The 72,089-nt window shown below is 44.9% G+C and overlaps 2 protein-coding genes and 5 non-coding genes across 7 annotated transcripts; 1 reads left to right on the top strand and 6 right to left on the bottom strand.

The window, feature by feature from the left end:
- Positions 1-10,139: 10,139 nt before the first annotated feature.
- On the bottom strand, positions 10,140-10,212 carry trnak-cuu (transfer RNA lysine (anticodon CUU)). The gene has a single exon. It is a non-coding gene; the product is annotated as a tRNA-Lys (tRNA).
- A 4,732-nt stretch (positions 10,213-14,944) lies between these two features.
- On the bottom strand, positions 14,945-15,017 carry trnak-cuu (transfer RNA lysine (anticodon CUU)). Its single transcript has one exon. It is a non-coding gene; the product is annotated as a tRNA-Lys (tRNA).
- A 4,731-nt stretch (positions 15,018-19,748) lies between these two features.
- Positions 19,749-19,821, bottom strand: trnak-cuu (transfer RNA lysine (anticodon CUU)). The gene has a single exon. It is a non-coding gene; the product is annotated as a tRNA-Lys (tRNA).
- Positions 19,822-24,552: 4,731 nt separating this feature from the next.
- On the bottom strand, positions 24,553-24,625 carry trnak-cuu (transfer RNA lysine (anticodon CUU)). Its single transcript has one exon. It is a non-coding gene; the product is annotated as a tRNA-Lys (tRNA).
- Positions 24,626-28,995: 4,370 nt separating this feature from the next.
- trnak-cuu (transfer RNA lysine (anticodon CUU)) lies at positions 28,996-29,068 on the bottom strand. Its single transcript has one exon. It is a non-coding gene; the product is annotated as a tRNA-Lys (tRNA).
- Positions 29,069-38,359: 9,291 nt separating this feature from the next.
- LOC114431145 (B2 bradykinin receptor-like) lies at positions 38,360-42,616 on the bottom strand. The gene is made up of 2 exons (XM_028398759.1): positions 42,540-42,616; positions 38,360-39,520 (listed from the first exon to the last, which is right to left on the bottom strand). Exons 1-2 carry the CDS (start codon positions 42,557-42,559, stop codon positions 38,524-38,526), a joined length of 1,017 nt encoding a protein of 338 aa, XP_028254560.1. The 5' UTR covers positions 42,560-42,616; the 3' UTR covers positions 38,360-38,523.
- An 18,640-nt stretch (positions 42,617-61,256) lies between these two features.
- Positions 61,257-65,541, top strand: LOC114431142 (immunoglobulin lambda-1 light chain-like). The gene is made up of 5 exons (XM_028398757.1): positions 61,257-61,452; positions 61,527-61,840; positions 62,269-62,314; positions 63,322-63,627; positions 65,486-65,541. The coding sequence occupies exons 1-5, from the start codon at positions 61,329-61,331 to the stop codon at positions 65,539-65,541; spliced, it is 846 nt and encodes a 281-aa protein (XP_028254558.1). The 5' UTR covers positions 61,257-61,328.
- Positions 65,542-72,089: the final 6,548 nt, after the last annotated feature.

Here is a 72,089-nt window from a genome sequence, read left to right as displayed (position 1 = left end):
CTAACTAAAGCTAACAATAACAAGAGGCTTGTCTGTAGCTGATTAGCCGAAGCTAACGCTGTAAATGGAAATGTTTGCTAAAACACACTAAATGTAGCGTTCTCCCAGTCAAATGCTTTATAGGTGTAAACAACACAGAGGCCAGTCTATGATCAATTATTCCATCTGAGCCGTCGGTAACTGTGAATTTATCCTAGCCAGTAGAGCACCGGCTAGGTACGTTCATACATACATTGCTACACAAACGTAGCGCTTTACAATCACATACCAGCATGTACACAACGACACTCACTCACCGACACGTCGGAATCTCCGGTAGAAATTAATCTTGCAGACGGTTACTGGGGTAAATTATCCTGATAGCCGTCCACGGCGACGTAGCTCGGTAAAAGGCAATGACGAAGCCATCGCAACAGCGTCGTGACCGGGCCACATCCGCCTCAAGCAGTGGTCCGAGCTGTGATTGGCCGGCTCGTTGCCAGGGGCGGGGGCTGGCGAATCGTGGTAGAGGGCAGCTCTGTCATTGGTCAATTCGTGGTCAATTCGTGGTAGCACTCGGCCTCGTGGTTGGCCGTCGGCGGAGGTAGGCGGGAGCTGGCGAATCGTGGTAGAGGGCGGCTCCGTCATTGGTCAATTCGTGGTAGATTCGTGGTAGCACTCGGCCTCGCGATTGGCTGTAGGAGGAGGCGGCTTGCTCGACACACGGGCGGCCGACTGAGCTAGCCGGGCAAGGCCAAGTGCAGAAACCTCGGAGGTGACGGTCACATGACCATTCAGAGCGCGACCGTGATAACCCCTACACTACAGAAACGCACATCCTAATTGCTTTAGAAAATATGTTCAGACTGCAGGTCTTAATGCCCAAATCGGATGTTTTGGTGAAATCCGTTTTTTTTCTTGCCGTTTACAAAATAATATGCCACTGCTACCACTCTCCTGTGACACGGTTACCATTGTAACCTATAGATACACAAGGTTGCTATGGTAACCTAAATTGACACAAGGTTGCCAGGGTAACCTACGGAATATAGACTACTGTGATCAAAGTCAGAATATGATGAAATTCGGAATTCTGAGGTCAAAGTCAGTATTCCTAGATGAAAACAGAATTTCAAAGTCAAAGTCAGTATTTTGAGATGAAAGCCACAAGTATGAACAAACAATGAGTAACCACCGGGAGTACATCATTAATTAATTATTTTAATGTATGAGTTATGTTTAATAAATGCTTTTCTTATGATGGATTAAGTACTTATTCATGGTTAATTAGGACTTAAAAAGATGTAGCTATTATAAAGTGCATTCATCCCATTTTTTTATTTATACCATCTAACTATGTAGCTCTTCTGTTGTTGTAAGTTCTTTTTGTGAAAGATTATTTTTTCCTTTGTTGTTGAATCCATCCATCCATCCATTATCTGAACCTGCTCTGTCCTGCAGTGCTGCCCTTGCAGCGCTGCCCTTGCAGCAACCACACTGATCAGTTACAGCTGTTTCTAATGTTGCATGTGAGGGGAATGTGACAACCTCTACACTCCGGCCATGGGGGCCGGAGCCTATCCCAGCTATCTACCGCTGAGAGGCAGGGTACACCCTGGACAGGTCACCAGCGGGTGTGGCCTCATGCTTTATGAATGTGTCATCATTAAAAAAGGTCCGCGCATCTTTGAGCGTCCCTGGGTGGGCTCGAACCACCAACCTTTCGTTCATTTGCAGGAGGTTCTTGAAAGCACAGATCAAATAACCTTTAGGTCAAGTCACGAGAAGATACTTTGGCCAAACTGTGCTCTTGTCAACTGCACAGCTGTTGTTGGTTGTCCTGATTTAAATTCCTGTGAAGAAATGGTGATAAGAAAAACCACACATAGCTCCGATGCTAAGAAAGACAAACTCTGCGATGGCCGGGAATCGAACCCGGGTCAACTGCTTGGAAGGCAGCTATGCTCACCACTATACCACCATTTGAGACTACAAGCCATCCCTTCACTGTCTGTTCTATGCTGTACATGATTAGGAACGTGCTCTACAACTAGCAGACCAACTGCTTCCTCTCTGTTCTGCCACCTTTGTGTGCGCGTCTCCCGCTGATTACCTGCCCTGCCCTAACGTGCTTCACCTGTGTCTGATTGTCTCCCCTGACCTTGCATGACCCCAGTGAATGGTAAAGACAGGCTCTGCGGCCTTAACATGACTTGTCTGTGTGTGTGTGTGTGTGCGTGTGTGTGTGTGTACATACGTGTGTACAGGTATGTTCAGCACCGAGTTAGGTCAGGCAGTGCTGTGTGTCTTCACCTGTTTGACCCGGACTTGCAGGACTGGAAACATGGCCTGACCACCTGTGGGAATTTCTGCTCACTGCAGCAGCTCTCTGCTGTTACGTTCCCCAGTTAGTCCAGGGGATGAGGGGAAGCAACAATAATGTTACCCAGGCCTGAGAAAGAGACAGCAGTCGGAAACAGTGACTATTAATTCAATTTATTAACTTAAATGAATAACAAAATAATAAATTAAACACAAAAGCAAAACTAAAAAGATCAGCGCTGATTATCATGCTCTAGTCCCTCTGGATGGAGCAAAGACGCATGGTGGGTGCGTCCACAAGTTGGCCCACACTGGCCCTGGCCATGTGCACACCTCCAGTTGATATCCTTCTGCTGACGAGGGCCAAGTGGCCTCAGGTGTGGATGATCCACTTGGTTCACTGGAAGCACTTGGAAACCTGCACAGAAAACGGAGACAGACATACACACAACAAGTACCGGCACGTAACACCCCCTCCCATAAAAGCAAACCCCTGGTTTGCCAACTAGAGGGTTAACACATACGAAGTGATCCCATTACACGAAACAGAAAGTCCTGCCCAGAGAACCAGTTCTGCCTTTGCATTAATGGAATCACAGGCCACATGGCCACACACGCTACCGCCACAGCCACTACTATGGCCGGCAGCACCACAAATCACGCCCGGCAACACCTCTGCCCACAGCAGAGAAACTCAAAGTCTTAGCACACGCGAACACACACCCCTGCTCGCAGCAGAGAACAACGAAACGTACGCTAACACACATGAAAACCGAGTGTGCACACACACCTCTGCCTCCAGCAGACAAACACACGAACGAAAGTGCACACTCGCACACCTCTGCCTACAGCAGAGAAAACGCAAACAAAGCGCATGCTAATACACAAGCTTAACCATACAGAGTTTCTACACAGACTGTCCCAGTTCCTGCCCAAACAAACTCACCTAACCGTCTTCTGGAGCGTGCCGGGCTCGAGGCGTCTTTAAAGGCTGAACTCCAGTGGCCGAGGCCCTGGAAAGCCTACCCCCGCCAGGGAACTGGATCCCCACCCAGGATTAGCTCCGAAAATAAGAAAGGCAAAATAACAAAAGAGTGTCCGATGGAAGGACCAGCTGGGCACTCACCTATTCTAAACTGGGAAGACAGTCAATGGGGTTAAAGCTCACACTCACCACAAGGCTTCCAGCAGGCTACATGGCTACAACAAAGCTACATAGTCACCGAGACCTTGCTGGAACTCTCCCTCAGTAGGAAATCCCGGACGAGCCCCCATTTGTTACGTTCCCCAGTTAGTCCAGGGGATGAGGGGAAGCAACAATAATGTTACCCAGGCCTGAGAAAGAGACAGCAGTCGGAAACAGTGACTATTAATTCAATTTATTAACTTAAATGAATAACAAAATAATAAATTAAACACAAAAGCAAAACTAAAAAGATCAGCGCTGATTATCATGCTCTAGTCCCTCTGGATGGACAAGTACCGGCACGTAACACTGCTTATTTATATTAACTCTGACTGTGACAGTGATTCACGCATGACACAGATCTATGCACGATACAGATCTGGGCATTGCACAGATGTATGCATGCATATCATGACGACATCACACCACAGTAAGGACACTGTTTGAGGTCACGACTCTGACATCACATTAAATAATGTCATCAAGATCATCTTATACATGTCATGAAGGAACCTGACTGAGAAAAGGAAATAAGATATTGTGACTCACATGCACGCACACAACCATGCATACATTCACACGTGCACACAGGTCTCGGTTAAGACCCTACAGGTAAGCACGGACAGGGAATGGTAAAGACAGGCACTGCGGCCTTGACAAGATTTGTCTGTGTGTGTGCAAGGTGTGTGCCCAGGTAAAGTGCGGCCTCCCCGGTGAGCTGCCAGCTGTCCCTCCCTTCTGGTCCTCCGGCAGACTGCCAGGGGCCCCAGAAATACAAACAAACAAACACGAACAAAGCATAAACTCCTGGCCCCCTTCTCAGCAGCACCAGGGGCGTGGCGCTGCATTTACAGTACCAGGGGCACGAGGATTTTCCCAGTGCGGTTTGCTTGGTTTAGCCCGGGGAGGGGTGCTTAAGTGTGGGTGAACAGGTTGTAGCGGTGCGCAAGGTTGTGGTAGGGTTAGATGCAGGAAAGATGACAGGTATCAGTTAACTAACAGGTTACATCTTTAAACAGGAAGCGATGTCACAGGGACACTGGGCTGTGACGACTTAAGCGAGACACAGGCTGAGAATGAGGAAGAGGAGTTGTTCTCAGCTCTCAGTTATCTCTATCTCTGTGTTTTTATGTGCAGATGACTGCGACAAAAGCCATGCGCCCAACGTGGGGCTCGAACCCACGACCCTGAGATTAAGAGTCTCATGCTCTACTGACTGCGCCAAGGCTAGCGCCCATGTGTCGACGTTGATGCCACAAATCGCGCCACAAATCGCGCCGAGAGCGCCGGTTCAAATCCCGCTAGGTGCGTTAATATTTTGCACTGAAATTACGCGAAACATATCGGTCGTTGTATGACATTTTACCGAGGTGACGTTATAATTAAAAACAAAGCGAAAGGAGAGTGATGCACACCGTTTGTATGTGACAAATTTCACGTGTCATTTGCTGTAATAGTCCAATTGCACATGCATGCATTGAATGGGATAAATGCAATCTGCTCGCTGTTTAGCTAATATGGAAAGAGCTTGAGAGGAACAGGATTGCATACAATAATTGTATCCTTAGTAACAAGCTGTAATGTGTTAATCTGCATTTTTCTTAACATCCTTTTTTGTATACCGACCTTGTCTGCAATATAAGGCTCATCAATGGCTCCAGACTCTTGATTAACCCCCACAAACCCAAATATATAAGAACAATGGAAAAAAACCTTTTAGGTGTTATTACCATTTCAGTAACTTTTTGGGGGGAATATTGCTCACATTGAGCACATGTAAAGGACCAGTAGGAGTTTATTTGCAGTCTTTACTGCTCATAAAGCCTCTTAATATTAGTCTAAATTCATATTTGGATAAACATAATTTTTTATCAAAGTATTTTGTGAAATTAAATGGTATTTACAAACACTGAAATCAGACTGTATTTACAAATCCTGTAAAAACCGAACAAAAGCTTTTGTAATGTTTATAGCCTCATTTAATTGTGATAAAGGCAGATTCACAGTTTTAAGAATCCACACATTCCAGAGGTCAAACAATACTGTCTGGCAGACCTGTTGTTCAATCTACTATCATTCTATGAAGCTGTACATGCCCAACTACCTGAACATTATCATTAACTGAATTACACAGAGGGGGAAACTGATACCAAAAGAATGTGTTTGTTTACACTATATACACACTGATATACACTGCAGCAAAGATGCTGCGCTGGTGGCAGGATGCTGCAGTGAAGCAGATGCCGGGCTGGCCTCAAGATTCAGAGAAGAGATGGGGGTCTGTCTCCCCCAAACACCAGCTGCCTTTTAAACCTGGCCATTCTGCTGTATTGGCTGGCACGGTAAAGCTGTGCAGGTTGTCCCCTGCAGCCATGGTCAAGAGAGCTTCTCTCTGAGGTGTGGATGGCTTTGGAGACTCAATGGCTTGCTGAAGCACCTCGGTCTCCCGAGCCCGACTCTGCTTGTTGTACCTGAAAAAAACAACAACAACAAAACAGTAGTTTTACAGAAGCAATATATTCCACAAATACAGCTGACATGGTTCACATACTTCATGATTTACTCACCGTCATGCCAGCATTGCTGTGTTCACCTCAGGCAGCTGGATGGTGGTCTCAGCCATCACACAGGCTTTGTTGACAACACACTGGTGTATGCTGATGAAGAGTCTCAGTCATCCAGGTCATAATCATAGAGATGATTGAAGCAAGGCAAGGACTTGTAGAGTTTTCTTGAATGGAGTCGAACAGGTCTGGCTGCCCTTGGGACCCGATGAAACACCTGGAAAATTAAGGCAGTGTGAAATATAGCAGTAAAAGATAAGTGTACATGCTAGTTTGAAAAATAATGACCAGATATTACAGTAGCTGTCTTATAATTCACAATTATAAAGCCTGCAGTGAGTGGAGGTGCTGTGGCAGATGTACCAGTGAGTGGAGGAGCATCCAGCAAGGGGACAGTGCCGTCCTCAAACTCCTCTGGCTCCAGCAAAGCGTAGCCTGTCTGGTCATATAGATACTCCACCCCATAAGCTCTCCTGAAAATCATACACACAAACACATCAAATCATATGTCATGTACTAATATATGCACTAAACCTAAATACAAATGAGTTTTTCCAGACATTAGGAAACTGTACCAGTGTATTTCCTTGGTGGTGTGTAGTCCACCAGCTTCAGGATCCATGTCTGTCAGTAACTAGTCCTAAAAGAACAACAATAGAAGAACAAGGAGGAGAAGCATAATGTTTATCAGAACACTAAGAGAGAGTTCCTCACTTTAACACAAAACAATAATTTAATTATAACAACTACATGATCATAGGATATTGAAAACCAATACAGTGATGCTATGACACAGTAATACTACACTACACTGCAGTAATAAAAGTCCATTGAAAGTTACGCTAACTGAAGACAAAGAGAGAGCTTACTAAAGCTAACAATAACAAGAGGCTTGTCTGTAGCTGATTAGCCGAAGCTAACGCTGTAAATGGAAATGTTTGCTAAAACACACTAAATGTAGCGTTCTCCCAGTCAAATGCTTTATAGGTGTAAACAACACAGAGGCCAGTCTATGATCAATTATTCCATCTGAGCCGTCGGTAACTGTGAATTTATCCTAGCCAGTAGAGCACCGGCTAGGTACGTTCATACATACATTGCTACACAAACGTAGCGCTTTACAATCACATACCAGCATGTACACAACGACACTCACTCACCGACACGTCGGAATCTCCGGTAGAAATTAATCTTGCAGACGGTTACTGGGGTAAATTATCCTGATAGCCGTCCACGGCGACGTAGCTCGGTAAAAGGCAATGACGAAGCCATAGCAACAGCGTCGTGACCGGGCCACATCCGCCTCAAGCAGTGGTCCGAGCTGTGATTGGCCGGCTCGTTGCCAGGGGCGGGGGCTGGCGAATCGTGGTAGAGGGCAGCTCTGTCATTGGTCAATTCGTGGTCAATTCGTGGTTGCACTCGGCCTCGTGGTTGGCCGTCGGCGGAGGTAGGCGGGAGCTGGCGAATCGTGGTAGAGGGCGGCTCCGTCATTGGTCAATTCGTGGTAGATTCGTGGTAGCACTCGGCCTCGCGATTGGCTGTAGGAGGAGGCGGCTTGCTCGACACACGGGCGGCCGACTGAGCTAGCCGGGCAAGGCCAAGTGCAGAAACCTCGGAGGTGACGGTCACATGACCATTCAGAGCGCGACCGTGATAACCCCTACACTACAGAAACGCACATCCTAATTGCTTTAGAAAATATGTTCAGACTGCAGGTCTTAATGCCCAAATCGGATGTTTTGGTGAAATCCGTTTTTTTTCTTGGCGTTTACAAAATAATATGCCACTGCTACCACTCTCCTGTGACACGGTTACCATTGTAACCTATAGATACACAAGGTTGCTATGGTAACCTAAATTGACACAAGGTTGCCAGGGTAACCTACGGAATATAGACTACTGTGATCAAAGTCAGAATATGATGAAATTCGGAATTCTGAGGTCAAAGTCAGTATTCCTAGATGAAAACAGAATTTCAAAGTCAAAGTCAGTATTTTGAGATGAAAGCCACAAGTATGAACAAACAATGAGTAACCACCGGGAGTACATCATTAATTAATTATTTTAATGTATGAGTTATGTTTAATAAATGCTTTTCTTATGATGGATTAAGTACTTATTCATGGTTAATTAGGACTTAAAAAGATGTAGCTATTATAAAGTGCATTCATCCCATTTTTTTATTTATACCATCTAACTATGTAGCTCTTCTGTTGTTGTAAGTTCTTTTTGTGAAAGATTATTTTTTCCTTTGTTGTTGAATCCATCCATCCATCCATTATCTGAACCTGCTCTGTCCTGCAGTGCTGCCCTTGCAGCGCTGCCCTTGCAGCAACCACACTGATCAGTTACAGCTGTTTCTAATGTTGCATGTGAGGGGAATGTGACAACCTCTACACTCCGGCCATGGGGGCCGGAGCCTATCCCAGCTATCTACCGCTGAGAGGCAGGGTACACCCTGGACAGGTCACCAGCGGGTGTGGCCTCATGCTTTATGAATGTGTCATCATTAAAAAAGGTCCGCGCATCTTTGAGCGTCCCTGGGTGGGCTCGAACCACCAACCTTTCGTTCATTTGCAGGAGGTTCTTGAAAGCACAGATCAAATAACCTTTAGGTCAAGTCACGAGAAGATACTTTGGCCAAACTGTGCTCTTGTCAACTGCACAGCTGTTGTTGGTTGTCCTGATTTAAATTCCTGTGAAGAAATGGTGATAAGAAAAACCACACGTGGCTCCGATGCTAAGAAAGACAAACTCTGCGATGGCCGGGAATCGAACCCGGGTCAACTGCTTGGAAGGCAGCTATGCTCACCACTATACCACCATTTGAGACTACAAGCCATCCCTTCACTGTCTGTTCTATGCTGTACATGATTAGGAACGTGCTCTACAACTAGCAGACCAACTGCTTCCTCTCTGTTCTGCCACCTTTGTGTGCGCGTCTCCCGCTGATTACCTGCCCTGCCCTAACGTGCTTCACCTGTGTCTGATTGTCTCCCCTGACCTTGCGTGACCCCAGTGAATGGTAAAGACAGGCTCTGCGGCCTTAACATGACTTGTCTGTGTGTGTGTGTGTGTGTGTGTGCGTGTGTGTGTGTGTACATACGTGTGTACAGGTATGTTCAGCACCGAGTTAGGTCAGGCAGTGCTGTGTGTCTTCACCTGTTTGACCCGGACTTGCAGGACTGGAAACATGGCCTGACCACCTGTGGGAATTTCTGCCCACTGCAGCAGCTCTCTGCTTATTTATATTAACTCTGACTGTGACAGTGATTCACGCATGACACAGATCTATGCACGATACAGATCTGGGCATTGCACAGATGTATGCATGCATATCATGACGACATCACACCACAGTAAGGACACTGTTTGAGGTCACGACTCTGACATCACATTAAATAATGTCATCAAGATCATCTTATACATGTCATGAAGGAACCTGACTGAGAAAAGGAAATAAGATATTGTGACTCACATGCACGCACACAACCATGCATACATTCACACGTGCACACAGGTCTCGGTTAAGACCCTACAGGTAAGCACGGACAGGGAATGGTAAAGACAGGCACTGCGGCCTTGACAAGATTTGTCTGTGTGTGTGCAAGGTGTGTGCCCAGGTAAAGTGCGGCCTCCCCGGTGAGCTGCCAGCTGTCCCTCCCTTCTGGTCCTCCGGCAGACTGCCAGGGGCCCCAGAAATACAAACAAACAAACACGAACAAAGCATAAACTCCTGGCCCCCTTCTCAGCAGCACCAGGGGCCGTGGCGCTGCATTTACAGTACCAGGGGCACGAGGATTTTCCCAGTGCGGTTTGCTTGGTTTAGCCCGGGGAGGGGTGCTTAAGTGTGGGTGAACAGGTTGTAGCGGTGCGCAAGGTTGTGGTAGGGTTAGATGCAGGAAAGATGACAGGTATCAGTTAACTAACAGGTTACATCTTTAAACAGGAAGCGATGTCACAGGGACACTGGGCTGTGACGACTTAAGCGAGACACAGGCTGAGAATGAGGAAGAGGAGTTGTTCTCAGCTCTCAGTTATCTCTATCTCTGTGTTTTTATGTGCAGATGACTGCGACAAAAGCCATGCGCCCAACGTGGGGCTCGAACCCACGACCCTGAGATTAAGAGTCTCATGCTCTACCGACTGAGCTAGCCGGGCAAGGACAAGTGCAGAAACCTCGGAGGTGACGGTCACATGACCATTCAGAGCGCGACCGTGATAACCCCTACACTACAGAAACGCACATCCTAATTGCTTTAGAAAATATGTTCAGACTGCAGGTCTTAATGCCCAAATCGGATGTTTTGGTGAAATCCGTTTTTTTTTCTTGGCGTTTACAAAATAATATGCCACTGCTACCACTCTCCTGTGACACGGTTACCATTGTAACCTATAGATACACAAGGTTGCTATGGTAACCTAAATTGACACAAGGTTGCCAGGGTAACCTACGGAATATAGACTACTGTGATCAAAGTCAGAATATGATGAAATTCGGAATTCTGAGGTCAAAGTCAGTATTCCTAGATGAAAACAGAATTTCAAAGTCAAAGTCAGTATTTTGAGATGAAAGCCACAAGTATGAACAAACAATGAGTAACCACCGGGAGTACATCATTAATTAAAGACAGGCTCTGCGGCCTTAACATGACTTGTCTGTGTGTGTGTGTGTGTGCGTGTGCGTGTGTGTGTGTGTACATACGTGTGTACAGGTATGTTCAGCACCGAGTTAGGTCAGGCAGTGCTGTGTGTCTTCACCTGTTTGACCCGGACTTGCAGGACTGGAAACATGGCCTGACCACCTGTGTTTCTGCCCACTGCAGCAGCTCTCTGCTTATTTATATTAACTCTGACTGTGACAGTGATTCACGCATGACACAGATCTATGCACGATACAGATCTGTGCATTGCAGATGCCCTGCCCTAACGTGCTTCACCTGTGTCTGATTGTCTCCCCTGACCTTGCGTGACCCCAGTGAATGGTAAAGACAGGCTCTGCGGCCTTAACATGACTTGTCTGTGTGTGTGTGTGTGTGCGTGTGTGTGTGTGTACATACGTGTGTACAGGTATGTTCAGCACCGAGTTAGGTCAGGCAGTGCTGTGTGTCTTCACCTGTTTGACCCGGACTTGCAGGACTGGAAACATGGCCTGACCACCTGTGGGAATTTCTGCCCACTGCAGCAGCTCTCTGCTTATTTATATTAACTCTGACTGTGACAGTGATTCACGCATGACACAGATCTATGCACGATACAGATCTGGGCATTGCACAGATGTATGCATGCATATCATGACGACATCACACCACAGTAAGGACACTGTTTGAGGTCACGACTCTGACATCACATTAAATAATGTCATCAAGATCATCTTATACATGTCATGAAGGAACCTGACTGAGAAAAGGAAATAAGATATTGTGACTCACATGCACGCACACAACCATGCATACATTCACACGTGCACACAGGTCTCGGTTAAGACCCTACAGGTAAGCACGGACAGGGAATGGTAAAGACAGGCACTGCGGCCTTGACAAGATTTGTCTGTGTGTGTGCAAGGTGTGTGCCCAGGTAAAGTGCGGCCTCCCCGGTGAGCTGCCAGCTGTCCCTCCCTTCTGGTCCTCCGGCAGACTGCCAGGGGCCCCAGAAATACAAACAAACAAACACGAACAAAGCATAAACTCCTGGCCCCCTTCTCAGCAGCACCAGGGGCGTGGCGCTGCATTTACAGTACCAGGGGCACGAGGATTTTCCCAGTGCGGTTTGCTTGGTTTAGCCCGGGGAGGGGTGCTTAAGTGTGGGTGAACAGGTTGTAGCGGTGCGCAAGGTTGTGGTAGGGTTAGATGCAGGAAAGATGACAGGTATCAGTTAACTAACAGGTTACATCTTTAAACAGGAAGCGATGTCACAGGGACACTGGGCTGTGACGACTTAAGCGAGACACAGGCTGAGAATGAGGAAGAGGAGTTGTTCTCAGCTCTCAGTTATCTCTATCTCTGTGTTTTTATGTGCAGATGACTGCGACAAAAGCCATGCGCAAGGCCAAGTGCAGAAACCTCGGAGGTGACGGTCACATGACCATTCAGAGCGCGACCGTGATAACCCCTACACTACAGAAACGCACATCCTAATTGCTTTAGAAAATATGTTCAGACTGCAGGTCTTAATGCCCAAATCGGATGTTTTGGTGAAATCCGTTTTTTTTCTTGGCGTTTACAAAATAATATGCCACTGCTACCACTCTCCTGTGACACGGTTACCATTGTAACCTATAGATACACAAGGTTGCTATGGTAACCTAAATTGACACAAGGTTGCCAGGGTAACCTACGGAATATAGACTACTGTGATCAAAGTCAGAATATGATGAAATTCGGAATTCTGAGGTCAAAGTCAGTATTCCTAGATGAAAACAGAATTTCAAAGTCAAAGTCAGTATTTTGAGATGAAAGCCACAAGTATGAACAAACAATGAGTAACCACCGGGAGTACATCATTAATTAATTATTTTAATGTATGAGTTATGTTTAATAAATGCTTTTCTTATGATGGATTAAGTACTTATTCATGGTTAATTAGGACTTAAAAAGATGTAGCTATTATAAAGTGCATTCATCCCATTTTTTTATTTATACCATCTAACTATGTAGCTCTTCTGTTGTTGTAAGTTCTTTTTGTGAAAGATTATTTTTTCCTTTGTTGTTGAATCCATCCATCCATCCATTATCTGAACCTGCTCTGTCCTGCAGTGCTGCCCTTGCAGCGCTGCCCTTGCAGCAACCACACTGATCAGTTACAGCTGTTTCTAATGTTGCATGTGAGGGGAATGTGACAACCTCTACACTCCGGCCATGGGGGCCGGAGCCTATCCCAGCTATCTACCGCTGAGAGGCAGGGTACACCCTGGACAGGTCACCAGCGGGTGTGGCCTCATGCTTTATGAATGTGTCATCATTAAAAAAGGTCCGCGCATCTTTGAGCGTCCCTGGGTGGGCTCGAACCACCAACCTTTCGTTCATTTGCAGGAGGTTCTTGAAAGCACAGATCAAATAACCTTTAGGTCAAGTCACGAGAAGATACTTTGGCCAAACTGTGCTCTTGTCAACTGCACAGCTGTTGTTGGTTGTCCTGATTTAAATTCCTGTGAAGAAATGGTGATAAGAAAAACCACACGTGGCTCCGATGCTAAGAAAGACAAACTCTGCGATGGCCGGGAATCGAACCCGGGTCAACTGCTTGGAAGGCAGCTATGCTCACCACTATACCACCATTTGAGACTACAAGCCATCCCTTCACTGTCTGTTCTATGCTGTACATGATTAGGAACGTGCTCTACAACTAGCAGACCAACTGCTTCCTCTCTGTTCTGCCACCTTTGTGTGCGCGTCTCCCGCTGATTACCTGCCCTGCCCTAACGTGCTTCACCTGTGTCTGATTGTCTCCCCTGACCTTGCGTGACCCCAGTGAATGGTAAAGACAGGCTCTGCGGCCTTAACATGACTTGTCTGTGTGTGTGTGTGTGTGCGTGTGCGTGTGTGTGTGTGTACATACGTGTGTACAGGTATGTTCAGCACCGAGTTAGGTCAGGCAGTGCTGTGTGTCTTCACCTGTTTGACCCGGACTTGCAGGACTGGAAACATGGCCTGACCACCTGTGTTTCTGCCCACTGCAGCAGCTCTCTGCTTATTTATATTAACTCTGACTGTGACAGTGATTCACGCATGACACAGATCTATGCACGATACAGATCTGTGCATTGCAGATGCCCTGCCCTAACGTGCTTCACCTGTGTCTGATTGTCTCCCCTGACCTTGCGTGACCCCAGTGAATGGTAAAGACAGGCTCTGCGGCCTTAACATGACTTGTCTGTGTGTGTGTGTGTGTGCGTGTGTGTGTGTGTACATACGTGTGTACAGGTATGTTCAGCACCGAGTTAGGTCAGGCAGTGCTGTGTGTCTTCACCTGTTTGACCCGGACTTGCAGGACTGGAAACATGGCCTGACCACCTGTGGGAATTTCTGCCCACTGCAGCAGCTCTCTGCTTATTTATATTAACTCTGACTGTGACAGTGATTCACGCATGACACAGATCTATGCACGATACAGATCTGTGCATTGCACAGATGTATGCATGCATATCATGACGACATCACACCACAGTAAGGACACTGTTTGAGGTCACGACTCTGACATCAAATTAAATAATGTCATCAAGATCATCTTATACATGTCATGAAGGAACCTGACTGAGAAAAGGAAATAAGATATTGTGACTCACATGCACGCACACAACCATGCATACATTCACACGTGCACACAGGTCTCGGTTAAGACCCTACAGGTAAGCACGGACAGGGAATGGTAAAGACAGGCACTGCGGCCTTGACAAGATTTGTCTGTGTGTGTGCAAGGTGTGTGCCCAGGTAAAGTGCGGCCTCCCCGGTGAGCTGCCAGCTGTCCCTCCCTTCTGGTCCTCCGGCAGACTGCCAGGGGCCCCAGAAATACAAACAAACAAACACGAACAAAGCATAAACTCCTGGCCCCCTTCTCAGCAGCACCAGGGGCGTGGCGCTGCATTTACAGTACCAGGGGCACGAGGATTTTCCCAGTGCGGTTTGCTTGGTTTAGCCCGGGGAGGGGTGCTTAAGTGTGGGTGAACAGGTTGTAGCGGTGCGCAAGGTTGTGGTAGGGTTAGATGCAGGAAAGATGACAGGTATCAGTTAACTAACAGGTTACATCTTTAAACAGGAAGCGATGTCACAGGGACACTGGGCTGTGACGACTTAAGCGAGACACAGGCTGAGAATGAGGAAGAGGAGTTGTTCTCAGCTCTCAGTTATCTCTATCTCTGTGTTTTTATGTGCAGATGACTGCGACAAAAGCCATGCGCCCAACGTGGGGCTCGAACCCACGACCCTGAGATTAAGAGTCTCATGCTCTACCGACTGAGCTAGCCGGGCAAGGACAAGTGCAGAAACCTCGGAGGTGACGGTCACATGACCATTCAGAGCGCGACCGTGATAACCCCTACACTACAGAAACGCACATCCTAATTGCTTTAGAAAATATGTTCAGACTGCAGGTCTTAATGCCCAAATCGGATGTTTTGGTGAAATCCGTTTTTTTTCTTGGCGTTTACAAAATAATATGCCACTGCTACCACTCTCCTGTGACACGGTTACCATTGTAACCTATAGATACACAAGGTTGCTATGGTAACCTAAATTGACACAAGGTTGCCAGGGTAACCTACGGAATATAGACTACTGTGATCAAAGTCAGAATATGATGAAATTCGGAATTCTGAGGTCAAAGTCAGTATTCCTAGATGAAAACAGAATTTCAAAGTCAAAGTCAGTATTTTGAGATGAAAGCCACAAGTATGAACAAACAATGAGTAACCACCGGGAGTACATCATTAATTAAAGACAGGCTCTGCGGCCTTAACATGACTTGTCTGTGTGTGTGTGTGTGTGCGTGTGCGTGTGTGTGTGTGTACATACGTGTGTACAGGTATGTTCAGCACCGAGTTAGGTCAGGCAGTGCTGTGTGTCTTCACCTGTTTGACCCGGACTTGCAGGACTGGAAACATGGCCTGACCACCTGTGTTTCTGCCCACTGCAGCAGCTCTCTGCTTATTTATATTAACTCTGACTGTGACAGTGATTCACGCATGACACAGATCTATGCACGATACAGATCTGTGCATTGCAGATGCCCTGCCCTAACGTGCTTCACCTGTGTCTGATTGTCTCCCCTGACCTTGCGTGACCCCAGTGAATGGTAAAGACAGGCTCTGCGGCCTTAACATGACTTGTCTGTGTGTGTGTGTGTGTGCGTGTGTGTGTGTGTACATACGTGTGTACAGGTATGTTCAGCACCGAGTTAGGTCAGGCAGTGCTGTGTGTCTTCACCTGTTTGACCCGGACTTGCAGGACTGGAAACATGGCCTGACCACCTGTGGGAATTTCTGCCCACTGCAGCAGCTCTCTGCTTATTTATATTAACTCTGACTGTGACAGTGATTCACGCATGACACAGATCTATGCACGATACAGATCTGGGCATTGCACAGATGTATGCATGCATATCATGACGACATCACACCACAGTAAGGACACTGTTTGAGGTCACGACTCTGACATCACATTAAATAATGTCATCAAGATCATCTTATACATGTCATGAAGGAACCTGACTGAGAAAAGGAAATAAGATATTGTGACTCACATGCACGCACACAACCATGCATACATTCACACGTGCACACAGGTCTCGGTTAAGACCCTACAGGTAAGCACGGACAGGGAATGGTAAAGACAGGCACTGCGGCCTTGACAAGATTTGTCTGTGTGTGTGCAAGGTGTGTGCCCAGGTAAAGTGCGGCCTCCCCGGTGAGCTGCCAGCTGTCCCTCCCTTCTGGTCCTCCGGCAGACTGCCAGGGGCCCCAGAAATACAAACAAACAAACACGAACAAAGCATAAACTCCTGGCCCCCTTCTCAGCAGCACCAGGGGCGTGGCGCTGCATTTACAGTACCAGGGGCACGAGGATTTTCCCAGTGCGGTTTGCTTGGTTTAGCCCGGGGAGGGGTGCTTAAGTGTGGGTGAACAGGTTGTAGCGGTGCGCAAGGTTGTGGTAGGGTTAGATGCAGGAAAGATGACAGGTATCAGTTAACTAACAGGTTACATCTTTAAACAGGAAGCGATGTCACAGGGACACTGGGCTGTGACGACTTAAGCGAGACACAGGCTGAGAATGAGGAAGAGGAGTTGTTCTCAGCTCTCAGTTATCTCTATCTCTGTGTTTTTATGTGCAGATGACTGCGACAAAAGCCATGCGCAAGGCCAAGTGCAGAAACCTCGGAGGTGACGGTCACATGACCATTCAGAGCGCGACCGTGATAACCCCTACACTACAGAAACGCACATCCTAATTGCTTTAGAAAATATGTTCAGACTGCAGGTCTTAATGCCCAAATCGGATGTTTTGGTGAAATCCGTTTTTTTTCTTGGCGTTTACAAAATAATATGCCACTGCTACCACTCTCCTGTGACACGGTTACCATTGTAACCTATAGATACACAAGGTTGCTATGGTAACCTAAATTGACACAAGGTTGCCAGGGTAACCTACGGAATATAGACTACTGTGATCAAAGTCAGAATATGATGAAATTCGGAATTCTGAGGTCAAAGTCAGTATTCCTAGATGAAAACAGAATTTCAAAGTCAAAGTCAGTATTTTGAGATGAAAGCCACAAGTATGAACAAACAATGAGTAACCACCGGGAGTACATCATTAATTAATTATTTTAATGTATGAGTTATGTTTAATAAATGCTTTTCTTATGATGGATTAAGTACTTATTCATGGTTAATTAGGACTTAAAAAGATGTAGCTATTATAAAGTGCATTCATCCCATTTTTTTATTTATACCATCTAACTATGTAGCTCTTCTGTTGTTGTAAGTTCTTTTTGTGAAAGATTATTTTTTCCTTTGTTGTTGAATCCATCCATCCATCCATTATCTGAACCTGCTCTGTCCTGCAGTGCTGCCCTTGCAGCGCTGCCCTTGCAGCAACCACACTGATCAGTTACAGCTGTTTCTAATGTTGCATGTGAGGGGAATGTGACAACCTCTACACTCCGGCCATGGGGGCCGGAGCCTATCCCAGCTATCTACCGCTGAGAGGCAGGGTACACCCTGGACAGGTCACCAGCGGGTGTGGCCTCATGCTTTATGAATGTGTCATCATTAAAAAAGGTCCGCGCATCTTTGAGCGTCCCTGGGTGGGCTCGAACCACCAACCTTTCGTTCATTTGCAGGAGGTTCTTGAAAGCACAGATCAAATAACCTTTAGGTCAAGTCACGAGAAGATACTTTGGCCAAACTGTGCTCTTGTCAACTGCACAGCTGTTGTTGGTTGTCCTGATTTAAATTCCTGTGAAGAAATGGTGATAAGAAAAACCACACGTGGCTCCGATGCTAAGAAAGACAAACTCTGCGATGGCCGGGAATCGAACCCGGGTCAACTGCTTGGAAGGCAGCTATGCTCACCACTATACCACCATTTGAGACTACAAGCCATCCCTTCACTGTCTGTTCTATGCTGTACATGATTAGGAACGTGCTCTACAACTAGCAGACCAACTGCTTCCTCTCTGTTCTGCCACCTTTGTGTGCGCGTCTCCCGCTGATTACCTGCCCTGCCCTAACGTGCTTCACCTGTGTCTGATTGTCTCCCCTGACCTTGCGTGACCCCAGTGAATGGTAAAGACAGGCTCTGCGGCCTTAACATGACTTGTCTGTGTGTGTGTGTGTGTGCGTGTGCGTGTGTGTGTGTGTACATACGTGTGTACAGGTATGTTCAGCACCGAGTTAGGTCAGGCAGTGCTGTGTGTCTTCACCTGTTTGACCCGGACTTGCAGGACTGGAAACATGGCCTGACCACCTGTGTTTCTGCCCACTGCAGCAGCTCTCTGCTTATTTATATTAACTCTGACTGTGACAGTGATTCACGCATGACACAGATCTATGCACGATACAGATCTGTGCATTGCAGATGCCCTGCCCTAACGTGCTTCACCTGTGTCTGATTGTCTCCCCTGACCTTGCGTGACCCCAGTGAATGGTAAAGACAGGCTCTGCGGCCTTAACATGACTTGTCTGTGTGTGTGTGTGTGTGCGTGTGTGTGTGTGTACATACGTGTGTACAGGTATGTTCAGCACCGAGTTAGGTCAGGCAGTGCTGTGTGTCTTCACCTGTTTGACCCGGACTTGCAGGACTGGAAACATGGCCTGACCACCTGTGGGAATTTCTGCCCACTGCAGCAGCTCTCTGCTTATTTATATTAACTCTGACTGTGACAGTGATTCACGCATGACACAGATCTATGCACGATACAGATCTGTGCATTGCACAGATGTATGCATGCATATCATGACGACATCACACCACAGTAAGGACACTGTTTGAGGTCACGACTCTGACATCAAATTAAATAATGTCATCAAGATCATCTTATACATGTCATGAAGGAACCTGACTGAGAAAAGGAAATAAGATATTGTGACTCACATGCACGCACACAACCATGCATACATTCACACGTGCACACAGGTCTCGGTTAAGACCCTACAGGTAAGCACGGACAGGGAATGGTAAAGACAGGCACTGCGGCCTTGACAAGATTTGTCTGTGTGTGTGCAAGGTGTGTGCCCAGGTAAAGTGCGGCCTCCCCGGTGAGCTGCCAGCTGTCCCTCCCTTCTGGTCCTCCGGCAGACTGCCAGGGGCCCCAGAAATACAAACAAACAAACACGAACAAAGCATAAACTCCTGGCCCCCTTCTCAGCAGCACCAGGGGCGTGGCGCTGCATTTACAGTACCAGGGGCACGAGGATTTTCCCAGTGCGGTTTGCTTGGTTTAGCCCGGGGAGGGGTGCTTAAGTGTGGGTGAACAGGTTGTAGCGGTGCGCAAGGTTGTGGTAGGGTTAGATGCAGGAAAGATGACAGGTATCAGTTAACTAACAGGTTACATCTTTAAACAGGAAGCGATGTCACAGGGACACTGGGCTGTGACGACTTAAGCGAGACACAGGCTGAGAATGAGGAAGAGGAGTTGTTCTCAGCTCTCAGTTATCTCTATCTCTGTGTTTTTATGTGCAGATGACTGCGACAAAAGCCATGCGCCCAATGTGGGGCTCGAACCCACGACCCTGAGATGAAGAGTCTCATGCTCTACCGACTGAGCTAGCCGGGCAAGGCCAAGTGCAGAAACCTCGGAGGTGACGGTCACATGACCATTCAGAGCGCGACCGTGATAACCCCTACACTACAGAAACGCACATCCTAATTGCTTTAGAAAATATGTTCAGACTGCAGGTCTTAATGCCCAAATCGGATGTTTTGGTGAAATCCGTTTTTTTTCTTGGCGTTTACAAAATAATATGCCACTGCTACCACTCTCCTGTGACACGGTTACCATTGTAACCTATAGATACACAAGGTTGCTATGGTAACCTAAATTGACACAAGGTTGCCAGGGTAACCTACGGAATATAGACTACTGTGATCAAAGTCAGAATATGATGAAATTCGGAATTCTGAGGTCAAAGTCAGTATTCCTAGATGAAAACAGAATTTCAAAGTCAAAGTCAGTATTTTGAGATGAAAGCCACAAGTATGAACAAACAATGAGTAACCACCGGGAGTACATCATTAATTAAAGACAGGCTCTGCGGCCTTAACATGACTTGTCTGTGTGTGTGTGTGTGTGCGTGTGCGTGTGTGTGTGTGTACATACGTGTGTACAGGTATGTTCAGCACCGAGTTAGGTCAGGCAGTGCTGTGTGTCTTCACCTGTTTGACCCGGACTTGCAGGACTGGAAACATGGCCTGACCACCTGTGTTTCTGCCCACTGCAGCAGCTCTCTGCTTATTTATATTAACTCTGACTGTGACAGTGATTCACGCATGACACAGATCTATGCACGATACAGATCTGTGCATTGCAGATGCCCTGCCCTAACGTGCTTCACCTGTGTCTGATTGTCTCCCCTGACCTTGCGTGACCCCAGTGAATGGTAAAGACAGGCTCTGCGGCCTTAACATGACTTGTCTGTGTGTGTGTGTGTGTGCGTGTGTGTGTGTGTACATACGTGTGTACAGGTATGTTCAGCACCGAGTTAGGTCAGGCAGTGCTGTGTGTCTTCACCTGTTTGACCCGGACTTGCAGGACTGGAAACATGGCCTGACCACCTGTGGGAATTTCTGCCCACTGCAGCAGCTCTCTGCTTATTTATATTAACTCTGACTGTGACAGTGATTCACGCATGACACAGATCTATGCACGATACAGATCTGGGCATTGCACAGATGTATGCATGCATATCATGACGACATCACACCACAGTAAGGACACTGTTTGAGGTCACGACTCTGACATCACATTAAATAATGTCATCAAGATCATCTTATACATGTCATGAAGGAACCTGACTGAGAAAAGGAAATAAGATATTGTGACTCACATGCACGCACACAACCATGCATACATTCACACGTGCACACAGGTCTCGGTTAAGACCCTACAGGTAAGCACGGACAGGGAATGGTAAAGACAGGCACTGCGGCCTTGACAAGATTTGTCTGTGTGTGTGCAAGGTGTGTGCCCAGGTAAAGTGCGGCCTCCCCGGTGAGCTGCCAGCTGTCCCTCCCTTCTGGTCCTCCGGCAGACTGCCAGGGGCCCCAGAAATACAAACAAACAAACACGAACAAAGCATAAACTCCTGGCCCCCTTCTCAGCAGCACCAGGGGCGTGGCGCTGCATTTACAGTACCAGGGGCACGAGGATTTTCCCAGTGCGGTTTGCTTGGTTTAGCCCGGGGAGGGGTGCTTAAGTGTGGGTGAACAGGTTGTAGCGGTGCGCAAGGTTGTGGTAGGGTTAGATGCAGGAAAGATGACAGGTATCAGTTAACTAACAGGTTACATCTTTAAACAGGAAGCGATGTCACAGGGACACTGGGCTGTGACGACTTAAGCGAGACACAGGCTGAGAATGAGGAAGAGGAGTTGTTCTCAGCTCTCAGTTATCTCTATCTCTGTGTTTTTATGTGCAGATGACTGCGACAAAAGCCATGCGCAAGGCCAAGTGCAGAAACCTCGGAGGTGACGGTCACATGACCATTCAGAGCGCGACCGTGATAACCCCTACACTACAGAAACGCACATCCTAATTGCTTTAGAAAATATGTTCAGACTGCAGGTCTTAATGCCCAAATCGGATGTTTTGGTGAAATCCGTTTTTTTTCTTGGCGTTTACAAAATAATATGCCACTGCTACCACTCTCCTGTGACACGGTTACCATTGTAACCTATAGATACACAAGGTTGCTATGGTAACCTAAATTGACACAAGGTTGCCAGGGTAACCTACGGAATATAGACTACTGTGATCAAAGTCAGAATATGATGAAATTCGGAATTCTGAGGTCAAAGTCAGTATTCCTAGATGAAAACAGAATTTCAAAGTCAAAGTCAGTATTTTGAGATGAAAGCCACAAGTATGAACAAACAATGAGTAACCACCGGGAGTACATCATTAATTAATTATTTTAATGTATGAGTTATGTTTAATAAATGCTTTTCTTATGATGGATTAAGTACTTATTCATGGTTAATTAGGACTTAAAAAGATGTAGCTATTATAAAGTGCATTCATCCCATTTTTTTATTTATACCATCTAACTATGTAGCTCTTCTGTTGTTGTAAGTTCTTTTTGTGAAAGATTATTTTTTCCTTTGTTGTTGAATCCATCCATCCATCCATTATCTGAACCTGCTCTGTCCTGCAGTGCTGCCCTTGCAGCGCTGCCCTTGCAGCAACCACACTGATCAGTTACAGCTGTTTCTAATGTTGCATGTGAGGGGAATGTGACAACCTCTACACTCCGGCCATGGGGGCCGGAGCCTATCCCAGCTATCTACCGCTGAGAGGCAGGGTACACCCTGGACAGGTCACCAGCGGGTGTGGCCTCATGCTTTATGAATGTGTCATCATTAAAAAAGGTCCGCGCATCTTTGAGCGTCCCTGGGTGGGCTCGAACCACCAACCTTTCGTTCATTTGCAGGAGGTTCTTGAAAGCACAGATCAAATAACCTTTAGGTCAAGTCACGAGAAGATACTTTGGCCAAACTGTGCTCTTGTCAACTGCACAGCTGTTGTTGGTTGTCCTGATTTAAATTCCTGTGAAGAAATGGTGATAAGAAAAACCACACGTAGCTCCGATGCTAAGAAAGACAAACTCTGCGATGGCCGGGAATCGAACCCGGGTCAACTGCTTGGAAGGCAGCTATGCTCACCACTATACCACCATTTGAGACTACAAGCCATCCCTTCACTGTCTGTTCTATGCTGTACATGATTAGGAACGTGCTCTACAACTAGCAGACCAACTGCTTCCTCTCTGTTCTGCCACCTTTGTGTGCGCGTCTCCCGCTGATTACCTGCCCTGCCCTAACGTGCTTCACCTGTGTCTGATTGTCTCCCCTGACCTTGCGTGACCCCAGTGAATGGTAAAGACAGGCTCTGCGGCCTTAACATGACTTGTCTGTGTGTGTGTGTGTGTGCGTGTGCGTGTGTGTGTGTGTACATACGTGTGTACAGGTATGTTCAGCACCGAGTTAGGTCAGGCAGTGCTGTGTGTCTTCACCTGTTTGACCCGGACTTGCAGGACTGGAAACATGGCCTGACCACCTGTGTTTCTGCCCACTGCAGCAGCTCTCTGCTTATTTATATTAACTCTGACTGTGACAGTGATTCACGCATGACACAGATCTATGCACGATACAGATCTGTGCATTGCAGATGCCCTGCCCTAACGTGCTTCACCTGTGTCTGATTGTCTCCCCTGACCTTGCGTGACCCCAGTGAATGGTAAAGACAGGCTCTGCGGCCTTAACATGACTTGTCTGTGTGTGTGTGTGTGTGCGTGTGTGTGTGTGTACATACGTGTGTACAGGTATGTTCAGCACCGAGTTAGGTCAGGCAGTGCTGTGTGTCTTCACCTGTTTGACCCGGACTTGCAGGACTGGAAACATGGCCTGACCACCTGTGGGAATTTCTGCCCACTGCAGCAGCTCTCTGCTTATTTATATTAACTCTGACTGTGACAGTGATTCACGCATGACACAGATCTATGCACGATACAGATCTGTGCATTGCACAGATGTATGCATGCATATCATGACGACATCACACCACAGTAAGGACACTGTTTGAGGTCACGACTCTGACATCAAATTAAATAATGTCATCAAGATCATCTTATACATGTCATGAAGGAACCTGACTGAGAAAAGGAAATAAGATATTGTGACTCACATGCACGCACACAACCATGCATACATTCACACGTGCACACAGGTCTCGGTTAAGACCCTACAGGTAAGCACGGACAGGGAATGGTAAAGACAGGCACTGCGGCCTTGACAAGATTTGTCTGTGTGTGTGCAAGGTGTGTGCCCAGGTAAAGTGCGGCCTCCCCGGTGAGCTGCCAGCTGTCCCTCCCTTCTGGTCCTCCGGCAGACTGCCAGGGGCCCCAGAAATACAAACAAACAAACACGAACAAAGCATAAACTCCTGGCCCCCTTCTCAGCAGCACCAGGGGCGTGGCGCTGCATTTACAGTACCAGGGGCACGAGGATTTTCCCAGTGCGGTTTGCTTGGTTTAGCCCGGGGAGGGGTGCTTAAGTGTGGGTGAACAGGTTGTAGCGGTGCGCAAGGTTGTGGTAGGGTTAGATGCAGGAAAGATGACAGGTATCAGTTAACTAACAGGTTACATCTTTAAACAGGAAGCGATGTCACAGGGACACTGGGCTGTGACGACTTAAGCGAGACACAGGCTGAGAATGAGGAAGAGGAGTTGTTCTCAGCTCTCAGTTATCTCTATCTCTGTGTTTTTATGTGCAGATGACTGCGACAAAAGCCATGCGCCCAACGTGGGGCTCGAACCCACGACCCTGAGATTAAGAGTCTCATGCTCTACCGACTGAGCTAGCCGGGCAAGGCCAAGTGCAGAAACCTCGGAGGTGACGGTCACATGACCATTCAGAGCGCGACCGTGATAACCCCTACACTACAGAAACGCACATCCTAATTGCTTTAGAAAATATGTTCAGACTGCAGGTCTTAATGCCCAAATCGGATGTTTTGGTGAAATCCGTTTTTTTTCTTGGCGTTTACAAAATAATATGCCACTGCTACCACTCTCCTGTGACACGGTTACCATTGTAACCTATAGATACACAAGGTTGCTATGGTAACCTAAATTGACACAAGGTTGCCAGGGTAACCTACGGAATATAGACTACTGTGATCAAAGTCAGAATATGATGAAATTCGGAATTCTGAGGTCAAAGTCAGTATTCCTAGATGAAAACAGAATTTCAAAGTCAAAGTCAGTATTTTGAGATGAAAGCCACAAGTATGAACAAACAATGAGTAACCACCGGGAGTACATCATTAATTAAAGACAGGCTCTGCGGCCTTAACATGACTTGTCTGTGTGTGTGTGTGTGTGCGTGTGCGTGTGTGTGTGTGTACATACGTGTGTACAGGTATGTTCAGCACCGAGTTAGGTCAGGCAGTGCTGTGTGTCTTCACCTGTTTGACCCGGACTTGCAGGACTGGAAACATGGCCTGACCACCTGTGTTTCTGCCCACTGCAGCAGCTCTCTGCTTATTTATATTAACTCTGACTGTGACAGTGATTCACGCATGACACAGATCTATGCACGATACAGATCTGTGCATTGCAGATGCCCTGCCCTAACGTGCTTCACCTGTGTCTGATTGTCTCCCCTGACCTTGCGTGACCCCAGTGAATGGTAAAGACAGGCTCTGCGGCCTTAACATGACTTGTCTGTGTGTGTGTGTGTGCGTGTGTGTGTGTGTACATACGTGTGTACAGGTATGTTCAGCACCAAGTTAGGTCAGGCAGTGCTGTGTGTCTTCACCTGTTTGACCCGGACTTGCAGGACTGGAAACATGGCCTGACCACCTGTGGGAATTTCTGCCCACTGCAGCAGCTCTCTGCTTATTTATATTAACTCTGACTGTGACAGTGATTCACGCATGACACAGATCTATGCACGATACAGATCTGGGCATTGCACAGATGTATGCATGCATATCATGACGACATCACACCACAGTAAGGACACTGTTTGAGGTCACGACTCTGACATCACATTAAATAATGTCATCAAGATCATCTTATACATGTCATGAAGGAACCTGACTGAGAAAAGGAAATAAGATATTGTGACTCACATGCACGCACACAACCATGCATACATTCACACGTGCACACAGGTCTCGGTTAAGACCCTACAGGTAAGCACGGACAGGGAATGGTAAAGACAGGCACTGCGGCCTTGACAAGATTTGTCTGTGTGTGTGCAAGGTGTGTGCCCAGGTAAAGTGCGGCCTCCCCGGTGAGCTGCCAGCTGTCCCTCCCTTCTGGTCCTCCGGCAGACTGCCAGGGGCCCCAGAAATACAAACAAACAAACACGAACAAAGCATAAACTCCTGGCCCCCTTCTCAGCAGCACCAGGGGCGTGGCGCTGCATTTACAGTACCAGGGGCACGAGGATTTTCCCAGTGCGGTTTGCTTGGTTTAGCCCGGGGAGGGGTGCTTAAGTGTGGGTGAACAGGTTGTAGCGGTGCGCAAGGTTGTGGTAGGGTTAGATGCAGGAAAGATGACAGGTATCAGTTAACTAACAGGTTACATCTTTAAACAGGAAGCGATGTCACAGGGACACTGGGCTGTGACGACTTAAGCGAGACACAGGCTGAGAATGAGGAAGAGGAGTTGTTCTCAGCTCTCAGTTATCTCTATCTCTGTGTTTTTATGTGCAGATGACTGCGACAAAAGCCATGCGCAAGGCCAAGTGCAGAAACCTCGGAGGTGACGGTCACATGACCATTCAGAGCGCGACCGTGATAACCCCTACACTACAGAAACGCACATCCTAATTGCTTTAGAAAATATGTTCAGACTGCAGGTCTTAATGCCCAAATCGGATGTTTTGGTGAAATCCGTTTTTTTTCTTGGCGTTTACAAAATAATATGCCACTGCTACCACTCTCCTGTGACACGGTTACCATTGTAACCTATAGATACACAAGGTTGCTATGGTAACCTAAATTGACACAAGGTTGCCAGGGTAACCTACGGAATATAGACTACTGTGATCAAAGTCAGAATATGATGAAATTCGGAATTCTGAGGTCAAAGTCAGTATTCCTAGATGAAAACAGAATTTCAAAGTCAAAGTCAGTATTTTGAGATGAAAGCCACAAGTATGAACAAACAATGAGTAACCACCGGGAGTACATCATTAATTAATTATTTTAATGTATGAGTTATGTTTAATAAATGCTTTTCTTATGATGGATTAAGTACTTATTCATGGTTAATTAGGACTTAAAAAGATGTAGCTATTATAAAGTGCATTCATCCCATTTTTTTATTTATACCATCTAACTATGTAGCTCTTCTGTTGTTGTAAGTTCTTTTTGTGAAAGATTATTTTTTCCTTTGTTGTTGAATCCATCCATCCATCCATTATCTGAACCTGCTCTGTCCTGCAGTGCTGCCCTTGCAGCGCTGCCCTTGCAGCAACCACACTGATCAGTTACAGCTGTTTCTAATGTTGCATGTGAGGGGAATGTGACAACCTCTACACTCCGGCCATGGGGGCAGGAGCCTATCCCAGCTATCTACCGCTGAGAGGCAGGGTACACCCTGGACAGGTCACCAGCGGGTGTGGCCTCATGCTTTATGAATGTGTCATCATTAAAAAAGGTCAGCGCATCTTTGAGCGTCCCTGGGTGGGCTCGAACCACCAACCTTTCGTTCATTTGCAGGAGGTTCTTGAAAGCACAGATCAAATAACCTTTAGGTCAAGTCACGAGAAGATACTTTGGCCAAACTGTGCTCTTGTCAACTGCACAGCTGTTGTTGGTTGTCCTGATTTAAATTCCTGTGAAGAAATGGTGATAAGAAAAACCACACGTAGCTCCGATGCTAAGAAAGACAAACTCTGCGATGGCCGGGAATCGAACCCGGGTCAACTGCTTGGAAGGCAGCTATGCTCACCACTATACCACCATTTGAGACTACAAGCCATCCCTTCACTGTCTGTTCTATGCTGTACATGATTAGGAACGTGCTCTACAACTAGCAGACCAACTGCTTCCTCTCTGTTCTGCCACCTTTGTGTGCGCGTCTCCCGCTGATTACCTGCCCTGCCCTAACGTGCTTCACCTGTGTCTGATTGTCTCCCCTGACCTTGCGTGACCCCAGTGAATGGTAAAGACAGGCTCTGCGGCCTTAACATGACTTGTCTGTGTGTGTGTGTGTGTGCGTGTGCGTGTGTGTGTGTGTACATACGTGTGTACAGGTATGTTCAGCACCGAGTTAGGTCAGGCAGTGCTGTGTGTCTTCACCTGTTTGACCCGGACTTGCAGGACTGGAAACATGGCCTGACCACCTGTGTTTCTGCCCACTGCAGCAGCTCTCTGCTTATTTATATTAACTCTGACTGTGACAGTGATTCACGCATGACACAGATCTATGCACGATACAGATCTGTGCATTGCACAGATGTATGCATGCATATCATGACGACATCACACCACAGTAAGGACACTGTTTGAGGTCACGACTCTGACATCAAATTAAATAATGTCATCAAGATCATCTTATACATGTCATGAAGGAACCTGACTGAGAAAAGGAAATAAGATATTGTGACTCACATGCACGCACACAACCATGCATACATTCACACGTGCACACAGGTCTCGGTTAAGACCCTACAGGTAAGCACGGACAGGGAATGGTAAAGACAGGCACTGCGGCCTTGACAAGATTTGTCTGTGTGTGTGCAAGGTGTGTGCCCAGGTAAAGTGCGGCCTCCCCGGTGAGCTGCCAGCTGTCCCTCCCTTCTGGTCCTCCGGCAGACTGCCAGGGGCCCCAGAAATACAAACAAACAAACACGAACAAAGCATAAACTCCTGGCCCCCTTCTCAGCAGCACCAGGGGCGTGGCGCTGCATTTACAGTACCAGGGGCACGAGGATTTTCCCAGTGCGGTTTGCTTGGTTTAGCCCGGGGAGGGGTGCTTAAGTGTGGGTGAACAGGTTGTAGCGGTGCGCAAGGTTGTGGTAGGGTTAGATGCAGGAAAGATGACAGGTATCAGTTAACTAACAGGTTACATCTTTAAACAGGAAGCGATGTCACAGGGACACTGGGCTGTGACGACTTAAGCGAGACACAGGCTGAGAATGAGGAAGAGGAGTTGTTCTCAGCTCTCAGTTATCTCTATCTCTGTGTTTTTATGTGCAGATGACTGCGACAAAAGCCATGCGCCCAATGTGGGGCTCGAACCCACGACCCTGAGATTAAGAGTCTCATGCTCTACGGACTGAGCTAGCCGGGCAAGGACAAGTGCAGAAACCTCGGAGGTGACGGTCACATGACCATTCAGAGCGCGACCGTGATAACCCCTACACTACAGAAACGCACATCCTAATTGCTTTAGAAAATATGTTCAGACTGCAGGTCTTAATGCCCAAATCGGATGTTTTGGTGAAATCCGTTTTTTTTCTTGGCGTTTACAAAATAATATGCCACTGCTACCACTCTCCTGTGACACGGTTACCATTGTAACCTATAGATACACAAGGTTGCTATGGTAACCTAAATTGACACAAGGTTGCCAGGGTAACCTACGGAATATAGACTACTGTGATCAAAGTCAGAATATGATGAAATTCGGAATTCTGAGGTCAAAGTCAGTATTCCTAGATGAAAACAGAATTTCAAAGTCAAAGTCAGTATTTTGAGATGAAAGCCACAAGTATGAACAAACAATGAGTAACCACCGGGAGTACATCATTAATTAATTATTTTAATGTATGAGTTATGTTTAATAAATGCTTTTCTCATGATGGATTAAGTACTTATTCATGGTTAATTAGGACTTAAAAAGATGTAGCTATTATAAAGTGCATTCATCCCATTTTTTTATTTATACCATCTAACTATGTAGCTCTTCTGTTGTTGTAAGTTCTTTTTGTGAAAGATTATTTTTTCCTTTGTTGTTGAATCCATCCATCCATCCATTATCTGAACCTGCTCTGTCCTGCAGTGCTGCCCTTGCAGCGCTGCCCTTGCAGCAACCACACTGATCAGTTACAGCTGTTTCTAATGTTGCATGTGAGGGGAATGTGACAACCTCTACACTCCGGCCATGGGGGCCGGAGCCTATCCCAGCTATCTACCGCTGAGAGGCAGGGTACACCCTGGACAGGTCACCAGCGGGTGTGGCCTCATGCTTTATGAATGTGTCATTATTAAAAAAGGTCTGCGCATCTTTGAGCGTCCCTGGGTGGGCTCGAACCACCAACCTTTCGTTCATTTGCAGGAGGTTCTTGAAAGCACAGATCAAATAACCTTTAGGTCAAGTCACGAGAAGATACTTTGGCCAAACTGTGCTCTTGTCAACTGCACAGCTGTTGTTGGTTGTCCTGATTTAAATTCCTGTGAAGAAATGGTGATAAGAAAAACCACACGTAGCTCCGATGCTAAGAAAGACAAACTCTGCGATGGCCGGGAATCGAACCCGGGTCAACTGCTTGGAAGGCAGCTATGCTCACCACTATACCACCATTTGAGACTACAAGCCATCCCTTCACTGTCTGTTCTATGCTGTACATGATTAGGAACGTGCTCTACAACTAGCAGACCAACTGCTTCCTCTCTGTTCTGCCACCTTTGTGTGCGCGTCTCCCGCTGATTACCTGCCCTGCCCTAACGTGCTTCACCTGTGTCTGATTGTCTCCCCTGACCTTGCGTGACCCCAGTGAATGGTAAAGACAGGCTCTGCGGCCTTAACATGACTTGTCTGTGTGTGTGTGTGTGTGTGCGTGTGCGTGTGTGTACATACGTGTGTACAGGTATGTTCAGCACCGAGTTAGGTCAGGCAGTGCTGTGTGTCTTCACCTGTTTGACCCGGACTTGCAGGACTGGAAACATGGCCTGACCACCTGTGGGAATTTCTGCCCACTGCAGCAGCTCTCTGCTTATTTATATTAACTCTGACTGTGACAGTGATTCACGCATGACACAGATCTATGCACGATACAGATCTGTGCATTGCACAGATGTATGCATGCATATCATGACGACATCACACCACAGTAAGGACACTGTTTGAGGTCACGACTCTGACATCACATTAAATAATGTCATCAAGATCATCTTATACATGTCATGAAGGAACCTGACTGAGAAAAGGAAATAAGATATTGTGACTCACATGCACGCACACAACCATGCATACATTCACACGTGCACACAGGTCTCGGTTAAGACCCTACAGGTAAGCACGGACAGGGAATGGTAAAGACAGGCACTGCGGCCTTGACAAGATTTGTCTGTGTGTGTGCAAGGTGTGTGCCCAGGTAAAGTGCGGCCTCCCCGGTGAGCTGCCAGCTGTCCCTCCCTTCTGGTCCTCCGGCAGACTACCAGGGGCCCCAGAAATACAAACAAACAAACACGAACAAAGCATAAACTCCTGGCCCCCTTCTCAGCAGCACCAGGGGCGTGACGCTGCATTTACAGTACCAGGGGCACGAGGATTTTCCCAGTGCGGTTTGCTTGGTTTAGCCCGGGGAGGGGTGCTTAAGTGTGGGTGAACAGGTTGTAGCGGTGCGCAAGGTTGTGGTAGGGTTAGATGCAGGAAAGATGACAGGTATCAGTTAACTAACAGGTTACATCTTTAAACAGGAAGCGATGTCACAGGGAGATTAAGAGTCTCATGCTCTACCGACTGAGCTAGCCGGGCAAGGCGAAGTGCAGAAACCTCGGAGGTGACGGTCACATGACCATTCAGAGCGCGACCGTGATAACCCCTACACTACAGAAACGCACATCCTAATTGCTTTAGAAAATATGTTCAGACTGCAGGTCTTAATGCCCAAATCGGATGTTTTGGTGAAATCCGTTTTTTTTCTTGGCGTTTACAAAATAATATGCCACTGCTACCACTCTCCTGTGACACGGTTACCATTGTAACCTATAGATACACAAGGTTGCTATGGTAACCTAAATTGACACAAGGTTGCCAGGGTAACCTACGGAATATAGACTACTGTGATCAAAGTCAGAATATGATGAAATTCGGAATTCTGAGGTCAAAGTCAGTATTCCTAGATGAAAACAGAATTTCAAAGTCAAAGTCAGTATTTTGAGATGAAAGCCACAAGTATGAACAAACAATGAGTAACCACCGTACATCATTAATTAATTATTTTAATGTATGAGTTATGTTTAATAAATGCTTTTCTTATGATGGATTAAGTACTTATTCATGGTTAATTAGGACTTAAAAAGATGTAGCTATTATAAAGTGCATTCATCCCATTTTTTTATTTATACCATCTAACTATGTAGCTCTTCTGTTGTTGTAAGTTCTTTTTGTGAAAGATTATTTTTTCCTTTGTTGTTGAATCCATCCATCCATCCATTATCTGAACCTGCTCTGTCCTGCAGTGCTGCCCTTGCAGCAACCACACTGATCATTTACAGCTGTTTCTAATGTTGCATGTGAGGTGAATGTGACAACCTCTACACTCCGGCCATGGGGGCCGGAGCCTATCCCAGCTATCTACCGCTGAGAGGCAGGGTACACCCTGGACAGGTCACCAGCGGGTGTGGCCTCATGCTTTATAAATGTGACATCATTAAAAAGGTCCAGCAGCATTATGACGGTTTCTCTGTGCCACCAGAGGGCAACAAATCAACAAAGAGTCAAGGTGCTTCACAGTGAAGACTTTAGTGTTTCTCCTCTCCTGTTCCTGATTGATGGAAGCAGCAGTGATCTGTTAGTGATCAGTCATCCACAGCTCCCCCTTCATGGTGTGGTTACAAAACCACAGCAGTCTTATCTGAGGGCAGCAGGGGCTCATGGGAGTTTTGAGCAGCTCGTCCTGGTTTGGCCTCAGCTGCATCCGAGCGTCACTTCTCTGTGAGTTCACCAGAGGAAACAGGCTTCTCCTGCCGGCTGCTGCTCTTTGCTGTCTGTGTTCAGGTGAGTGTTTCCAGCCAATCAGGCGCTGACGAGCCGCACCTGTAACAAACACTGACCTCCATCTGTCTCTGCAGCACTGGTTACCATGGCAGCAGCTCTGGCTCTGATTCAGGATGATGTCACACTGACCAGGAGAGTCAATGAGAGTGTCTCCTTCAGCTGTGGATTCAACTGTGTGGCCATGAAGTATTCTGGTACCAGAAGAAAGACAAGGACATATTCAGACTGATTCTTTATATTGGATCAGATGGTTCCACATACTCAGGTTACAATCATTCTCAGAAAGATGATTTCTCAGTTGAAAGAAATGAGAAGATCAGTAAGTTGAAGATCAAGACAGTTAAAGAGGATCATTCAGCCACCTACTACTGCTCCTGTTGGTGGAGTAATAATCTTTGGTCCCTGAACTAAACTGAGAGTAACAGGTAAAAACTAACATTTAATTTTACTGTTGAAAATTTCACTACAACAAACATATATACACATATTATATTTAGTATTATGTAAACTTTAATATTGAAAATATAATAAAATTATTGATTGTATTTTTTAGGACAGAGTTATTTGTTGATAAATATAAAGGATAAACAATTCAATGAGGTTAAGGTCAATACAGAATTTAATGTAATATGCACATCATTAGTGATTGATTCATTTTAGTATATTCAAATATTAAAGTGAAATTAAATGTTTGTTTTTCTATTTATATAACATACAGTAAAATGAAAATAAAATATGAAATAAAAGATAATTTTCACATCATATATCTGGTGACCTGTCCAGGGTGTACCCGCCTCTTGCCTGTAGATAGCTGGGATAGGCTCCAGCCGCCTGTGACTCTTCACATAATATATATTTCAAATATCACGACATGTTTCTCTGTTTAAATTAAACCAATTCAGTGTTAACTTCATGAGGTTATCAAGATAAAATTATACACTTAAATATGATGATTACATTTAAATCTAAAAACATATATTGTTTAACTGTTAATGATACTAGTGGAGCAAAATTATTTATCATCATGTATGTGAACATTAAGATATTGTTATTATTGTATTGTTTAAGTGGTTGTTATGTTGACATACTGACATACTAAATAATGATGTTTGTTTCATCAGTTATATTGTAGTAATAAATGAAAGTCATAGAAATGTCACAATTTGACTTGAAGACAAACAGCTTATTTACAAACCCAATTCCACAAACTTTGGGCTGCTGTGAAAGATTTGGCAACTAATGAGGTTCATTGGCAGCAGCTGAGAAACATGACTAGTATAAAAGGAGCATTTCAGAGAGGGCTGGCTCTGTCCTGGGCTGTCCCCTGGACTCAGTGGACTCTGTAGGTGAGAGGAGCATGTTGGCCAAGCTGTCCAGCATCCGGAACAACCCCTCTCACCCTCTGTGTGAGACAGTGGGGACCTTGAGTAGCTTGTTTAGCTGTAGAGTGCTGCTCCCTCAGTGCAAAAAGGAACGCTACCAGAGGTCCTTTGTGCCGTCAGTGGTCAGACTATATACCAACAGTATCACACATGACTGCTGCTGTGTTCTCCTCTGATGGTATGGGGTTGCATTAGTGCCTGTGATGTGGGCAGCGGACACATCTGGAAAAGGCACCAGTGCTGAACATGTTAAAAGAAGAGGGGATGCTAACAAATAGTAAACATCACCCTGTTCCAACTTTACTGAAGCGTGTTGCTGCCATCAAAGTCAACATGAGTGTGCAGTGTTTGCTGTGTGGACAAATGGAGCTGCTGCACTGACAGACTGATGATTGTGTGTCTGTGTTGTATGACCTCAGAGCAGCAGGTGGTGAAGCCTGTGGTAAGCATGTACCCAGCAGCATCCACAGGCCGTCCTGAAGGGAGCAGCTCCCTGCTCTGTCTGGCCTCAGCCATGGTTCCTCCTCTGGTCTGCTTCTCCTGGAAACGACAGAAGGAGAACGGCTCACTGGAGGAGCTGCCTCCTACTGAGGGAGAGCAGCTGGAGCTCAGAGAGATGGAACGCAGCGCCGCCATCTTGTTAATCCAGCAGCAGGAGAACAGCAAGTATAAGTACAGCTGCTATGTCAACCACAAGGGGGGCACAGTGGAGGCCCAAACACAACAAGGTAATGAAGGTGTTGATAAGATGTTGAGCAGAGACCAGAGGACGTTTCCAAACATGTGATTCCTTTTCTGTTTCAGAGCTTCCAGCTGCAGCTTCCTGTCCTCCAGAGAGAGAACCTGCAGACCTGCCAGCTGTGCAGCACGCTGACTGTAAGATCCATTCAGGATGAAGATGTTTACACTACAACACAATCAGAGAATGACCTGTCTGTCTGTGTGTGTCAGTGTCCTTCCAGACTCAGTGCAGGGTGAAGCTGGTTCTCTACACTGTGCTGATAGTGAAGAGTCTGCTGTACTGCTGTGGACTCTCTCTGCTGATGATCGGCTGACTGCTCGTCCTCCATCACATCATCCATCACTGTGCTCAGAGTCCATCAGTGATCACATGATGCACTTTTTTCTCTTTGTACTAAAACTTTGAGTCAGTATAAAACTGAATCTGACTTCCTGTCTGCTTTGATCTTTCTGCATTTATAGCTTTCCTTTACTTTTTATTACAAAGTGTCTTCACATTATTTTATTGTCATTTCACAGTAAAGCTGATCAATCATGTTGCAGCCTGGGAGTCATGTGACTGTGGTTGTGAAGCAGCAGGTGCAGAACAGGATGTGATAAAAACCAAAGGATAAACCCACACGGCTGTTGTGTGTGTTCAGCGTGGCGTCTTTGTGTGTTAATCTTTTTTAAATCTGCACGCTGACGACTCTGCTGTTTTCTTCACTGTGACATAAAATGAGAGAATGTTTGAATGTTTTATCTGCACACATGTGCTCTCTGATTTGATGATAAATGAATGCTTTAAATGTGAGTAGAAGAAGAAATGAACATGTAGCTGTCTACAGACTCTCTGCAGCACTGTCACTTTCTGATATTGATAAACTCTTTCAGATCTGATGTTTTGTATCCAAACACATTTTTGTCATTTTGAATCAATTGTTGAAAACACTAAATGCAGACTGATCTGCAGCATGAAGTGAGCAGGAAGTGTGGGGGTCTCAGGACTTCCTGGAACCATCACAGTGAAACCCACAGAAACCCACAGAGCCGTCTGATTGGCTGCTTTCTGTCCTAATAACCGCTGAGAACACTCTGATATCTGCAGCTGTTCCTCCGTCTCTCTCTACACTAAAAATCCATCTATTCATGAACTGTAGCTGCAGCATTAACCATCACTGCCCTCCTGTGGTCACTGTCAGGTACTACATGCTGTCTGTGAAGGTGTCAGTATGAACCTGAGCAGACATTCATACTTGAAAAAAGAAAAGGAAAAAGAAAAAGAAATGATTGAAATCAATAAAAAACAAGAGTAGATATTGCTTCTGTCCTTCACTCTGACTGGAGAAAGGAGCTGTATAATCATCATTCCAACAATAAGAAGAAAGCAGCACACCAGTCACGTGATCATGTTGTACAGTAAATGAGTGTAAACAAAAAGCACTGAGAGTTTTTTGTGGTCCAGATGAACTCACTCCCTACCCCCCACATGGGGAGCTCACTGTCGGGCGCCATATGGTAACATTATTGGAAAAACATTTTTTGACATTTCGGACATTAACTCCATCATTTTCTGTGGCCATTAATTACGTCATTGCTGCCACAAATAAATCCAATAAGTCCAATCTCGCTAAGCTAAACAAACTACGTTACTACCCATTATAATTTGTGCCGTTATAGCCCAACAAACATTTTATGGCAAAACAATAAACAACAACAACAACAATAAAACAAACACAAGCGCAATGCATGACGCTACATATCACTAATGTATGGACACTACTTTTCATGATGCGTTGTGGGATACATTGGGATCGTCAAGAGGAGACATCTGTGTCTCCTCTCCAGTTTTCTGCTGTCTGTCTCTCAGCTTTGTCTGAAATGAAAAGCAGAAGAAACATTAAGTTTGGAATCCATTTGTGCATTTTCACCTCGCTAAAACCAAACACCATTAATCATTAATTACATGAAAAGATGTTCAACTGATTGGAAGAATATTTTTGAATAAAGCCTCCCTTCCTGAGACATTCTGTGTATCAACATTTTTAAGCCTAAACCTCTGGTACCTCTAATATATGTACTGACAATATAATATCTAAAACATGACGTTACACATCTAAAATCATTATTTTACAACAATGACAACACGCACTGCTGTCCTATGTGTTACAGACACAGAGCATGCTCCTCAATGTAAAGAGGGAAGAGTCATTTTCCACATTTTGTACATTAGCATGACAACAAAACCAGTAAATTCCACTGTCCAGTCATCCTGCCGTCTACTGTGAAGGTTCTCACTCTCCTCCACTGGTCACCAGTTCTTTATTTTCCCTATGTGATAATATGATCTCAGAGTACTTGAACTTTTTTGCTTGCTCCTAATATAGTCTGTTTTTCTCTCAGGAACCACTCAGCCCTGGTGATCTCCAGTCTGTGCTGCAGTACTCTGACCACCTGACCCAAGATTGTGTTTTTTGATCTCATTTGTGGACACCTTTAGCACTTTTTGTGTTTAGGGTAATAAACTGCTTAAATTTGGAGCCTTGCTCTTTGCTCTTGGATCCTTCGTTCAACCACACAACACCTTGTAGGAGAGAGACATTCCTGCTGATGAAGGATAAACTGTGAATCACTCAGCTGCTCCAGGAACTTCATTTTTGACAACTTCATCTTCCCAAATTTCCATGAAGGACCTTCCCAAAAGGATTAATAAAGTATATTCTATTCTAAGTGTACTCTATTCTATTCTATTCTATTCTATCATCTGATGTACTTGAGGAGAAAATCCATCCATTGACTTTTCTAGATAGAGCTAGCTACAGTTTATTATTTGTGAGTTTGATGCATCAAAACCAAACAACTCTTCAAATCAAGAATACATTTGTTCATCAGGATGTGGGAAACCAAAGCTGTTATAAGTGCACATCTTCATCTCCTACTGCGGTAAATTATGAGGAACTAAATCATTAACCATTAAGAGCCCTGACAGAGCTCCATTACATGTTACATGGACATTTCAACAACACTTCATTGCAACAATAAGTTATACATAGAAATAATCAGTTATATGTATCAACAGTCTGTTATATAGTAAAAGTCACACATGGCAGTTCTGCTGTACAAAGCATACATACATACAAACATACTGTATATAGCATACGTCTTTATACATGGCAGTGGTCTTAACCTGTTCAAAGTCATCAACTCACCGACTATTGTCTAAGGGGTACTATGTAGTGTACGCACTTTCCCCATTGCGGGACAAATAAAGGTTTTCTTAATCTTAGTAAGGTCATTGCCGAAATTAAAGGGGAAAAAAATTCAAAATATCAACATTCTGTTATACATAGCAAAGGTCTATTACACACAGTATTGACTCTGCACCTTATTGTTGTCATGATTAAGATAGCAGCAGCTATTAAGATCTGTTAGCTAGCTGCCTGCAACATTAAATGATTAGTATGGGTCCTAATGCTGATCCATGAGGTACTCCACAGGTAATACTGAGTACAATTGACTTTTACTCTGAGGCCATTTGGGTTGAGGACACTAGAGAGAGAGAAAGAGAGAGAGAGAGGAGTCCTCATCTTCCCAAAAACCATTTGGGACATTTCCCAACATCAATGGCTAAATGAGGCTGTTGGGGACATTAAACATCATGGACATAGAAAGCTAATGGAAAATCCAAATCTTGCACCATCAGCTGTTACTTGTCTGTGTTGCACAGGTGGAAGTGAGTGTTGTGCTTGTTGTTAATGCTCTGCACTGCTGGAAGAATTCCTTAATTTTTTTGTGGAAAGTTTTCCCAAAAAAGATGTAGAGAATTGGGTTGAGAACACTGTTGAAGATGCCCAAGAAGAAGGAAAACTCTCTGATGGTTTCGAAGAATTTGCCATGACACTTGACCTGAGGGATATATAAAAGAATCAAATACAGTATTGTAGCTATTTGGTCTGGCAGCCAGCAGATCACAAACACGAGGAGGACTGCCAGGACCAGAGTGGTGGCCCTGTGCTCCATTTTCTGAGTGCTTGAGCTCTCTGTTACCCTGTTCCTCAAAACATGAAGAATGTTGACAGTGCAGAAGAACATAATACAAAGGGGGAGGAAGAAGCTGAATGTTGAATACAGTATATAAGACAGCATGACATGACTTCTACTTGGATAAAAACTATCACATTCAGTAATATTTTTCTCAGGATCATGTACTGCTTTAAAGTAAAAGATAACGTCGACATTCAGAAGAAAACCCAGAGTCCACACCAGAACACATCCCAGCTTGGCACAAATTGGCCTGCGGAGTCTTTCATGGGACAGCGGGTTCACCAGTGCCAAATAACGATCTATGCTAACCAGAGCAAGGAAGCCGCTGCTGCAGGAGGTGTTCATGTTGATAATAGTGTAAATCAGTTTGCACTTGGCAGAACTCAAGTACTTGTTTGATGAAATTAGAACTGTGAAGGGGAAACAGATCATCAGAAGAAAGTCAGCAGCAGCCAGGTTGCTTAAGTAGATCTCAGGCACAGTGCAGGCCTTCTTGTGGAAGCAGAAAACCACCAACACAAACAGATTGAGGATGATTCCCAGCACACTGATGGAAAGGAAGGACACCCCCATCATAAAGTTCAAAGATATGTCACCAAAACACTGGGTTTCATTCTGGTATGCAGTCTCGTTACTCAGGTTGGCAGACATGCTGTGAAGACACAGAGGAAGCAAAGTTAGCAAAGTTAGCAAACAGCTTTCATTGTTGGTAACACAAGAGTACTCTAGTTTCCACAGGAGGTGATGCAGTAATGCAGCCAGTTACAAATTCGGAAATGTTCTGAATAGTAAACTACCTGTTATCTGGTATTACGATCTCTGGCTAGCAGTCGATGTTTGCGGCCCGTCCTGGCCATGACCAGTCAGTCTGTTTGCAAGAAACTCACAGCCATTGTAGCGCTGCTCCTCCATCTACACATTTTCACTGGATTATTAGTGGGCCAATACAGTATACAGTATTGTTCCACTATTACTATTGTAAATACTTCTTCTTATTCTCCTTCTTCCGCCGATTTTCGGCACCTAACTAGTCCCACAGCTTTTGCGCCAGTGACCTGAAACTTTCACAGAACGTCCGGCTATATGGTACTCTTAATAACCCAGTCAACATTACGTCTGTTTCACTCTCTGCACCTATTCAACCTTTCAGTTTCACCCCTCTCTCAGTTGGTAAAGTTCACAAAGCTCTCAAGCTTTCAGACACTGCAAAATCAGCTGATCCTTTTGCCCCACCAAATTATCTGTCCTGGCCACACTGATGGAGTCACTTATCAGTATCCAGTTAAAAGAATTTTTGTCTGAAAGTAACATCCTATCTAAATTTCAATCCGGGTTCAGAAAGCAACACAGTGCGACTACAACAGCTTTAGAAGTAATAAATGACATAATTTACACCTTAGACAATAAACAGCACTTTGCAGCACTTTTCATCGATCTTTCAAAACCATTTGATGCTGTTGATCATTTAATTCTGAAACATAGGCTCATAGCCAGTGGATTGTTACAGCAAGCTGTGAAATGGTTCAAAGTTTATCTCTCAGACAGGACTCAGTGTGTTCAGGCTGAAGGTTATGCATCCAAAACCCTTACTGTCACACAGGAGTACCTCAAGGGTCAGTCCTAGGACCACTGCTATTCATTCTCTACATCAACAGTATAACTAAAAATACTAAATATAAAGCACATTTTCATTTCTATGCTGACGAGTAATCTATACTACGGTCTCTACACCATCTGAAGCTGTCAGTCAGTTACAGTCGACTTTCAACTCTGTTCAAAGCAATCTCTTCGATTTAAAACTCATCCTAAATTCAGATAAAACAAAGTTCATGCTATTCACAAACACTAAAAGCCCAAAAACCTACCACATCTCACAGGGCTCTCAAATACAGCAATCAATACAAATACCGTGGCCTCTGGACTGATGATTCATTTTCTTTTACTGTTCACACTAAACACTTGAAAAAACCAAGATTGAAACTGGGAAATGACTGATGCTGATGTTTTATATTTTTTTAATATGTTTTTTATATTGAGCTGCTGCCTATCTTGGCCAGGACAATCTTGTAAAAGTCTCTCCTGATTAAATAAAGGTTAAATTAAAAAAAATGTTAATGGTCATAACTGTCATGACCTGGTGTTTATTTATGGTTTTGTTTTCCTTGTTTTGGGTTTTTAGTTTAATCTGTGCTTAGTTATTGTTGTTTTCCTGTAGTCCTGGTGTTTTGTTTTCCTGGGTTTGTGTTTAGTTGTCTTGTCTTGAGTTTCCTGTTTTACTTTGGTAGTCCTGTCCTCCCTGTGTATTGTCTTGAGTTTTGCTTCCTGTGTTTTCCCTCCTTGTTGATTACCAGCCCTGCCCTCATGTGTGTCACCTGTGTCTCGTTGTCTTCCCTGGTCCCCTTGTATATAGTCTGTGTCTTCCCCTTTGTCCTTGCTAGTTCGTCTCGTCTGGTGTAGGGTGTGTTTGTTTGTTTCATGTCTCGTCCATGCCATGCCATGCCATGCCTAGATCCTCGCCTACCATGCCATATATTTCTGCCTGACCTCGGGGTGCTCCAGGTAGTTGCCTTGCTCTTGTTGTTTTGCTCCTGCCCTGTAGTTTTTCCACGCCAGTGTGATTTTGTGTTGCTACTTTTGTACTTTACCTTTTGACCACAACAAGTGTGATTTTTAGTTTGTTTTGTTTGCCCTCCTGGCTTTAAATAAAAGACTGCTTTTGAACATTTAAACCGCTCTGCGTCCTGCAACTGTGTCCTCACCTCATCCAGAAACCCTGACAGTACGAACTAGCCACTATGGACACAGCAGGCACAGAAGCAGTTAAACCGGCTGCCTTTAGCCGCGGCCCAGAGTTCGCCCCGTACGAGCTGGTGATCCTCTGGAGCCAGGCCAACCAGCTGAGGAGGAAGCTCCAAGCTGAGCTCGACCTGGTGGATCACCTGCCCTCACCTCCCGCGGACAGGAGGGAGGTGAGGGGGTTGGTGGATCACAGGATCTCGCTCCTGCAACAGCTGGGGGAGTTGTGGAACCTGAAGGAGCAACTCAGAGCCCAGATGGACTTAGCTCTGAGCGCTAACCCGTGGCTCCACCTCCATTATGCTCCAGGTAGTTGCCTTGCTCTTGTTGTTTTGCTCCTGCCCTGTAGTTTTTCCACGCCAGTGTGATTTTGTGTTGCTACTTTTGTACTTTACCTTTTGACCACAACAAGTGTGATTTTTAGTTTGTTTTGTTTGCCCTCCTGGCTTTAAATAAAAGACTGCTTTTGAACATTTAAACCGCTCTGCGTCCTGCAACTGTGTCCTCACCTCATCCAGAAACCCTGACAATAACACTGTAAAGTAATATTCACTTCATAAATAATGCTGCTACAAGATAAAAGTCTCTGGGTGCTGTGTCACAATAATGAGCCAGGAGAATGACATCACTGCATTTAAACTGCATGTTTCTGTCTATGCCCCCATACACAGATGGAACTTACAATGCACCCAGTGTTACACTCATCTGCAGGAAAAGATGATCATTGTACTGTCATCATCTGACAGTACAACACGTTCCTCCCGCTTACAAGTCTACATGTCACTTTCAGCTTATTATAGGCTACATTTACAGTTACTTCACAGTGCACACAGATAAAACACTTCCACACACATCCCAGTAAAGCTCATCAATACCTTGTAGGTGAGAGAGTCATTCCTGCTGATGAAGAATAAACTGTCAATCACTCAGCTGCTCTCTTCCAGGAGCTTCAGCATCTGATGTAGAAAAAACTGATGTTTATGTGATGTCAGACAAATGTCACATGATTGACTTTGTACACACACCCACTGTTGCCCCTCTTCTTGTTGCATCATGTGCAGAAATCAATGTTTTACCTTCAAGCCAAGAATACATTTGTTCAGGATGTGGGAAACCAAAGCTGCACATCTTCATCTTCTGCTGCAGTAAAATATGAGCAACTAAATCATTAACCATTAAGAGCCCTGGCAGAGCTCCATTACATGTTATATGGACATTTCAACAATCAGCATCACTTTTTACTGCAGACCATGTTAGTGAGAAGAGCTAGATACTGACATAACCTGCAGCTCCAGCTCTGGACTTCTCCCAGGATATGTAGACTTTACCTTCCACTGAACATGTATCCAGAAGGATCCAGTGGTTTAAGATTAAGATTAAGACTATTTTTTTAGTCCCACAATGGGGAAATTGTGTTGTTGCAACAGCAGATGCAGACAGCAAAAGATAATTTAGAAAAGATATATACATGATAAAAAAACTACCAATAAAATATAGAATAGAATAGAATCAAGAAACAGTTTACATATTAACAGTTATTGCACAGGTGAGTGAAGGTAGAAGTGGTCTGTAAAAAAAACTGTACATAGTGCATCAAAAACTAAATAAATAGTTTATTGTACACTGTGGTGTGTGAATATTGCACCTATCAGAAGTGTTTATTATACAGTCTGACAGCAGCAGGAAGGAAAGACCTTCTGTATCTCTCCTTCACACACCGAGGGTGGAGCAGTCTGCCACTGAAGCTGCTCTGCAGAGCTGACAGGGTGTCCTGCAGGGGGTGGGACTCATTGTTCCGCATGGATGTCAGTTTTGCCAGGACCCTCCTGTCACCCACCTCCTGCACCGAGCAGCCCAGGACAGAGCTGGACTTCCTGATGACTCTGTCCAGCTTCTTCCTCTCCCTCTCAGTGATGCTGCTGTTCCAGCAGACCACAACGTACAGGATGACTGATGCCACCACAGAGTCATAAATGGTCTTCAGGAGGAAGATGGCGGACCACGCGACGGACTAGACGTGTTTGAGGGAGCTCCACCTTTGATTGAACTCTAGTGGGGCAGAAGCTATGGCAGCTAGCGCTAATGTTACCAGCACTATCACCCCGGCCACTAATGAAGATATTCTAACCGCAATACACAAGATGAAAAACGCAGTGGATGAGAGGTTTGACGAGCTTAGTGGATCACTCTCCAGTCTTAAAACAGCTTTATCTGCTGTCAGTGAACGTGTGTCCACAACTGAGGCGGCCGTGGACTCGCATGAAAAATTTTTTTTTGATCAACCCGTGGATGTGGACCGTGCTCACCGCAGTGCAGCACCAGCTAAAGACGGGAAACCGAGAGCCATCATCGCCAGGTTACACCGCTTCCAGGTGAAGGAGCTCGTACTGAGGCTTGCGAGGGAGAAGGCTCCGCTGCGGTATGATGGACGGCCTGTGTTCATTTTTCCCGACCTGACTTCTGCGACCATGAAGAAACGAATGGCTTTCCAGCACATCAAGGAGAAATGCAGAATCAGGAAAATTCGATGTGGTTTCAGGCACCTGTTGTGACCTAATCTGGTCACCCCGGATTCCCAGACTCCGTCCCCGAAGCACAGAACATTGAATGAAAACCAGTACTGATCAGTTTCAGTTTCGCCTTTATATAAAGGGAGAATGCACAGCTCAATACAGACCCCTCGATCTGCTCCTGCAGCTGACCATCTGCATTCTGTCGGTCCCATGCATTAGGCTCGTTTTATTAATCTCACAACAAGGTGTGGTTACATTTACATAGAAAGGCATAAAAGGTAATGTTTTTCAGTGAAACATGCATATTCAATAATCACAAGGTGGAAGGCGTATACGAAACTAAAAGACATTGAAGTTCTCCCACTCACATTTCAGATGTGAGGGTGTGTGTGTATTCTCACAGATCCTCCTGTTACGGCCTTGAGTATATCTTGTCTCTTTGGTTACATCTCTGGGTCAACTAGGGGTTTGCAGTTCGAATATCTAAACACACCATTAAACATCAGAATGCTTTATGACCTCAGCCAGAGGTCTGGATCTATGCACAACCATACACTTTTACCATATATGCAGACAGACATATATTTTGACCAAGTTTGACCATATATTTCCACAATTCCCCCTTTTGGACTCTACTAAGAGTCCAACACTCAGAAATATAAGGAAAAAGAAACAACAAACGGTCACATCAGCAAATAGGAAAACACTGTGTGTAATCAAACAAAACTATGGGTAAAAGTGACATCTATATGTAACAACACTGTGAGTAAAATCCAAACACCCGGTGTGTGCGTATGTGTGTCAAAACCATTAATGAAGGTGCAAAAAGAAAAAACTCTGTGAAAAATGTAGTGTATTAAAAACATATCATGTGAGTATATAAAACGAAACGTGATGGCAAAGTTTAAATCCCTGCATCGAAAATCAGATCGTCCTCCAAGTTCTCTGCCAACAATGGGATACTATAAGAATAATATAAGTAACAAGTAGAACAGTATAAAGATTAATATAAAAATGAATATGTAGTATTACACCTCTGTCCAGGGAACTCGCAGTGTAACCAATAGATCAAAAAAATTATGAACAACCCTAATATGGTTATCCTAACAAGAAAACAAATACATGTTATACATCATAGTATGTGGGGGTATTTTAATCGGTCGGTCTTTCACCGTTCCCGCCCCCAGATACTCCTAACAGCTCAAATATAATGACAATTGTCAGTTAGAATGTACAAAATTGTTCAAAATTTTATAAGTTCATGTATGTGTTCCTGTCCGTCTGCCTCGTCCATCCAGCCCCCGTCAGGTCCTCTGGTCCTCTCGTCCTCAGGATGTGTCTTCTTTCTTCGGATCCCTGGGGTTAGACTACCCGGGATCCTTGATCTCTGTCAGGGGATTATTCTGCCCCTTTTGTGACAGGATCTGTATCTGAATCAGCCGATTCAGACTTCTGTGCCCTCAGATCAGTTTGGACGTCCTGTAGAGAGCGTTGAGGCTCCTCTGCGCCTGCGCACTGGCTCCAGTGATACCAGGTGTCCCCCTTTCCTCTCAGCCGAACCGCGTGAGAGGTGCGTTCCGTCACTTGGTAGGGACCGGTCCACCTTGGTTCCGACCACTTCCGTTTGATGACCCTCAGAAGCACCCAGTCAGCCTCAGGCGGAGCCCCGCTGGCAGCTGCTGGATGTCGGTCCTGTACCTGCTTGGAAAAGTTGGTCACCAAACCCTGCAGTTCGTGGAAATAAGCTTTAGAAGTTAACATCTGATCATCATGTTGCATCAAAGGAAGTTTAGAATGTGGTCCTGGAAAAACTCTTCCTGTCTGCAATTCATGTGGTGTCAGTCCTGTAGAGTGATTTACTGAACTTCTGATAGACATTAGGGCTAAAGGTAATGCATCCAGCCAATTCATGCTTGTCTGCGCACAGATTTTGGCCAATTTTTGTTTGATGGATTGATTCATTCTCTCAACTTTGCCTTGAGACTGTGGGTGGTAAACTGTACCAAAGGCATGTTTAAGTCCCAGCATTGCCTCCACCTGCTGGAGGTCTTTATTTTTGAAGTGTGTGCCATTGTCAGATCTGATCTTCTCAGGGAAACCATGTCTGGGAATGTAGGTGTTAATCAGGAACTTAATGACTGTTTTACTGTCCTCTCTTTTTGCAGGACAGGCTTCTGGCCATCCTGAGTATGCATCAACACACATCAAAATGTATCTGTATCCTCTCACAGAGTCAACCATGTCAGTGTAGTCAATGATTATTTCTCTACCTGTCTTGGTCTCTAGAGGATATTTTCCAATTTCTGGTTTGATAGTCGGTCTGGGGTTGTATTTACAACATTGGTCACATGTTCTGATCAAATACTGAGCCATGTCTTTCATGTAGGGGTGCCACCAGTGCTCAAGATTTTTCATCATCTGTGCCACTCCCACATGGCCTACCCCATGCGCTTCCTCCATGGCAGTCTGTCTCAGTCCAGGTGGCAGTCCGTCAGGCCCTCTCCATACTCCTCCTGTGTCAGTCGCCCCTCTAGCTTTCCACAGTGTTTTTTCCTGTGGAGAGGCTTTGTTTTGCAATTCCATCAAATCAGTCCAATCAACAGGGGGAGGCAAGTCTGTCTCTGAACACATAAAAATCATTCGCTCAACATAGCCTGCTGCCTGTTTTGCTGCCTGATCTGCTGCATTGTTTCCTCTTGTGACCCTGTCAGTTCCTGCTCCATGACCTTTGCACTTAATCACAGCCACTTTGCTAGGCAACAACAGAGCTTCAGCAAGCTCTCTCATTTCAGCCTCATGCCGTATAGGTTTGTTAGTTGCAGTGAGAAAACCTGCTCTCAGCCATTGTCCTAATTCCACATGCACTGCTCCTGCCGCATATGCTGAGTCAGTAAAAACATTGATGTCCTGTCCTCGACCTATCTTTAGTGCCTCAATCACTGCCCTCACCTCGGCTCTCTGCGCTGACTGCTGTCCCTCTAATCTTTCTGCTTTCAGTGTTCTCATTTCTTCCCCTGTGTCTTCAACAACCGCGTATGCTGCTCTGAGTCCTTCTGTGTCATGTCTAAAACAGCACCCATCTGTGAACAGATTTCTGGCCTCTGTTAGTGGTGTGGCCTGTAAATCCATTCTGACTTTTTCTTCTCTGGTTACCCTCTCTACACATGTGTGTGGCTCTCCAGCTCCTATCTGCTCTGCCATGTTGATACCATCATGTGTGAAGGTGATGTTTGGTGCTTCTAAAATCTTGCTCAACCTCCTCTGTCTCAATGAGGTGAGTGTGAATGTCTCTGAGTTCACGTATGCCACTACACTATGTGTTGTCAGTACATACAGCTGGTGTCCCATGACCATGTGTGCGGTTTTTTGAATTAGCTTAGCTATTCCTGCTGCGTGTTGTGTGCACTGAGGGTGTCTTTTCTCCATGTTGTCCAGGGGGACACTGATGTACATCAGTATTAGTCTTTCTCCCCCTTTTCTCTGGAACAGGATGCCATTGATGCAGGCATCCGTTCAGAGACATCCAAATAGAAAGGTAAAGTGTAGTCAGGTGAGGCTAGTTCTGCTGCAGTGGCCAAAGATTGTTTAAGAGCAATGAATGCTTGTTCCGCGGCTTGCGTCCAATTTAGGCGAGCTGACACATTACGCATGCCCATGTTCTTTGACAAGGTCTCTGAGAGGTTGTGTGAGGCCCGTGTAGTTAGCAACAAAGTTTCTACTGTAGCCAGTCAGACCGAGAAATGAGAGCATGTCCTTCACTTTATCAGGACGCGGATGATGCAAAATGGTAGATTTGTGTGAAGGCGATATGCTGACCCCCTTTTGTGAAACAATGCGTCCTAAGAAAGCAACTTGTTTCCTGACTAATTGGAGTTTAGATTTGCTGACCTTAAAACCAGCTGTGGCCAGATGTTGCAAAACAGCCTGCGTGGCATCCAGGCAGATTGCTGCCGTTGGAGCTGCGATAAGAAGGTCATCAACGTACTGAATGAGTGTAGTGTTTTCTGGGAGGGTGCAGTGACTGAGTATCTGTTTCAAAACCTGATTAAAAATACCGGGGGAGAGCGCAAAACCTTGAGGTAGCCTGGTGTAGCGATACTGTGTTCCCTGATATGTGAATGAGAAAATGTCTCTGCATTCAGGTGCCAGAGGGAGACAAAAGAAAGCATTAGCTAAATCTATGCAGGTGAACCAGCTCTGTGAAGGATCCAGTTGGGCCAATGCCACGTATGGATTCGGAACTGGTACCGTGGGGGTTGACAGTACAGCGTTAATGTCCCTCAGATCATGTGCCATGCGATATTTACCTGTCCCTTTCTTTTCTACAGGTAGGATGGGAGTATTCCAGTCTGAGTGAGAGAGTTCCAGCACGCCATTTTCAAAAAGTCCATGAATAGTATCTGCAATGCCAGCTCCGGCTGCTGGCTTGTGTGGATACTGTGGTATCCACAAAGGGCCTGGTGTGTTAATCTGAAACGTCACAGGTTCACAGTCCACCAGACCCACGTCAGTGGGGCCGTCTGCCCATAAATGTGGTGGCAAGCTGTCAATCACAGCCTGTGCCAGAGGATGATCAGTTTTCTCTCTACCATGATGTCTAGCAAGCAGTTCATGTGCCAGAGTGACAGTGTTCATAGTTGAAACAGTTATTTTGTATGCTTTAGCAGATGGAGAATACATGATGTGAGGTAAAGGTGTGGGTTGCCAGTCTGATTGCCCCATGGCACGTTTAACCATGCCACCTAGTTCTTTGGCCTGGTGGTTTGGATGTACAGCTAATGAGACGTGGGGATGCCCTTCGTCACTCATCATGTACCAAGACATTTGTTCTGGAGTGAGGCCCACACCGGCTGCCACGCCCTCAGGTGCCACAAAAATGTCTCGGACTGTAATAGACCAGTCCTGTCCCTCTAGGGAGTGCGCAAACTTCTCATGGTACCAATCAGTTTGCTGCCTGTCATAAAATAGAGTCACATGAGGGGGGTCAGGGGGAGAAACACATGGTTCGACCTGCGCTATCCAGGGCTTCCACCGCAGGTAGGCAGAAAGGATTCCTGGGTTCTGGGGAGTTTCAGGATGTAACATGCCCCAGTAGATGTCAGCACATGGGTCAGTCACAGGTCTCATCAGATATTGTCCGCCTGTGTCTGCAACATTACAGTGGAACATGGTGCCGTCCGGCAGTGTCACTGTCAGCCCGTCTGGGCCGCACAAAATAGATGCTCCAAACTTAATCAGCAAGTCTCTCCCCAGTATATTCAGAGGCAGAAGAGGTGAGTGTACAAAACAGTGTGAAACAGTCTGATGTCCCAACTGAGCAGTCATGGGAGTGGTTATAGGCAGAGTCTGTTTATCCCCAGAGAAGCCCATCACAGTGATAGAGTTGTTGGACAATTCCATAGAAGATGATTGAAACAGTGTAGAACAGGTGGCGCCAGTATCCACCAGAAAAGGCAGTGTCTCATCCTCTACTTGCATAGATAACATCGGGTCTGCCGTGCCGATGTAATCTGAGCTGCTCTGTGGGGTGTGTCATTGTTGTGAGAAGTCACAATCCCACTGTTCCCAGCCGGAAACAGGAAACTGTCCAGTGAATGGAGGTCCTGGGGGGCGGGAGGAAGCCCTCCGTGGACCAGACGCAGCACGTCCTCGGGCATACTGTCCCTGTCTGTGTGGACAGTCTTTGGCCCAGTGTCCCAACTCCTCACAGTAATAGCAGCGGTCACGACTTGGGTCTCCCCTCGGCTGTCCCCTAAGTGTTCCACCCCTTCCGCGCCTGTCTCTCCATCTGCCCCTCCCTGATCCGTACCCCCCTGTAGGACCCCGTAGGCTGCTGATAATCAGGAGAATAAGGTGATGGAGGCACCCAAGGTGTGACAGGAGGTGCGTCAGAGCTTTCAGAGACAACCATGACTTTATTATTTTTATCTTTCTTTTTTTCATTGGCCTTCTGTCTGGCCTCAGTCAATTGTAGTTTCAATAATTGTGCTTGCAAATCCTGGACATCTTTACTGTCAGCTTGTGCTGCCTCTTGGGCCAAGTGATGTACTAGATGTCTCTACCACACACTGGAATCACACCCTGCCATGTCTGGGTTATTATCCATGGCAGTTTTTACAGTCTCAGGAACCCCGTTTAGGACGGCGGTCCTGTACCACACCATCTGAATGCCTGGGTTACCAGGGTGGCACCCGGTGTGTTTGATCCATGTGTCTTTGCTTTGATTAAGATATTCTCTTGGACTCTGTTTGGGGTCCCATCTCAAAGTGGGAACGGCGGCTCCAGCAGGCAGAGGATATTTATGTCTTAGTGCTCTGCCTATTTCAGTGCTGACCTGAGTGAAAGGTGTGTCATCTCTCTGTCTAGTAGTGGCGGCGTCCTCCTCTATGTCCCTCCTTTCTGAAGCTGTAAGACACCTAGAAATAACGGCCCGAAAATCACCTAGAGCGAGTCTGTGGCCTGCTGTCAGACTGTCAAGTTGACTCAGCCACATTGCTCCACCTTCGGCCACTGGAGGTAATTTATCCACTAGTGCCTGTACATCACCTAGTGGGAATGGACGATATTTGATCTGGTGTTCAGTTTGAATCAATGGTAACTGATAGTTGAGTGTCTGTGTATTATCATATCCTTGAGATCTAGTTGTCATGTGGTGTGTTTTGCGTCTGTGTGCTAAGTGTTCAGCTTCATGTGTTTTCAACCACTCCTCAGTAGCCTTGGCCTGTCTCTGTAATAGATCAAACATCTCTCCCTGCTCCGCGGACCAAACACCCTCGACCTGCATCTGAATTCCAGCTGTCCTCCCTTCCTGTGATCCATCTTTCCACACGCCTCCCACGTGAAGTGTAGCGTCTCCAAATTGGGGGTTAGCGTGTGCATATGTGTGTGGTGTTAAGTCCTGAGCTATAGCAGCCCGCAACTCCTTTAATTCCTCCTGCAACTGTTGCACCTTGTCTATTTCTCCCTGCTTTGTGTTCACAATGTCTGGTGTCTGTGTTCTGTGTGACAGCGGGGCTTCAGCTGCAACACATAGTGCTCCGTCGCAGCTCAGTTCTCTGTCCTTTCGCAGCTGGAAAGGTGAAAGGGCAGGGGCCTCTGGAGGCCCTTCACGGGTGCTAACTCCCGAGGGTAAAGCAGACACACTACTCACTTGGGACGTGTGAGAGCTGTCATCAGACCACGCCTCAGAGGAATCAGGCATGTCTGTTATGGCCAGTGTGCCTTGAGTTATTTGTAAAACTGGATATAATCCAGCAGATGAATGAGAGGATGGTGGTGCAGTAGGAGGGGGTGCTGTATACGGTGGGGGATCCTTAGGTTTTTCTGCTTTGGCATCCTGTGTTTTGGGCTTCTCAGTCATGAGGTGAGTTACACCCTGACCTATTAAAGCCCATCGCGCCCACTGAACTCTCTTCTCCTCTGCTTTTTCCTGCTCCCTCTTAAATCTCCCTTTCTTAGACCAGCCACACTGCTCTGCACTCTTCCTGGCCTTCTCCCTCTCTGCCTTCGCTTCACCCTCCTTTCTCCAAAACTCCTTCTGTAAACAACCTCTATCTTTCATGCCACGGCCTATTTCTCCCAGCAAATTAATGACTGCCTCCCTCATCTGAGTCATCTCTTCAGATGCGGTTTTAGAGTCAAAAGCCTGATGCAGCGCTTTCTCTAAAATAATCAGTTGAGCTTCTACTGTTTTTAGTGGGCTGTTCGGACCCCACCCATCATCAACAGTGTCTCTGTTAAATTCTCCGTCCATGTCGTCAGTCATCAAAGTCTCAGTCATGTGATTACGTGAAAATTAAAACTAAAGCTTAATAATAATGTGTTATTTGCAAAACTGTGCTCAGAAGAGTTAACAAAACTATGATGTTAGAAAAGTTCAGAAACTATGTTCACATCAGAAATATATACAAAAGTATGTGCACAACAAAACACTAATCCAGTTCGTGAGTGAACCTACTTCAACAGGCCACTGCTTTACGTTTACACCGATTAAGGTTTCCAGCAGTGCTGCTGCTTCAGTTCACCTCGTCTCTGGCATTCATACACATTCCACACTCATGCTTTACCCATTTATACTGCGAGCTCGGTGTGTGTGTGTCAGTACTGTATCTTCACTTCTCTTTGTTTCTCTTTAGGGGTGCTTCATGAACTCACAGGACTTATTCTCTGGTCTTGCCGTCCAGTGTAAGAACGGCTCACAGTTATTTCATTATTTACTCTCTACTCTCTGGTCTTGTCGTCTTTATCTCAGACGACTCACAGTTTATGAGTCTCAAGAGTTCCTTTTTTTTCTAGATTCTGGCCGACTGAGAAATATGGCACGCTGTGTCCCTGGTACTCAGTCCAATGGATTCGAGACTAGCCTCTGTCCGTGACACCAGAATCTTATATATCTGTAATTTGGAAGCCTGTTGACTTACTTCAACTCCCGCCTAACTAGTGCGGTCATTGTTTCAGTTTCCAGTCTGTCCAACATGCATACCATGTGTTTTGCCTGGTCTTGTTCTCTCTCTCTTTTCTGTAGTGATTTAGGGTTCCTCAAGCCCCGGGCCTCAAACCCAGCTTTTCCGGCCCCTCGTCAGAGCACCGGTGGAGTCGCCACACTCAGGATTTTCTGCTACCCCTTTTTCTCTTATTCCTCTGCAGGCATTATCCCTCTGCAGGCATTATTCCTCTGCAGGCATTATTCCTCTGCAGGCATTATTCCTCTGCAGGCATCATTTACTTATCTCTTAAACAGCTGTAGTCATTACTCATTTACCGTAGTCATATACATTCACTTACGGTTATTTCACTGTAGTCATATTCATTCACATACAGTTAAATTCATTCAGTCAATGTTCTTTTTGCTTTTACAGACAGATTACTACTAAGACTCGGGACACGTTACATTTTAGAGTAGTCAATGCAGATATAAAAGGTCTGCTTACCTTATTGTTGGCGCCACGTGTCCTCTGTCTGTTCGTAATCGGCCCTTGTGTTCAATTGACGGATCTGAGGATGATTTTTTGCCCTTTGATCCCCTGGACGAGCCCCCAATTGTTGTGACCTGATCTGGTCACCCCGGATTCCCAGACTCCGTCCCCGATGCACAGAACATTGAATGAAAACCAGTACTGATCAGTTTCAGTTTCGCCTTTATATAAAGGGAGAATGCACAGCTCAATACAGACCCCTCGATCTGCTCCTGCAGCTGACCATTTGCATTCTGTCGGTCCCATGCATTAGGCTCATTTTATTAATCTCACAACAAGGTGTGGTTACATTTACATAGAAAGGCATAAAAGGTAATGTTTTTCAGTGAAACATGCATATTCAATAATCACAAGGTGGAAGGCGTATACGAAACTAAAAGACATTGAAGTTCTCCCACTCACATTTCAGATGTGAGGGTGTGTGTGTATTCTCACAGATCCTCCTGTTACGGCCTTGAGTATATCTTGTCTCTTTGGTTACATCTCTGGGTCAACTAGGGGTTTGCAGTTCGAATATCTAAACACACCATTAAACATCGGAATGCTTTATGACCTCAGCCAGAGGTCTGGATCTATGCACAACCATACACTTTTACCATATATGCAGACAGACATATATTTTGACCAAGTTTGACCATATATTTCCACACACCCCGCCAGGTTTGTGGTCACTGTGAATGATAACACAGGAGTGTTCAACACCCCGGCTGAGGCTGAAAAGTTTCTGGGCCGAGAGTCTAAAGACTGGGACACAGAATTTGGATCCAGCCAGAACATGGACTAAATGTTGACTGGTAAAAAGCTGTTTATATTGTGATCTGGGTGAGGTAAAATTCTTGATATGTTATGTTTATTTGTGGAGATGGAGTCCTCCACTGGATGAGGTGAGGAGAGTAGTTATATGCTAACGTGGGCCCTAAACTGGCACCGTTGTTTAGCTTTGACTTCGAGTTTGGGGTATGGAAGTACTGCACGTGGGCAAGTTTTCCTCCTCCTGTTTGTTCATACGTTTTGTTCAATGTTCTGTTTTCTTCGACACATCTATCTTAATAGTCTAATGCATTTTTTTTTGCCATGGTCATGTAATGTGTCATTTTGCATTATAGATATGTTAAACAGGTCAAGTAAACATACTGAAGATGGTCTTACATTAGTCAGCTGGAATGTAAGAGGACTGAATAGCCCTTTAAAAAGAGGAAAAGTGTACACACATTTGCGTGCACTGAAAGCTGATGTCTGTTTTCTTCAAGAAACACATATAACGAAAACAGCTGCGAAAATGTTGTGTCCTTCATGGGCGTCTTATGTCTATCAATCAAATTTTAGCACAAAAGCCAGAGGAGTAGCAATTCTTATTAAGAAAAATATATCTTTTGTCCACAAGGAAACTATCTCTGATGACAGAGGCAGATACTTAATTGTTAAAGGAGAGCTAAATAGGATGTCAATGGCCTTGATAAATGTGTATGGCCCCAATTTTGATGATCCCATATTTTTTCAAAATCTTTTTAATACATTATCCAATATGTCAACTTCTAATATAATTTTAGGAGGAGACTTCAATTGTGTTTTAGACCCATTCCTTGATCGGCAACACCCCCACACTAGTGCCTCAAAGAGTAGTTTAACTCTTAATAATCTTATGAAGTCATATAATTTGGTGGATATTTGGAGGCTTCTTAACCCCACAGCGAAAGATTATTCCTACTTTTCTGCTGTCCACAGGTCTTATTCTAGGATTGATTATTTTGTTTTGGATCCTAAATTACTGTCACAAATTACTGATTGTACTTATCATAACATTCTCATATCTGATCACGCCCCAGTTTCTCTAAAGCTAAAATTAAATCTCAAAACCGGAAAACCCATTTGGCGTCTGAACAATTCCCTATTGAAGGATAAGGAGTTTTGCTCCTTTCTGTTAAACAAAATAGATCTTTATATAAGCACCAATGATAATGGTGAAGTTGATGACTCCACACTTTGGGAAGCCATGAAGTCAGTTCTCAGGGGCCATATAATATCTTATGAGGCAGCAGAAAAAAGAAAATCTAAAGAAAGGTTAGTGGAAATAGAAAACCAAATGTCGGATCTCGAAACATTATATAGAGAAGGCGAAAACCCAGAGATCTTAAAGAAGATATCTGCGTTAAAATACGAATACAATTCCATAATGTCCAAAAATGTTTCATTTTTGCTGACCCAACTCAATATTAACTTTAGTGACCTCTGACTGGCGAAGCCGGGTGTCATTAACACCGACGTGAATTATAATCCTACTGTATTTATGCTTATCTCTCGCCAGCAGCTTCAGGCTACCCTCTATGTCGCCCGCTCTGGCCCCCGGGATGCACTTAACTATAGCCGCTGGTGTCGGCTTTACATGCCGCAGAACAGAGTCGCCAATAACCAGGGTCGGCTTCTCAGCGGGTGTGTCGCCGAGTGGGGAAAAACGGTTCGATATGTCAAGCGGCTGGTGGTGAACCACGGGCCTTTGTTTCGGGCTACGCTTCCTTCGAACCGCCACCCAACCTCTCTGACTTCCCGGCTGCTCAGGGGCTGCCGGGGTGCGGATAACATCAGCTAAGGCAGGCTGGTCCGCACAGGCTAACTGCTGCTGGCTAGCTGCTGTGGCTACAGGTCTATTATCTAACATGCGGAGCCGACCCTCTAACTCGCTTAGCCTCGCCTCCAAGACTGTGAATAAGCTACACTTTGTGCACACCTCATGCTCACTAAAGGAGGCAGAGGAGTAACTGAACATGTCACACACCGTGCAGTGAGCAGGAGAGGGAGATGCAGAGCGAGTGGAAGAAGCCATGCTAAGCGCTAATGCTAACCGCTAAGTTACGGTAAGCTTCGCTACAGTGGTAAACGAGAAGGGAACCCAGAAACTGGTGCACTTAACTCTAACACTACGGTGCTTGTGTATTACCACAATAAAAGCAAACACAATATGTCTAATGCAGAAAGTCCGTAGCACCAACAGCGCACACCAAGTGAACAAACAGGACAGTGTCGAAACAGGAAGTGACGCAGTACGTTACCCACTGACGCAATCAGGCATCCAGAGCCATACATTCTATTAAGATGAATAACGGGACTCTTCTGACCGATCCTGGGGAAATAAGTAAATGTTTTTCTAAGTTTTATGAACAGGTCTATCAATCGCAGGGAGAACCTGATCAAGGGTTGATGGAAATTTTTTTTAAGGATCTGAAACTGCCTAAATTGTCCAATGAGTCCATCTCTTTACTAGAAGCGGATATTGATTTAAAGGAGATACAAAAAGTAATTTCCTCCTTTCCTAACAATAAGGCTGGTGGACCAGATGGCTTTTGTATTGAATTTTTTAAGGCATTTAATCTTAAACTTGCCCCGTTCATATTACGTATGCTGAAACACTCTTTGCAAACCTCTAGATTACCTCCTACTTTATATAAGGCCAATGTTGCACTTATCCCTAAGCCTGGCCGTGACCCTGAAATGGTCTCTTCATATCGTCCTATTTCTTTATTGCCTATTGAGACTAAAATTCTTGGGAAAATCTTAGCCAACAGATTAAAGGAGCACATTTGTTCTATTATCCATCCAGACCAGACTGGTTTTATGCCAGATAGACATATGTATTTTAATTTGCGCCGCTTGTTCCACATTCTATATGCAGAACATTCAGAGGATGCAGTAGTAATCTCTCTGGACACGCAGCGAGCGTTTGACCAAGTGGAGTGGCCTTATATGTTTTTTACTCTTAAAAAATTTGGATTTGGACCCTCCTTTATTAAGTGGATTGAACTTATTTATTCACACCCAACTGCCTCAATTATAACCAACCAGGATATTTCATCACCTATATTGATCAGAAGGGGAACCCGCCAGGGGTGCCCCCTCTCCCCTTTTTTGTTTTCTATTAGTATTGAACCACTAGCTGCTAGTATTAGGCAAAATCATTTAATATCTCCTATTGACATCTTTGGACGAGAACATCATATTTCATTATATGCGGATGACATCCTTCTATTCGTTTCCCGCCCTCAAGCTTCGATACCTCATCTTCTGACGTTAATTAGTAACTTTGGCAGACTTTCTGGTTTTTCTGTTAATTGGGATAAAAGTGAACTAATGCCAATTTCAAAGGAAATAGATATGACATATATACAATCTACACCATTCAAGAAAGCCCTTCAGGATTTTTCATATCTTGGAGTAATTGTGACTAAGAATCCTAAGAATCTTTTACATCGGAATTGGCATAATAAAATCGAGCAACTTAAACAGAGTATATATTGTCATGACCTGGTGTTTATTTATGGTTTTGTTTTCCTTGTTTTGGGTTTTTAGTTTAATCTGTGTTTAGTTGTTGTTATTTTCCTGTAGTTCTGGTGTTTTGTTTCCTTGGGTTTGTGTTTTGTGTTTCTAGTGGTCTAGTCTTGTTTTGTGTTTCTAGTTGTCTAGTCTTGTTTTGTGTTTCTAGTTGTCTAGTCTTGTTTTGTGTTTCTAGTTGTCTAGTCTTGTTTTGTGTTTCTAGTTGTCTAGTCTTGTTTTGTGTTTCCTGTTTTACTTTGGTAGTCCTGTCCTCCCTGTGTATTGTCTTGAGTTTTGCTTCCTGTGTTTTCCCTCCTTGTTGATTACCAGCCCTGCCCTCATGTGTGTCACCTGTGCCTCGTTGTCTTCCCTGGTCCCTGTGTATTTAGTCTTTGTCTTCCCTGCACTCTCTGCCAGTTTGTCTTGTCGTCACCCAAGGGGATTGTGTTTTGTCTTGTCTTCGTCTCTGCCACCATGCTACAGCCACTTGACCAGGTTATGCCATGCCATGCCATGCCTTTTGTTTGCCAAGCTTTGATTTAGGTTTGCTTTTGCCCTGTAGTGGCTTTTCCACGTTAGGTGTGAATTTTAGTTTAGTTAGCTTTTGCCTTGCCTTTTGAACCACGCAAAGTGTGATTTTTAGTTTGTTTTGTTTGCCCTCCTGGCCTTAAATAAAGACCTTTTTTGGATTTGAACCGCTCTGCGTTCTGCAACTGTGTCCTCACCTCATCCACAAACCCTGACATATATTTTTGGAAGACCCTGCCCATTTCCCTTGTTGGTAAAGTTAATGCAATTAAAATGATTGTGTTGCCATGTTTTCTACATCTATTTCAATGCCTTCCATAATTTATTGCTCTATTGTACTTTAAACAATTAGACTCTATCATTGTGCCCTTTATATGGAATTATAAAGCCATCAGAATCTCAAAAAAGCATCTGTGCAAATTGAAGAATGTTGGAGGCTTTGCTTTGCCAAATTTTAAAATGTACTACTGGGCCGCCCACTTGTCTGTACTTTCTTGGTGGAGAACATTTTCTCCAGATTCACCTTCATACACCTACCCTGCCTGGATAAGCATGGAATGGTCGCTTTGTAGAAATACCTCTTTGCTAGCATTGCTTAACAGTCCTACCAAAGTCAATAAGTTACATTATAATAACAGTGTTGTAATTAAAGATACAATACGTATCTGGGAACAGATAAAACTGTATATTAAGGCCCCTCGGGTATATACCGATGCACCTATCTGCAAAAATCATGCTTTCACACCCGGCTTAAATGATAAAGTTTTCTCTGATTGGAAACAAAGGGGAATCAATACCATAAAAGATTTGTATATTAATGGCAATTTTGCATCCTTTGTACAACTGCAAGCAAAATTTACAATACCTACCACTAGTTTTTTCAGATATTTACAAATAAGAGACTTTATTAAGAAAAGTGTACCAAATTTTGAAGTCCTGAATAAACACGACACTCTTGACACAATTACTAAATTTAGTCCAGCTACTCGAGGGGCAGTTTCCTTTTTTTACAGAATACTTCTTGATAAAGCTCTGCCACTAACAGAGGTACATAAACAGGCATGGGCAGATGAGTTGAATGTGGAATTAAGCGATATGATATGGGAGGAATGTCTACATAGTGTGCACAAATGTTCAGTTAATGCCAGACACAATCTTATACAATTTAAAGTACTTCATAGGCTCCATTATTCACAGGAGAAATTACATAAATTTTATCCTGCTGTCTCGCCCGACTGTAATCGATGTAAATCTACTATAGGTTCCCTGACGCACTCCTTCTGGTCATGCACCAAACTCCATTCATATTGGCAATGCATCTTTCAGTGTTTTTCCATGGCTTTCGGCAAACATCTGATACCTAACCCTCTTGTAGCGATCTTAGGAGCTACAAGTGTCTTTCCTTCTACTACTAAATATGAGATGAGAGCTGTTCAATTTGGAATGGTAATTGCAAAAAAACTGATCCTACGTATGTGGAAAACGGAAGCTGTCCCTACATATAATTTATGGTTGAGTGAAATGTCTAACATGCTGCATTTGGAGAGATTGAGGTTGTATGATGAAGATAGAGGAAAGGAGTTTGATAAGACATGGGATCCTATATTGAACTATTTTAACAAGTGATCAGTCGAAAACCATGGCTGACACGTTATGTCTTGCTGTATGGAATCTAACCTTTTTCTTCCAACCATTTCCCTTGTTTAACCGTAACCATGCAATATTGTCACAAGCATAGATGTGTTATGTTCCGACCTTTATGTTGTGGTTGTGAGTGTACTTTCTTTTTTTGTTGTTTGCATGTTGCTATACATGCTGTACCTTAAAATTAATAAAAATATATTTAAAAAAAAAAAAAAAAAAAAAAAGGTCTTCAGGAGTGCCCCTTTCACTCCAAAAGACCGCAGTCTCCTCAGCAGGTGCTCTGGCCCTTGTTGTACCTTTGCATTAGTACTGTTTTTATTGTGTTACTTCCTGTTTTATTTTGTAGTCTCTGTTTCTCCTTGTGTTTCAGGTCTCATTACTTCCCCTCCTCGTGTGTGCACCCTCCCCCTCCCGTTGATTACCTGCTCTGCCCTAATGTGCCTCACCTGTGTCCTATTGTCTTCCCGTCCTCCTTTGTATAAAGTCTGTGTGTTTCCTCCAAGCGGCAACCTTCGGGGCTCAAAGTGGAAGCCCATGCGGAAGTGTCAAAACTTGCTGCAACAGCTGGGGGCTGGCTCCAAAAGCGAGTAATTTCCCATAGACTCCCATGTTAAAATGGCCGATTTCACAGCAGAAAAGAACATGTTTACGGCCTGGTACAAAAAACCACTCTGGTCTCAGATGATAGGTTCTCTTCTAGTGTCAATTGTACGGGGGGTGAATTTTTTTACAACTCACTCGTTTCAATTGTATTCGGACTTAAAATTACGCCTAATTATGGGCGTTGCCGCTTGAGTGACAGACAGTTGACGTATCACAGCGTGAGTTTCCTGCTTCCACGATCGCCCGCCCCCCCTAAACCCCGCTCGTGCCCCCCCTCTTTGTCCATATTCGGAGCTTTAGTTGACGTGACGCTGCCAACATGGCGGCGGTCATCACGTCCCGGAACCTCCCACTGAGACTCAAAACGGCTCTTCAGAAACAAACGGGTGACGTCACGGAGGCTCTGTCCATAGTTTTTACTGTCAATGGTTTCCTCCCTCTTCTTGCCAATTCGTTTTGTGAGTGTGTCCGCCATCTTACAAACCCTGACAGAAGGTAGACAAAAAATGCATGAAAGCTGATTTGGTTAACAGGACACAGGTGTACAATTAGTGCTGGCAGGGCTAGTTTCTGTTGCCATGGCAACCCAGTCAATATAGATTAGCTGGTTGGAGCAGTTGACTCTTGAGTTTGGTACGTGCACCATGAATATATCAAAATCCATGTTTGTTTACTGACTGTGATAAAGCGGGAAGTGTCTGGCTTCACACTTATCTCTCCACTGTCTCTCATACAAACATTAGATCTGAGTCCTCACACTGCAAATCCTTCTACAGAAAGTGTTGTTTCATGGACACAGACCTGGAGAGTGAACATAGCCTTTAAAACACATTCACTTTGAGGAATATGTCAGAGTGAATATCAGTATTGAGACTGTTTCTCTGTGCCACCAGAGGGTGACAAATCTTCATCAACAAAGAGTCGAAAGTGCTCCACAGTGAAGACTTTAGTGTTTCTCCTCTCCTGTTCCTGATTGGTGGAAGCAGCAGAGTGCAGAGTCTGTTAGCACTGATCAGAGTCATCTGAAGCTCCCCCTTCATGGTGTGGTTACAAAACCACAGCACTCAGCAGTCTTATCTGAGGGCAGCAGGGCCTCATGGGAGTTTTGTGCAGCTCGTGCTGGTTTGGCATCAGCTGCATCCGAGCGTCACTTCTCTGTGAGTTCACCAGAGGAAACATGCTTCTCCTGCCGGCTGCTGCTCTTTGCTGTCTGTGTTCAGGTGAGTGTTTCCAGCCAATCAGGCGCTGACGACCTGCACCTGTAACAAGCACTGACCTCCATCTGTCTCTGCAGCGCTGGTTACCATGGCAGCAGATCTGATTCAGGATGATGTCACACTGACCAGGAGAGTCAACAAGAGTGTCTCCTTCAGCTGTGAGAAGGTGCAACAGTGTATCAACATTTATGTGTACTGGTACCAGAAGAAAGACAAGGACACATTCAGAGTGATTTTTGATATTAATAGGAACAGTGGTAAAATTGATAAAACTTACAGCACTCATCCTCAGAAAGATGATTTCTCAGCTTTAAATACACAGAAGGGCTGGGAGTTGGAGATCAAGACAGTTAAAGAGGATCATTCAGCCACCTACTACTGCTCCTGTCGGGTTGATACTGGAAGTCATCACAGTGGGAGAAGATGTGAGCAGCCTGAACAAAAACCAGCAGAGAACAGAAAACCACATCAGCTGCATGTTTCACCTCCATCTCAGACTCAAACACATTCAAAGAGCTCTGAAGCATTGAAAGCTGCACAAATCCATGTTTGATCCCAACAAAGGAAGGAATGAGTCCATGTGATCAGAGGGGACGCTGACTGGGAGTCTTTCAGTCGGAGCTTCACATGTTAACAGAGGAAGTTTAGAACCAGCAGGAAAAAGCTGATGATGAGGACGCTTTGATGGTTTCTACAAACATGGAGATTTTCAGTGTCTCTGTTTTACACAGACGTTCCTGCAACATTGAATTCTGACAGAATTCTGCTTCCTGACTGGATCCTTCACTCAGCAGGTTTTTGTATGAGCCTGTTTCACAGTGTGACGTGTGGACCATTGGTCCTGGAACTAAACTGATAGTAACAGGTAAGAACTTCTTTTTAACAGTTGGAAATGTTAAAACTGTGTTTAGAATAGAATAGAATAAAATAGAAAATACTTTATTTATCCCAAGACGGGATAAATAAAAAAAGAAAAGAAAAAAATGCAATGCAGGTATAAATATGTCAAGACAGGATTGTGCAATTTGATATGAAGATATAAGTACAAGAACAACAATGTGCAATTTGAAAGTTAAAAACCTAAACCTTGTGCAAAATCTGTCCCTTACAGCAGTGAGTCCATGTGATCTCTGGCACAGAGATGAGGTGTTGTACAGTCTACAGGAAATCTTTCCTGCCTCATGCCATAGCATGTAGCGATCAGTGTGACAATGAAGCTGTCTGAGCCTTTCACTTTATTCATATTTTGGATCACATCATTATTATTATTATTATTATTACATTACATACATGATCAGAGCTGTTGCTGAATACATAAAAATGTACAACACAATCAAAATATATCATAGAATTATGTACTCTCTGAAGACTGCATATACTGCATATATTTGTCTGCTTACGGTTTAAATAAATATTTTGGTCATGATAGCTATTAGTTTGTAAACATTATTATTTGCTGTTGTTAACATTATTTGGTTTACAAACTGTAATGTTTAACACTAAACATTGTAAAGACAATATGTTTAAATATGAGGTATGATGGAATTAAATCACAAATCTCTGCACAAATATAATATATTCTACATCTTCAACATGTGATCACAAAAGGTGCTTTGTTTATGCAGTATACAATAATACTACAGTTGCTGCTACATTTTTTAGCTTGTTTTTTTTTGCTTTTAGTGGTCTTAGAGTTCAGACATATCCTCCAACATTCCTGTGGTATTCCTGTGATAGACTGGTTGCCTATTGAGAATTCTCGCCCATTGACAAATACAATAGACTCCAGCTGCCCATGACCATGTAGTACTGGACAAGTGGGTTCAGAAATGATTTCATTGATGATCGTGTGTCTGTATTGTGTAACCTCAGAGCAGCAGGTGGTGAAGCCTGTGGTAAGCATGTACCCAGCAGCATCCACAGGCCATCCTGAAGGGAGCAGCTCCCTGCTCTGTCTGGCCTCAGCCATGGTTCCTCCTCTGGTCCGCTTCTCCTGGAAACGACAGAAGGAGAACGGCTTGCTGGAGGAGCTGCCTCCTACTGAGGGAGAGCAGCTGGAGCTCAGAGAGACGGAATGCAGCACCGCCATCTTGTTCATCCAGCAGCACAACAGCACGTATAAGTACAGCTGCTACGTCAACCACGAGGGGGGCACAGTGGAGGCCCAAACACAGCAAGGTAATGAAGGTGTTGATCAGATGTTGAGCAGAGACCAGAGGACGTTTCCAAACATGTGACTCCTTTTCTGTTTCAGAGCTTCCAGCTGCAGCTTCCTGTCCTCCAGAGAGAGAACCTGCAGACCTGCCAGCTGTGCAGCACGCTGACTGTAAGATCCATTCAGGATGAAGATGTTCACACTACAACACAATCAGAGAATGACCTGTCTGTCTGTGTGTGTCAGTGTCCTTCCAGACTCAGTGCAGGGTGAAGCTGCTCCTGCTGCTCTACACTGTGCTGATAGTGAAGAGTCTGCTGTACTGCTGTGGACTCTCTCTGCTGATGATCGGCTGACTGCTCGTCCTCCATCACATCATCCATCACTGTGCTCAGAGTCCATCAGTGATCACATGATGCACTTTTTTCTCTTTGTACTAAAACTTTGAGTCAGTATAAAACTGAATCTGACTTCCTGTCTGCTTTGATCTTTCTGCATTTATAGCTTTCCTTTACTGTTTATTACAAAGTGTCTTCACATTATTTTATTGTCATTTCACAGTAAAGCTGATCAATCATGTTGCAGCCTGGGAGTCATGTGACTGTGGTTGTGAAGCAGCAGGTGCAGAACAGGATGTGATAAAAACCAAAGGATGAACCCACACGGCTGTTGTGTGTGTGGCGTGGCGTCTTTGTGTGTTAATCTTTTATAAATCTGCACGCCGACGACTCTGCTGTTTTCTTCACTGTGACATAAAATGAGAGAATGTTTGAATGTTTTATCTGCACACGTGCTCTCTGTGATCTGATGATAAATGTGAGTAGAAGAAGAAATGAACATGCAGCTGTCTTCAGACTCTCTGCAGCTCTGTCACTTTCTGATATTGATAAACTCTTTCAGATCTGATGTTTTGTATCCAAACACATTTTTGTTATTTTTTCAATTGTTGACAACACTGAGTGCAGACTGATCTGTTTAAACAGCATGAAGTGAGCAGGAAGTGAGGGGGTCTGAGGACTTCCTGGAATGATTCTGCAACCGTCACAGTGAAACCCACAGAGCCGTCTGATTGGCTGCTTTCTGTCCTAATAACCACTGAGAATAGAACTGAAGTCTGCAGCTGTTCCCCAGTCTCTCTCTACACTAATAATCCTTCTATTCATGAAGTGTAGATGCAGCATTAACCATGTGGTCATACATTCTGTCTGTGAAGGTGTCTGTGAGTATGAACCTGAGCAGAGGTCAGAAATGATTGAAATCAAAGGAAAATTAAAGCTGCAAGCATCGATGTTTGGGCCCTCGCACTCCACACAACCGCCCCCTCCCTGATCACGTTGTCCTTTGTCTGCTCCCCCCACAAGCTGCAGTGATTTTGCCAGTGGTGGAAAAAAGGCATCAAACGGCATCAAGTGTCCTCCTTCCTCCTTCTGGACACCCATAGCATGACAGTGTACAGCTGCGCTCCTCCACGCACACACACTAAATCTACTGAAAGTCCGATCCTCCTCTGTGACACCTTTAACATCATATTAGAAATCTTTATCTGCTTCTGGTACATGCAGCTGATCACCAGCAGATGGCTCACTACTTTGGTGTCACTCAGGGGGGCACTGTTCTCTTTGCCACTGGGATATGATGAAAAAATAAGCAGTTTAACTTCAAATAGTGCACAGAGTTGGGATGAATCACATTTGCATATGTGTTCATGATCATCTTCTGAATCAGCTCAAATAAAGTAAAGTTAGTGTAGCAGCCAACAAAAAGTCAGTTTGTAAAAGTTACGCTCTGTAACTTTAAATGTGAGGATTCAAAAAGAACTTAGATCAGATATAGCAGCACCTGTGCAACAGATACTCCAACTGTAGCTGTGTTCCAATTCAGCGTCTGCATCCTTCGGAGGACACAGCCTACGCAGTCTCCGGAGGATCCGCTGGTAAATGGGACGGTCTAGCCTTCAAAGCACTATCTGATTGTGGCGCGACGTCATAACTTTTGCCCCCAAGCCCGGGAAAAACAAAAGCAGCGATAGCGACACAACACGGACTACACAACAAACGAGACAACAGTGTGGATTTAGAAATTTTGATCTTTTTAAATATATTTATTTGTTGTTGGAGGAAGAGGAGAGTGGGGCTCCCTGCAGGACCAGCTGTCTGTCCTGGAGGAGGTGCACTGACCATCATCACCTTTGGAGGGTGAGGATACATATTTTATAGCTTTTCATATTTTAAGCTGCTTTGGAAACCGCTCTGTTTAAGTTATTATTATTATTTCTGCCCTTTTTAAAAACATCTTTAGTAACATGGCAGCCGCCGATCGTCAGCTCTGCAAACCCTGATGGACGATGTGGTGGACAGAGGAGACAGACCCCCCCTCCCCCAGATGATGTCCCACTCACAGCCAGAGGACTCCAAGGTCTTCACCGTGGCATCATAAAGTCCAGCAGCACCAAGGACTCCTGCTCAGCCAAACATTTATATATATGTTCTTTGTAAATAGTATTTTCTGCTGATCTTTTATAAATAATAAACTGTACTTTTTCATAATGCCCACTGGTAAATAGTTAGAAATGTTCAAACTGTATCTTTGTAAATATTGTACATAACAGAACAATAAATGATTTACTGTTGTCACTGAGAAGTTGTTCAAAAGTTTACTTAAATTATAAATAGGTAATGAAACACATAATGTAACAAGGTTAGAAGAGTTTAAGAACACAGAGACAAGACCAATTTAATAAGTGACCATTTAAAAAACAACACAGAACATCAAAAATCTCATCATCTCTCTCTCTCTCTCTCTCTCTCTCTCTCCCCCTCTCTCTCTCTCCCTCCCTCTCATCTCATCCATTATCAATTGTCAGGTTTCATCTGTATCCCTCTGCTCCTCCTACAACAAAATGACAACAAGCAGAATGACCGTTTGATGTAATAATGATAATATTGCTCCTCAAGTGAACTATACTTGTAAACAGTCAAGAAACAACATTCAATCAAAACGTTTACTTTACAGCGCCTCGTATCAACAGGACGTCATGTTTGTAAATATAAAACTCATTTTTTTATTGCCACTATAAGATAAGATAAGATAAGATAAAACTTTATTAATCCCGAAGGAAATTCTTGTGCCAGAGGTATCAAGTCACAATAAATGCAGTTAAGTACAGAGTATAAGTATAAGTGTCACTATAATCCAAAAAAGAGTACAGTACGCAGTATGAGCACAATATATGATACATGGATACAAATATGGAGATGTAAGGTGCTAAGTAAACATAATATAGACAAGTGGAGGGAATGACAGTGATGCCTGACATGATTATCTAGCGCTTCTCCCTACAGAAAGGGGAGGAGTTATACAGTCTGATGGCCACTGGCAGGAAGGACCTCCTGTGGAGTTCTGTGCTGCTCCTCGGTAGTCTCAGTCTACCGCTGAATGTGCTCCTGTAGGACAGCAGTGTGTCGTGCAGGGGGTGAGACGTGTTGTTACGAATACTGAGGAGTTTCCTCAGTATCCTCCTCTCCATCACCTCCACCACAGACTCCAGCTCCACTCCCAGCACCGAGCCAGCCTTCCTAATGAGCTTGTTGAGTCTGTTGGTGTCGGCCGTCTTCATCCTGCTGCCCCAGCACACTACAGCGTAGAAGATGACGCTGGAGACCACCGAGTGGTAAAACATCTGCAGCATGGTCTGGCAGACGTTAAAGGACCTGAGTCTCCTCAGTAGATACAGGCGACTCTGTCCCTTCCTGTATATTGCCTCTGCATTTGTGGACCAGTCCAGTTTGTGGTCAATGTGGACACCCAGGTATTTGTAGCTGTCCACAATGTCCACGTTGGTACCCTTGATGCTGACCGGGTTTGGGAGTGTCTGGTGCTTCCTGAAGTCCACCACCAGCTCTCTTGTCTTTGTGACATTCAGCTGCAGGTGGTTCTGTCCGCACCACTCCACAAAGCTGTCCACCACACTCATATACTCCGCCTCCCGACCTCTGCTGGTACAGCCCACAATGGCAGAGTCATCCGAGAACTTCTGCAGGTGGCAGGACTGTGAGCAGTGTCTGAAGTCCGATGTATGAATGTGAGTGTGAACAGGAATGGAGACAGTACCGTGCCCTGGGGTGCCCCCGTGCTGCTCACTATCGTGTCCGAGACGGTGTTCCTCAGCCTCACAAATTGTGGTCGACCTGTAAGATAGTTAGTGATCCAGGTGACCAGTGGGGTCTCTACCTGCATGTCCAGGAGCTTCCTATTCAAAAGGGCAGGCTGCACGGTGTTAAACGCACTGGAAAAATCAAAGAACATGATTCTAACAGTGTTACCTGCCTCCCCTAAGTAGGTGTGTGCTCTGTGCAGCAGGTAGATGATGGTGTCCTCCACTCCAATACGGGGCTGGTAAGCAAACTGCAGGGGGTCCAGCGATGGTTCCACAACAGCACGCAAGTGTTTCAGGACCAGCCTCTCCAGAGACTTCATCACATGTGAAGTCAGAAGTCTAGTAGTCTATCACTACTAGCATTTTAAAAATCCCTTGAACTACTGCCCTTTACTTACATTTAAATGTGAATTTGGCACTACTGCCACTGTTGCTCTCTTGGTCCGTCATTTTACTGTTGAAAAAAAAATGGGCCCGCAAAGCATCTTGGGATATGTAAGGCCACGAAGGATGGTAGCGATGCATCCTCTGAAATCAGGCAAAAGGAGGATGCATTTGGAGGATGCATTTTAGGATGCATTTGGAGGATGCATTCGCGCAGCTTTGTGACAGCTCTTCTGAAGAAAGCCTATCAGGAGCTGAGATCAAGATGAGACGCACTGATACAGCTTACCTCTGTTGTGAGTGCACATACACACACACAACCACGTGGCCTCTGAACACACACATACATGCACAACCACATACTTTAAGAAAGACTTTCCCATTATTTACAGCATGACAGTAATAAGGCTGTATCAGAGCTGTTCTCTTCGTCCTGTATGAAAAAGCATTCAGAGCATCATCACTGTTCTCTGCTCATGGCTCCCCAAAAGTTTGAAGGGAACTTAGTCAGAAAAAATAACTTTGGACCAGTCCTCTGCTGTCCAATCCTTGTACATTCTAGGGAATTTCAGTCTGTCCTTGATCATTTTTTTGGCTTCTTTGCTGCCCTCCTTGACACCAGACCATTGTCAAAATATCTTTGCCTCACTGTACGTGCAGATGCACTCACATCTTCTTGTTGCATCTCCTGAACAAGCTCTGTACTTGTGGCTACACAATTCTGTAGCTGAGTCCACAGAAGTGGTCCTGGCTCTTGCTGGACAAACTTGGATGTCCTGAAGCCTTCCTTGCAGCAGTTGAACCTCTCTCCTGATGATCCGGTAAATAGTTCTTTCAGGTGCAATATTCTTAGCATCACTTTCCTGTCATGTGAGGCCACTGATGAAAAGTAATGACGGCTGGAAAAGTTTCTTTGGAGGTAGCCATTGTAAAATAATGGTTAAAACACAGAACTTGTGCCACTGCCAAAACTTTTGGCCATGACTGTACATCACACACAGTACGTACCTTACCTTATAGTAGAAGCAGATGGCAGTGATGGATGATGTCATAGCCAGAGTCACCACAGTGACTCTGATGATCAGCTCTGTTAGAGGGGCTGAAACAGATGGAAACACATGATCTGATCATATGGTATCACCATCATCTCCTTAAGGCTCTAAAACAATCATGTGACTGTCACATCTCCCTGTTGGACTCCATTAAGTTACCTAAGATGGCCAGAGAGCGAGGCTGGCTCACAGAGGAGAAGTTATGGGAGAAAACGTAGTTGTGATAAAGACAGCTGTAGGTTCCTCCATGGGTGTGGTCTGCAGCAGAAAACAGGAAAAGGGCGGAATGATTGACAGCTGGCAGGGTGTAGTTCTGCGCTGTGTTGGAGGAAGTGAAGATCAGCTGGAAGGAACCTCCTCGGTACTGCGGTTCAACAGAGCACACGATGCCAAAGGTGTAGCCAATGAGCACCCAAAAGTCCTGCTGATCGTCCTGGGAGACCCCATCAGTGGAGGAAGAGAGGGAGACGTGTGGCTGAACCAGCAGCTCTATGAAAAAAAAGGAGATGATCAGAGACAGAGAAATAAAAGTTGAGTTGATGCTAAAGGACTGTGTGAAGTGGAACATAGATGAGAGAGTGTGCTGATGAATAAACATCTGTGTCACTGCTGTGCATTTCAAAGTATTTGCTTTGCTGTTGATGACAGGCTGAGCAACAGTACACTAGACTTGGACTGTGCACCTCACACCAAGTGACATCATTTATGCATTCATACATGCTGTTAGGGACATAAAAATCTTCTGGATCCTTTCATTCATCTTCCCCGGTTCTTTGATTAAGAAGAAGTTGACAATATCTGGTCTCAAAATTACAATTTATTCTAACAGTAAAGAAGCAAATTCTGGGTCACACAAACAGAGATCTCTGTGGTTGCCTGGCCTCACAGCCAGAGAACAACATCCCATTCTTTTGTAAACACCTTTTATCCTATCTTGAGATCCCATAAAATCATGTCCTTCCCTAACTCTGCACCAATGGGGTCAGCTCAACTGATATTTAGTTTACCTTATTTGGTAATGGTTAAACCTTAGAGAGGAAATAGCAGGGGGTCCCCTTTTGTCAGTCGTAAACCTAAGTTGAAGATAAGTTCTCCAGGAGAATAATCACTGTACCATACGAGTGATTTTATGACGCCCCATAAAAGCTTACACCTCTTCCCCCATGTAAGTTCACTTTAAGTCCTAACATCTCATAGGCTGTGGGTCAAATCTGAAAGTGACCAGAAAAACAAACTCACATGAAGGGTGGGTCGTAAAATGGGGTCATGGAGATTAACACATTCCTTCAATCAAGATCTGGATTTACAACCTTAGCTTGATATCAACCAGAGCTGTCTCCAAAGAGCAGACAACAGCTAACTGATCTTCTGTAAAACTTACTTCACACATAAGTACTTATAAAACACATTACAGTAATATACATACAGAAATGAAAACTTCATATTAGGGACACACTTCTAGATATGTGGACCCACACCACATAACAACATTATACAAAATAAAATCTTTCACCTAACAGTTCCCCCTTTTGAGCTCATTTAAGAGCTCACAACGGAGCCTCCTCATCCTCATCTCCCTCAGGCACCTCTGCTGCTAACAAAGGCATTTGATATGGATGATATACACCTATATCCTTCTTCTCAACAGCTGATACAATTAATCTATTACACAAACTACGCATGCAAGGTATGCAACAACATCCACATGTAATCAAAATAGCTATAAAAACTGTAAGAGAAGTCATTACAGAAATACTTAAAGCTTTCCAGGGACCAAACCACTTATTCAGCCAGCCATCTAAAGGGTTATCAACTCCTGAATGCTCATGCATCTCCTGAGACAGGGTTCTGAGGCCTTCTAATGCTCTTGTCACCTTACCATCCGGGGCAGTGTTGTTAGGAATAAATGTACAGCACATTTCACCAAACATAGCACATACCCCTCCTTTTTCTGCTAATAACATATCCAAAGCCATCCTATTCTGTACTGACATCAGAGAGGTAGGGGCCAGCTGTTCAGAAAGACCTTCTACAGCATCCCTGGTTAAATTAGCTAACCTAAGAACATTATAATGCACATAATTAATTCTGTCAACATTTTTATTAGGAGTCACTGGAAAAAGAGCAGAGAGAATAGGAATGTTCTCAAACCCTGCTGCAACCTGATCAGCCAATTTAAATTCATCTGGAACGCCTCTTGGAACCCCTATTGCATCTATGTAGGTGGGACTGCCTAAGGATAAATCAAAGTGGCTTGCGTAACGCTTTGTGATGACATGTCGCCGCCGTCTGCGAGTCAGCGCCGCATTTACTTGTTGTTGGGATGGTGCCCTGGTAGCTTTCTCACCTACTATCTGCAATGGAGACATCAATCTGACCATAGAACATAAACCCCTTCCGTCTACTCGTAAAGAAACAAACAAATGAGGCCCCCCACAGTAATAATATAAATCCGCTCTAGCCTTTGATCCTAAAACCGAGGTATTACGTTGCAACACCGTCTCACACCATGATACATCAATATTTCCATAATTAACCGTTCCTGTGCCTGTCATGTTGAAACATGTGTAATTACCAGTACCCTTCCACGGCCTGAAGGGTCCAGTTTTAGTTTGTTCACTAATTGGTGGGAATAAAGAAGACAACGTGGTACAATTTGATGGAGAGACTTCACGAGTCATGGCCATAATACAACCAAATCCCCATGCATCATCTGGATACAATGGGGCGGGTTCAGTGTACAAGTGGGGTCGCGCTGATGCACAGGCAACACAATCTGACATATTTTGCTCCCTCACCTGTTTCACCATCCATCTGAGCCAAATATTATCATCCTCATAACCAGTAGACAATGCTAATACATCAAATGGGGTAAACATAGTGTAATCATGAA

The sequence above is a fragment of the Parambassis ranga genome, unplaced genomic scaffold (assembly GCF_900634625.1).
Source record: "Parambassis ranga unplaced genomic scaffold, fParRan2.1 scaffold_47_arrow_ctg1, whole genome shotgun sequence".
In the NCBI taxonomy this organism is placed as follows: domain Eukaryota; kingdom Metazoa; phylum Chordata; class Actinopteri; family Ambassidae; genus Parambassis; species Parambassis ranga.
The sequence above is the reverse complement of the archived record's forward strand: the minus strand, read 5'-3'. Positions and strand labels throughout refer to the sequence as shown.

Excerpts from the sequence above, each read along its gene's own strand:
- LOC114431142 (XM_028398757.1), top strand. The coding sequence starts at position 61,329 with ATGGGAGTTTTGTGCAGCTCGTGCTGGTTTGGCATCAGCTGCATCCGA. Across the intron at positions 61,453-61,526 it reads TCTTTGCTGTCTGTGTTCAG|CGCTGGTTACCATGGCAGCA; the intron begins GTGAGTGTTTCC and ends CTGTCTCTGCAG. Across the intron at positions 62,315-63,321 it reads AACTAAACTGATAGTAACAG|AGCAGCAGGTGGTGAAGCCT; the intron begins GTAAGAACTTCT and ends GTGTAACCTCAG.
- LOC114431145 (XM_028398759.1), bottom strand. The coding sequence starts at position 42,559 with ATGACTCTCTCACCTACAAG. Across the intron at positions 39,521-42,539 it reads ATGACTCTCTCACCTACAAG|CATGTCTGCCAACCTGAGTA; the intron begins GTATTGATGAGC and ends GTGTCTTCACAG.